General features: G+C 47.4%; 1 protein-coding gene across 4 annotated transcripts; it reads right to left on the bottom strand.

Annotated features, from left to right (window-relative positions):
* Nucleotides 1-20,191: 20,191 nt before the first annotated feature.
* RASSF2 (Ras association domain family member 2) lies at nucleotides 20,192-62,774 on the bottom strand. Of its 4 annotated transcripts, XM_023217931.3 has the most exons (12): nucleotides 62,671-62,774; nucleotides 61,449-61,523; nucleotides 42,236-42,326; nucleotides 38,821-38,896; nucleotides 36,674-36,825; nucleotides 33,229-33,317; nucleotides 31,063-31,223; nucleotides 30,210-30,311; nucleotides 28,848-28,899; nucleotides 28,252-28,373; nucleotides 26,343-26,440; nucleotides 20,192-24,526 (listed from the first exon to the last, which is right to left on the bottom strand). In XM_023217931.3, exons 3-12 carry the CDS (start codon nucleotides 42,292-42,294, stop codon nucleotides 24,457-24,459), a joined length of 981 nt encoding a protein of 326 aa, XP_023073699.1. In that variant the 5' UTR covers nucleotides 42,295-42,326; nucleotides 61,449-61,523; nucleotides 62,671-62,774; the 3' UTR covers nucleotides 20,192-24,456. The 4 variants fall into 4 exon arrangements, with proteins under 4 accessions (XP_023073699.1, XP_023073696.1, XP_023073698.1 ...); XM_023217928.3 differs by lacking the exon at nucleotides 61,449-61,523; XM_023217930.3 differs by lacking the exons at nucleotides 61,449-61,523; nucleotides 62,671-62,774 and adding an exon at nucleotides 62,457-62,609.
* Between the last annotated feature and the right edge of the window lie 8,667 nt (nucleotides 62,775-71,441).

Genomic DNA, 71,441 nt, shown 5'->3' with positions numbered 1-71,441 from the left:
TGGATTCCCACCCTCCCCAGAGCTCTGACCAGGAGGTTTCTTGCCCGGTTCAAATTGTTACAAAGTTCAGCTGGGGAATTCCTTCTCCCAGTGGAGTTTTATCCTCTGCTCCTCTAGCCACCCTCCGGATGGATCCCTGTTGTGCCAGGCAGGAACGGGCTGCTTGGGGACCCAGCGAGCTCCCAGGGCCTTTCTGCTACTTCCTGTACCCCTGTCTTTGCTCGGCTCTCTAACTTGACTCATCTCCAGGTAAAGTCAGAAACTTCCCCCACAAACAGAACTTCCACTTCTCCACTGGGGGTGTGTGTTCAAGAGAGGGTCTCCCTTTCCCACTTCCTCAGTTGGGGCGCTCACAGTATTTGGGGTGTCTCCCAGGCCCTGCAGGAGCGCCCTGCTTCCTTCAGAGTGTCTGTGGGTCTTCTTGGGAGTGCTGGTTTGTTCTTGCAGTGGATCTGGAGCTAAAATTCACAGTGTAAGCCCCCACATGCTGCTCTGTCCGGAGCTGCAATCTAGTCCTGCCTCCAGTTCTGCCGTGATCCCTTCTAATCTGCACTTAAATATTTTAAAGATGTTTAATCCCTGCAGCAGTCCCATGAGATGAATACTAATATTATGTCCATTAAGCAGATGAAGAAATGGAGGCGGGCAGAGAGTATCCAGGGTCTCACCGCAGGAGAGACAGGATTTGAACATGAGAAGTCTGGTTCAGAAGGCATCAAAACACACCAGGAATGTGTCAAAAGCTTTAGGTGCTAAACTACTGAGCCCAGGAAAGGTGCCTCGTGATGCGGGGCTGACACACGAACCAAGTAAAGACACCAAGACCAAATGTCACTATTTTTAAGGTTTAAAAATGTGAATTATATCAAGATAGAAGTTACAGTCTGTTTTTCTCCTCATTTTGGCGCCACTGCTAGGAGAGCCGGGGAGCGGGCGTTGCACCGCGTCTGGACCACGAGGGGGCGCGCGGACACCACCCACCCCGTGGGGCAAGGCTACCTTCCCAGCCGCCTGGCAGCTGGAAGAACCGCAGGGACACGCCTTCTGCAGAGCTGGTCCTCGGGACCCCTCCAGTCCACCCAAGTCTTTCCTAGCCCCAAATCTTTCCCAGGGACATCCTCGGGACAGGCAAACCCGCTGCGATATTCAGCTGGTATAGGAGGTGGAACCCTCCTATAGTCACAGAGACAGAAAGTGCCCCGAGGGCGTCGCTCCCATCCTCGCGGAGGTGGTCTCTGAACTCCTGTCTGTCTGCCTTGATGACTATGAGGACACCTGTCGGGGGTTCTGCTAGACAGAAAGGTGCAGGGCGCCCCTCACGCATGCAAACTCTAACTCACACCCAGACGTGCTCCCAATATTCCAAAGGCGCCAAAAACGACGTTTAGCTTTTCCGCCGCGCCTCCTGGCCCTGGCAGTGACTCCGTGGTGGCCTCTCAGGGTGGGCGCGAGGGAGAGGAAAGCCTCTTGCATCCTCATCCCCAGGGCCAGAGGGACAAGGGGTACCCTCCACCCCGAGTCACCTGCGTCTTGAATTCCGTCCCTCCACGGAAAGGGCAATGCCTAAGCCCACGGAAGTTGGGTCAGGGGCAGCATTGGAAGTCAGAGACTGCAATGCTCACGTAAATGCAAAAGACGGTTCCTTCCTTCAGTGCCAGTAAGAAGGGTGTCTTGAACCTGAGGAATACAGCCTTGAGCAAGACAGAGAGGTCCCTGCTTTCCGGGGAGACAAACAACAAACAGATGAATAAGCACGACACTGTCCTGCCGAGCTAAGTGACATCACTGAAACAAGGTAAGATAAGATGAGGCTGGAAAAGGCTTAGCTGTGATTTTGCTTTCTGCAGTTTGAGTTGCCCATGTTCAACCGAAGTTCAAAAATATTAAATGGAAATTTTCAGAAATAAACAATCCTAAGTTTAAATTGCATGCCATTCTGAGCAGCGTGATGAAATCTTGCGCCATCTCTCGCAGTCCTGCCCTGGGGGTGAATCATCCCTTTGTTCAGCGTGTCCACATTGTACATGCTCCAGGCCCGTTAGTTACTTAGTAGCCATCTCAGTTTTTCAGATGAGGTCGAGGTATGGCAGTGTTTGTGTTCGAAGTCACCCTTATTTTACTTAACAATAGCTCCAAAGCACAAGCATACTGATGCTGGCAATTTGTATATACCAAAGAGAAGCTGCAAGGTGCTTTCTTTAAGGGAAAAAGTGGAAGTTGTGGACTTAATCAGCAACCTTAGCTGAGGTTGCTATGATCTGGGATAACAAGGAAGCTTCGATTCATGAAATTCTGAAGATGGAAAAAAGAAATATATGCTGGTTTTGCTGTCACACCTCGGACTGCAAAGTAATGGCCATGGTGCGTGATAAGAGCTTAGTTAAGATGGAAAAGGCGTTAATTTTGTGGATAAAAACATGAAGAGAAATGTGTTCTGATTGATGACAATAAGGATCAGTATTATCCGTGGTCCCAGGTAGGCACTGGAGGTGTTGGAATGTATCCCCCATGGATAAGGGGAGACTTGTATCCTTGATTGGGGCATTGCTACACGGATGAATACATTTGGCCAAGCTCTCCAAACTGGACACTTAAGACAGGTGTGTTTCATTGTATGCACATTTTTCAAGAAAAATATTTTCTATATAATAAGAAGAATAGCTGGGAAAGGAAGACATTAACTAGGGTGATCAGGATGGTCTCTTTGCAAAGGGGACATTTGAGCTGAGACCTGAAAAGTGAGAATGAACTAGGAGTTAGCCATGCCAGGATCTTGTCTCTTCTTGCCAAGCTGCTGCAGGCAGAGGAAACGCTGCATTGGAAGGGCCCATGGTGAGAATGCAATGAGAGCATGGAGAGGCCATTGTGGGCAAAGGGAGCAGGAGGGCAGGTCCGAGAGAGGAGGTTGAGCCGTAGCCAGGGGTTGCGGATGAGGGACTTGAAGTCTGTGTAGGAGGTCTAAGTTCATTCTAAGTGCAATTGGACGTCACTGGGGGACCACATGGAGGAAAGATACAGGTCCCCAAACCGATCAGCCTTGGGACCACCTCCAGGCAGAGTCTAAAGAAGGATATCCAGGCACAGTGGCTCACAACTATAATCCCAGCATTTTGGGAGGCTTAGGCAGGCAGATTGCTTGAGCTCAGGAGTTCGAGACTAGCCTGGGCAACATGGTGAAGCCCCATCTCTACAAAAAATACAAAAATTAGCTGGGCATAGGTACGTCTATAGTCCCAACTACTCAGGTGGCTGAGGCAGGAGGATAGCCTGAGCCCAGGAGGTTGAGGTTTCAGTGAACCGACGTTCTGCCACTTCACTCCAGCCTATATGACAGAGCAAGACCTTGTCTCAAAAAGGAGAATAAATAAATAAATAAATAAACTATAGCCTAAATTCCAAATACCAAATACCAGAGACCAAAATTATCGGCTTTGCTAAGGGAACATCTCAATGTTTGAAACTTCATTGCGTTTTTCTTTGTTTGTAGAGACAGGGTCTCACTATGTTGCCCAAGCTGGCCTCAAACTCCCAGGCTCAAGCAATACTCCCACCCCAGCCTCTTGAGTAGCTGGTACTACAGGCAGGCACCACTGCTCTCAGCTTACTGGGTTGTGTAACAGGTCGTTCTCTGTACTAGTTTGTTGTGGTTACAAAGCCACTAAATGGCTTACGTTTGTATTTATTTTCTATTCCATACTTCTCTGCCCGATGTTTTTCCTCTCAAAACCCCTTCCTTTAAAAAATAAATCTGTTGCAGATGTGGAAAAAAATAAAAGAGCCAGAAGGAAAGGGACAAAGCCGAGTGCTATCAGCAGGAAGGGCATTGCCCAGCCACTGGCCTGAATTCTGTGAATATCCCCTCCTCAGGGTCCACAGGATGGGCCTAAGGAGGTCTGGCGTTCCACGGAACAGACACCTGGTTGGTCCACACAGGGAAAACTAGGGGTTTCTGTAATGTCAGTAGGTGGCTGAAAACTCCAAAGAGTGTCTGCAAAATGCCTTCCCTCATTCTTTCTATCTGGCAGGTGCCTTGGAGTTGACAGCCATGTGCTCAGAGGAGAACAAAGCAAACCAACCCAAAGTCAACCCCAAACACCCAATGGCCTGAGCTCCCCAGAGCAGGAAAAGTCACATTGAATATCTCAGATGGGGCCATCAGAGAATGGAGATGACCTCATCCACAGTGGGACAAATTGGAGCAAATCACTTGGGTGGAAAGCAAGGAAATAGAGGGGCAATTTCAGCATGTCTCTCAGGCTTCCACAGAGGAGGGTTTGGCCTTCCAAATTCCCAAAGGGCTCCTCTCCTGAGATGAAAACACTCTTTCTTGTCTCTCTCTGCCTGGGATCTTAATTGTTTCCAGTGTCAAATAAAGGACTGAGGAAAGAACCAAAGCTTCCCCAGTTCACTAACTGCTCTGGGATTTACCCAGAATTTTGACAGCATTGAGATTTGGAGTTGGCTTAGAAGAAGAGAAGAGGGGAAGTGGAGGTGCTGAGAGCTGGTCTGGAGTTAGCCCTGCTTCAGCCACATTCACTTCCCTTTATCTCTCATGACTGGGCAATGCAGTAGACTTCCCATGTTTGTATCTTCTTGTCTATTAAACAGGGTTATCCGACTGATTGAGGGCATTTCTTTTTTTTTCCACCCTCACTTTTTCCAAACTAGTTCAGATCTTCCAGAGTGTGATAGGCTGAAAAATATCCCCCAAAATATCAGGTCCTAATCCCTGGAACCTATGAATATTGTCTTATATGGGAAAAGGGTCTTTGCAAATAGGGTTAAGTCAAGAATCTGGAGAGAGAAAGGTTATTTTTGATTATTAATATTTAGGTGGACCTTAAATAAATTCCAAGAATGTCATCTGGAGTGGAGGAAAAAGGTATTTCTTTTTAGAATGTCCAGGAAATTAAAAGATGATGAAATGCCAAAACAAGTTCACAAAAGTGTAGAACAGTTTCAATACTGATTTAAACTATTCTAATATCCACTCACCATGCCTGTGCACATGTGCCTCTAATGGCCATCAACCTTGTTGCTTGGCCTTCAGGCTTTTTTGGCCAACAGAGCCTGCTCTGCTTGTGTACACTGCAGATGTCTCAGGCAATTAATGCCTCTCCAGCCCTCAAGAGCAGCCCTCAACCAATGCCTAATGGAAGTTGGTATATAAATACCCCAGCTCCCTCACCCCTAGGTGGAAAAACTCTGAGGTACCTTCTACATTGGCTCCTAGAGGTCTCTGCTGGGACTGAACTCCAGTTGCCCACCATCAGAACTTACTTAATGACATACCCTCATAAGCTTCCTTCCCCTCCCTATTGAACTTCCCCCCTCCACTTCCATTGTTTTCTAGAATCAAGTCCCAAATAAACTACTAGCCCTCAAATCCTGGTTTTTTTCCGTTTGTTTGTTTTGTTTTGTTTTTTGAGATGGAGTCTCACTCTCTCACCCCAGCTGGAGTGCAATGGCACCATCTCAGCTCTGCCTCCCAGGTTCAAGCGATTCTCCTGCCTCAGCCTCCTGAGTAGCTGGGACTACAGGCGCGCACCACCACTCCTGGCTAACTTTTTGTATTTTTAGTAAAGACGGGGTTTCATCATATTGGCCAGGCTGGTGTTGAACTCCTGACCTTGTGATCTGCCCATCTCGGCCTCCCAAAGTTCTAGGATTACAGGCGTGAGTCACCACGTCCGGCCCAATTCCTGGTTTTAATGTCTGCTTCCGAAGGAGCCCAAACTAAGACCCTATTGCATCTCATTTAGTGAGAATGTCAAAAGCATGCATTAAAGGCCCTTCATGAATTTGGACCTGAGTCAAATGGTCCTCCTGGTCCTCTCATATAAGGAGGCAACTGGGGCAGAGTTGGGAAAGCTGACCCAAGCCAGGGTGTAGTTTCAGTGGCTTGAAGGTGATGGACTGCATAGCTGTGTGTGTGAAAATGACCACGCAGGCCTGTGGGACAAGTGTGCAGCCAAATGCCTGCAAGACCTTGAGGCAGGCATATGCTCCCCTGCTGGGACTTCAGGAGAGAAGTGCTGCCACCCCACCTTCCAGGCCCCAGGGACATCCAGGGTGTTCTGCTGAGGTGGAAGGGTTGTGCCCTATTAGACAAGGGCATGCACCTCACCTGCAGTGGCTGGAATGATGGAGATGCAGGAGGAATGAACTTTATCTCAGCGAGGGGGCAAACTCAGGTTCCACAACCAGTGCCTGCCCCAAATGTCAAGCCCCAAGCCAAACCCTGATGACTAAAGAAACCTTCAACAAATCTTGTAAGGCCAGCAGCTTCCCTCCATTTGTTTTTGGATGGGGAAACACATGTGTTTTGTTCTATAATCTTCTAAACATATAGATTTCTAAAGTCTAAATTTTTTTTTTTTTTTTTTGAGACAGAGTCTCACTGTGTTGCCCAGGCTGGAGTGCAGTGGCACAATCTTGGCTCACTGCAACCTCTGCCTTTCAAGCGATTCCCCTGCCACAGCCTCCTGAGTAGCTGGGACTACAGGCATGTGCCACTGCACCTGGATAATGTTTGCATTTTTAGTAGAGATGGGGTTTTGCCATGTTGGCCAGGCTGGTCTCAAACTCCTGACCTCAAGGGATCTGCCTGCCTCGGCCTCCCAAAGTGCTGGGATTACAGGCCTGAGCCACCGCGCCCGGCATAAAGTCTTAATAATCTTGAACTATAGAGCACAAAGATACAGGCATGGCCTGGGAGACCAGTTTAACTTCAGTCAGATTGAGTTAACTAGAGTGGGGATAACAAAGTGGTGGCCTACAAGCCAATCCAAGTGACACTCTTTTCCTGTCTAGCATAGTGTTTTTAAAAACCAGAGATTCTGATCATAATCTAGGCTTCTGGATTTTCTTGAAAAATCAGGAATTCCTGAATCCTGTGGGGCTTTCACTTCTACAGGGCAGCATTGCCTGAGAAGTCAGAATTTGCAATCCTGCTAGTAGCAGAAAGTCAGTCCAAAAGAGGAAGGTGTGGTTTGCAGGAAAGAGGAAATAAAGATAGGGAGAGAAAGTGTGTGTGTGCTGCACAAACCCCAGGAGATGACGAAGACAGACCCCTGCTGACAACCAGCACCAGGCTGAGAGTCACCCCCAGGAGACAGGTGCTCAAGGAGATACAATGGATAGAATGCTGGGGGAGACTGAACATATGAGAGGTTTAGAGAATTTGGAACAAGTATGAGGCTGAATTCATGAAAAATACATTGAAAACATAAGCAAACAAATGGACAATTTTTAACTTCAAGGAAAACAAAAAGTTGTGCTAAAAATGGAAAAATAAGCCAATTCAGTACACATTTGGCTTTCCAGAGCATGTTTATACAGTTATACAACATAAAGGCTGGATGTGCGCTAACCAAAAATTATGATTGGCAGGATGGAGACCCAAGAATCAGGGAGGGAGGTAGAGAAAGATAAGGCCCCAGATGAGCAAATCAGGAAGAGAAACACCAACATGCTACTTACAGATAAGGTGGCAAGTACCAAAGAATCAGCTAGAAGAACTGAAGGCCATGGGAAGGAAGTGGAGGTAGAGTGTGGAAGGAGCAAGAGACAGCTGGTTTTATTTGACTTTCTTAACCATGTTCATGTCTATCATTGAAGAAAAGACAAACTTTTGAAAAAAGTTAATTGATCACAGGTAAAGCCACCACCCCCAACCCCCATCCCTGCCTCACGATAACCCTTAACAATTATATCCTTCCAATCTTTATATATATATAATATATATAAAATATATATATATATAAAGACCATTGGGGTTTAGAGTCATTTAAAGCAAATTTGAATTTTTAAGGGTCCTTAGGGAGATATAAGGCTTGAGATCTGGCCGGGTGCAGTGGCTTATGCCTGTAATCCCAGCACTTTGGGAGGCTGAGGTGGGTGGATCACCTGAGGTCAGGAGTTCAAGACCAGGCCTGGCCAACATGGTGAAACCCCGTCTCTACTAAAAGTACAAAAAATTAGCCGGGCATGGTGGCAGACAACAGTAATCCCAGCTACTCAGGAGGCTGAGGCAGGAGAATCATTTGAACCTGGGAGGCGGACATCACAGTGAGCCGTGATCACGCCATTGCACTCCAGCCTGGGCAACAAGAGTGAAACTCCATCTAAAAAAAAAGGGGGTGGGGGGCTTAAGATCTCTTAGGGTCTATTGAGAGCTATCTACCTATATATTAATATATGTAAGGAATATATATATATATAAAGATTAACTTTTGTGTGTATATGATACATAAATAGTATCATCCTGTATGTATCTTTCACCAACTCTCTATTTTCACTTAACATTATATCTTGTCATCTGCTTTTAGCTAGTGGAATTGGTGTGGTGATAGGTCTGTAGGCTTTAATATCCTTCCTCTACAAATTCTGAATAAAGAAATTATTACACAGACCCATCTTTATTACCAGGACTTGAATCTCATTTATGTAGTCCATTGAAACTAAAATGTTATCTTTCAATATGTCCCCCCAAGAAAGATAGTATTATGGATCTTGAATTTTCTGGGAGATGCATCTTTGGAGCATCCTCCTTGAGGGTATAAAGCAGTTTAAGTCATTATCCCTCAGCATAATTCATGTATAATATCCCACATGAAGTCTTATTCTTTAAGTAGCTACTCCTGGGACTCTTTCCTCCTCTTTTTCAACATGTTGAATGTCACACTGGCCTGAAGAGCAACTTTACTGCTGCAGGGATAATTTATATTTCATCTCATAAAGCCCCAAATCTGCATTATTTTTTACCTCAATTCAGGGTGAATTTTGGTGATTAAAATGAGAAAAACATGGCTCGTGGTCCTCAAATGGATTTTTGGATCCCAGTTCAAAAGTGGAATAAATTTATTTTAGAAATGTGAGTTCATATTAATTTATAATAGCATCCTCAGGTGACAGGCATGCACATGGGCTGAGGGTAGGGAGTGCTGTGGTGAAGAGTCTGATGATGTTCATCAGGAGTATCAGAGTTAGCCTCACATTTGAGTATCCTTTTCTTTTTTTAGACGGAGTCTCGCTCTGTCACCCAGGCTGGAGTGCAGTGGTGCGATCTCGGCTCACTGCAAGCTCCGCCTCCCGGGTTCACGCCATTCTCCTGCCTCAGCCTCCCGAGTAGCTGGGACTACAGGCGCCCGCCACCTCGCCCGGCTAATTTTTTGTATTTTTAGTAGAGACGGGGTTTCACCGTGTTAGCCAGGATCTCCTGACCTCATGATCGGGCCGCCTCCGCCTCCCAAAGTGCTGGGATTACAGGCGTGAGCCACCACGCCTGGCCACAGATGAGTATCTTAATAATGCTTTATCATTATTTAGGGTTTAGGGTTTAAGATTGGAGTTATTAGAGTTTAGAGCCCTTGAAGTTACATTTGAGACAAGAAAGTCTCCGGGTAGTCTCTGTCACTCTTCTTATATCATTTGGATTATTAGGGTGAAGGTATCTGATCATTAAGAAGAGAGATGTAGGGTTCAGGTTCTGGTCAGGGTGTATGTGGTTCTGCTCCAACTTCTTCACAGAGTTTAGAGCTCAGGATCATTGGTTTATGGTAATTAGGCTTTTAGGGTTGTCATTGTCAAGGGGGTCAGGGTCAAGCATCCATTAATTTATCATCATTTGGAATTTGGGGTCTTCTGGTGCAACATCAACAGGATCCCTAAGGCAGGGTTAAAGTCCAAGTATACAAGCAGAGCTCTGCTCTTTGGGTAACAGATGAGTTATTGAGGTATGGGATAATGAGGGTCAGGACAGGTCACTGACGAGGTGTCTGCTCCATTGCCTGTTAGGGTTTAGGATTGTTGAGTCATTAATGTCAAGGGCGTTGGAGTTAGCATTGATGTTGTTGAGGCTGAGAAGGTTGGGCTCATTAGACTTGGGTTCCTTTGAAACTATTTAAGGTCACTTTGGGTTTAGGATAATTTTGGATCAATTAGAATAGTTTAGAATACTTGGGGTATTTTAGGTGCAATTATGATTTCTTGGATCTTTTAGAGTCTTTTGGACTGTTGGGGCATAGAGTCATTTCAAACACATTTAAATTTTTAAGGGCCCTTAGGGAGGTATAAGGCTCAAGATCTCTTAGAGTCTATTGAGATACTTAGGGTCATTTAGAGTTGTTTGGGTTAGTTTAGGGTCATGTGAGATAATCTGGGGCTTAAGGTTTTAAGCATCATTTAAGAAACTTTAGCATGTTTAGAGTTGTTTAGGATTTAGGATTGTCTGGGATCTCTAAGGGTGTTTTAGAATTTAGGGTAGTTTTAATTAACTTAAGATCCTTTGGGTTTATATAGCTTCTAGCTTTGCTATTCCAAGTGTGGCCTGTGGATCAGCAGCATCCACATCCCCTGGGAGTTGGTAGAAAGGCAGTGTCTCCAAACCGTGCCCCAGGTCTGCTAAATCTAAGTCAATGTTCTAACAAGATCCTCTCCAGAATCACAAAACTTGCATATTCAAGTTCTGTGGTAGTTTACAGGCATCTGAGGCCACTTCCAGGTATTAGGTCTGTAAGGTTGTTAGACACATTACCATAGGGTCATTTAAATGACTGAACTCTTTAGAGTGCTTAGACTCTAAAAATATCCTGAAATTATTCATTCAGGATATTTATGCATTTAGAGTTAGGATTATTTTGGGTTCAAATGTCTTGAAAGTCTTATAGAGATTTTTAAGGTTTAGATTCTATTTGGATTGCTTAGAGCTTTTTACAGGTGGTTTGTGTTACTTAGAATCATTTATAGTCATGAAGATTATTTAGCATTTAAAGTTGTTTTGAGTAATTTATACCTCTTCAGAATCTCTAAGAGTGTCTGAAGTCTTATACCACTTTGGGTAGTTTAGGATCACAAAGGACTTAGGACAATTTGAGGTGATTTCAACAGCTTGGGGTCATATAAGGTCATTTTAAGAAGGATTACACTTGTTAGTGAGTTTGGTTCAGGACTTAGAGGCTGTTAGCATTGGCACACTTGTTGTTTGAGGTCTTGGTGTTTATGGTACGTTCGGATATTTATTCATTCATTACATAAATATTATCAAGGTGTTGTAAATCGAAGAAAATGACCGAGATGGGTCTCAATCATTTTAAGAGATTTATTTGTCAAGGTTAAGCACACAACCAGGAAAAGAATACAGAAGCTCAGGAATCATCTGTGGTCCTTGCTTTTTCCAAAGAGCATCTGGAGACCTCAATATTTAAGGGCAAAAAAAGCAACTATTGTGGGAAAAAGGAAGGGACTTTAAAAAAGGGTGGGCAATAAGAAAGGCAAGCAGTTGCATTCTTTTGAGTCTTCTTCTATCAGCATTCACTGAATATACATTATACATGTGAGAAAGGGGTAGAGGGATAGTCACTTATGCATTCGTCTGGTGCTCAGTGAATCGGCATTTTTACATAAGATAAAACAAACAGGCAGAGGAAGCAGTTATGCATTTGTCTCAGGTGAACAGAGAGATGACTTTTCGTTCTGTCCTTTGTCCTGTACATGTGAAGATCAGGGTGAAATTCAGCAGAACTGTTTTAAGGTAAAGATCTTGGGACCCACAAGGAATTTCCTTGTGGGCACATCATGAGAGAAGTATGTAGCTCTTTTTATCTTTGTAGCTATCTTTTTCTGAACAACATGGGAAGCAGGTTTGCATGACCCATTTCCTAACTTGACTTTTCCCTTTGGCTTAGCGAGTTGGGGGTCCTGAGGTTTATTTTCCTTTCACAGTGTCTACCAAGGATCAGGTGCTGCTCTAGGTGGTTGGGATGTCTTCACAGAGCTTAGGTTCTAGTGGAAGAGATACATAAATCAACAAATACATTCAGACTGCAAAAAGCACCTTGAAGAGAGTGGAAGCAGAGGATAGCTGGCAGGAGGGCAGCTGATTTGGGTGTTCGGGGAAGGCCTTGCTCGGAAGGAAGAGTTGATCTGAGATCTGAATCAAAAAGGAGGCAAGTATGTGATGGGCTGGGGAGAAGAGTAACCCAAAAAGCCCAAGTGGCAAGTGCAAGTCCCAGAAGCAGGACAGGTCTGGACATGCTTGAAGGGCAGCAAGGCCAGTGTAGCTGGTCCCAAGAAGAGGCCTGAGGTAGACCATGTAGGTCTGAAACTGACCCAGTTGTTCCATAGAGCTGATGTTTATGGTTTCTTTGAATAAACAGAGAAATTGATCCTCCCAGTCTTAAAACCTGAGAAAATGACACTTGTCTTATCTGAGTTCCTTTCTCAGGAAACCAACTATCAGGCCTTCTAGATAGCATCAAGGATCTGACACTCACCAGATCATTGCATCTGGACAATGAAAGGTGAGACCCCCCTTACCCATCATGGTTGCCTAAGTGACCACCTGCTTCCAGTTGACCAACTCCTCTTGCTTATCCCTTGCTAATTCCTGTTTTCCCACACATGGTTACATTTCTTTCCTGCTATATAAACTTCTAATTTTAGTCCCTCAGGGAGATGGATTTGAGACCGATCTTCCATCTTCTCAGCTGCAGCACCTGATTAAAGCCTTCTTCCTTGGCAAGGCTCATTGTCTCAGTCATTGGCTTTCTGGGAGGCAAGCAGTAGGACATAGACTGAACTTCTGGTGATTCAGTAGCAGGTCCAGGCAGGCTAGATAAGGACTTGGGATGTTTTTTAAAAAAGGTTTATATTCATTTAGGTCACTGAATATCATTTGGGTTCTTTGTTTTTAAAGTCGGCTCATTCAAGGTTTAGGAACCTCTAGGGATGTCAGGAGCCACCAAAGGTCATTTAGAATATTTTGTGGCTATTTAGGATCTTTTACTATTATTTATGATTTTTGAAGTTCATTTGGGATGATTTAGGGTTATTGTTGTCAATGATTTGGTTTTAAAGTTTTTAGGTTTACAGTTGGTAGGACCCTGGCTGGTCATGTGGCATTTGCTATCATTTAGACCTTTTTATTATATCTTGACTTCATTAAGGTTATTTAGGATCTTTTTCAATTATTACAGCATTTAAATTTTTTTCTAGAGTTTATGGTCACTAAAAGTTATTTCGCATCTTTTAGGGTCCTCTGGGATCATCTAGGGTTGACTAATAGCATTTAGGAATCTTAGTGTCATTTTATTGCTTGTCATTTTAATTGTCTATCACCTTTAACTGTTTTACAGGGGATCGTGTTTCATTGTTAAGGATTATTTGGACTCATTTAGGATCTTTTAAGGTTGGTAAAGTGGTCCTCAAATTCAGTGCATATAGGAATCGGGGAGGAGGTTAGTGTATTAGCCTATTTTCATGCTGCTGATGAAGACATAACCGAGACTGGACACTTTACAAAAGAAAGAGGTTTAATTGGACTTACAGTTTTATGTGTCTGGGGAAGCCTCACAATCATGGTGGAAGGCAAGGTGGAGCAAGCCAAGTCTTACATGGATGGCAGCTGGCAAAGAGAGCTTGCACAGGGGAGCTCCTCTTTTTCAAACCATCAGATTTCATGAGACATTCAATATCAAGAGAACAGCATGGGAAAGACTTGCCCCCATGATTCAATTACCCACCCTCCACCCCACCAGGTCACTTTCATAACACGTTAGGATTCAAGATGAGATTTGGGTGGGGACACAGCCAAACCATATCAGTTAGTAAGAAAAAGACAGTGTTAAAAATTCTGCTGCCAACACCACAGCCCAGAAGAATTGAACCACAATCTCTTGGTGTGGAATACAGACATCAGTGTTCTAAAAAGCTCCCTGAGTGATTGCAGTGTTCCCCTTAGGCTCGTTTAGAACAGTTAGTGCACCAGAAACATCAGCATCACCTGAGAACTTTATTAGAGATGCAGATTCTCTGCCCTACTCCATCTGCTGAATCAGGAACTCTGGTGTTGGGGCCTGGCAGTCTGCATTTTAACAGGAACCCTGACTGATTCTGATGCTTCCTAGAGGTCAACCCCACTAGCATGAAGTTTACAGGGCTCTTCAGGATCCTTGAGGTTTTTTTTAGGGTGGGGGAGTTCTAAGAGCATTTTAAGAACCTTAGAGTCATTTGGGTTATTTTAGGGTTGTTTATTGTCTACTTAGTGTGTGAATCCTGAGAAGGTACCAGTAGGCACCTGAGTGAACAATTTTTAAATTCAGTTTATTTGATAATCATCTGAGTCATCCCAGAAATCACGCTTACTGCCAGTGTCCTGGCCTCTATGGGAACGAAGATCAGAGCAGCTCCTGAGCTCCTAGCTCAGGCCTCAGGTGCATGGGGTGGGCAGGGTGGGCTGGGGGAGCAGGGGATGTCCCATGTGCCCAGGCGGGGCAAGGCACACATTTATCCAGAAGACACCAAGCAAAGGGCTTGATTTGTGAATCAGGCACTGCATCTGGTACCCAATTCCTAATCAAGAGAACTTCAGAATGTAAAAAACTGAAAGTGGAACTGTCTGACAGCACATTCTGGCTAACTTCAGGTTTCCAGGATTTATGGTGTGTATTTTTCTCTCCTTTTGAAAACTTGTGTGTGTCCAATTTCTGAAAGGAGAATTGAGAGTACAGTTTGAAAGTGCATTTGGTATCCAGGGTGACTGACCCTAAACACAAGGAATTTCCCAATTCCTCACATGCGGTCTCCATCCTCAGGCTCCTGCGTACTCAAGATGGCATGATTGGTGGCTGGTTTTCTCAAAGGCCCTAGAACTATTGGTGCAATCCTTCCATTTTGTGTGTGTATTACATATGTGTGTGTTTACATTACACATATATACGCATATATATATGTGTGTGTATATATATGATATTTCATATATGGGATTGCATTTCCATTGCATAATGGGCCTCTTATTCTTCTAGGAATTCTGAAGCCTAGCGCTTGGAAAAACTGACCCTACCAGGGACACAAAGGCCTGGCTAGCTTTAATCTTCTGGCCATTGTTTTGTTGTTGTTGTTGTTGTTTTGTTTTGTATGTGTTTATACGTTTTTGGATTCTCAATATTTTTGGAGTTACTAAGCAGGAAATTTTAATTTTAAAGCCAATGTAATAGAAGCACTAAGAAAATCTAATGGCACCACCTCAATATAACTTTTTTCATAGGCCTTTACATGTAGGCCTGCAATCATATTAAACATACTATTTTATTTACTTTACATAACAATATTTTCCAGGTTTCTACATAAACTATTACGTAATTTCATTCTGAGTCTCACTCTGTCGCCCAGGCTGGAGTGCAGTGGCACAATCTTGGCTCACAGCAGCCTCCGCCTCCCAGTTCAAACGATTCTCCCACTTCAGCCTCCTGAGTAGCTGGGATTGCAGGCACCCACTACCACACCTGGCTAATTTTTGTATTTTTGGTAGAGACGGGGTTTCACCAAGTTGACCAGGCTGGTCTCAAATTCCTGACCTCAGGTGATCTGTCCACCTCAGCCTCCCAAAGTGCTAGGATTACAGGTGTGAGCCACCACGCCCGGCCTTCTACATAAACTTGATAATTATACTTCCAGTAGCAGAATAATATTCATGCTTATGTTTTTTATTTTACCTATACCATTATCACAAAGAAGGAGGAAAGCAAGGAAAAAATATACTTGGCTTTTTATTAGGATTACTTGAATGTATAGGTAATTTGGGGGAGATCGGCTAAATTTTCAATCCATAAATGAGATATATCTTTCCATTTTTAAATTTTATTTTTAATCTTTTATTAGATTATGCACCTAGAAATACGTAAAAATAAATGTTTATATATTTTCCTTGTTTTAGCAACCTTGCAAAATTCATTTCATATTTCTAATAATTTATCTCTAGATTATTATAACCAACTCGAATTCAACTTTTATTTGTTGGTTTCTTTTAATGGGTCACAGATGTTATAATTTGCTTTTTTGCTTAGTGATTTTTGTGACAACTTGTGTTATAGTCAACATTTGGCTAAGGAATTTTAACGATTGAAGTTGAACACTACATTAAGAAATGGGAACGGTTCCCTTATTCCCCTCGCAGGGCGTGAGACGGAGACTGTGGCTTGCTTCTTCAGTGCCCTGCTGCTCAAACCTCTAGGGGAGCATACAGACGGGCAGCTGTGGGGCTCCGACCCCACCCCAGTGTCTAGGGGGTGAATGCAGCTCCTGAAGCCCCAGTGGGCGTGTGTTACAGGGTGCTCTTTTAGTTTAACCGTCCATAAGCGGCTTGTGTTAACCAGCTCAATTAGACCCTCTACCTTGTCGCAGGGACACAGGGCTTTCAGTATCCCAGCGTTCTTGCCTTGGTGTACCGGAAGAATGGGATCACACGTGAGCTTGGAGAACGAGTGCAAAGTTTCATTGTGCGGAAGTAGCTTTCAGCAGATGAGGGGCGCCAGAAGGGAGATAATTTTCACCTAGAGTCAGGCCACTCGGTCCCCTGGGCTCTCCTCCAACTGCCCCAGCCAAACTCCATGCCATTCTGCCAGTCGGTGGCCTGCTGGCATGCCAGTGCCCGCTGATGCGCTCCTCTCCATGTCCAGCCCCCCATGTGTTCCTCCGCTGATGTGCTCCTCTCGACCTTCAGCAGCTTCCGTCCCTGCCTTGCTAGGGTCCCGGGTTTTTATAGGCATAGGATGGGGGCATGGCAGGCCAGGGTGGTCTTGGGAAATGCAACATTTGGACAGGAAAGCAAAAATGCCTGTCCTCACCTAGGTCCGTGGGAGTAGAGCCCTAGCTTGGGACCACGCCCTCCTCTACCCAGCACTTCACTTCCCCACTTCTGTATCATTTAAAGGGACCACGCTCTTCCCTTCCCAGCACGTCCCTATCAGTTAAGATCTTTCCTTGGGATCATTTTGGAATCAAGGCTCTTTGTAGACCCAGACATTCAATATTCACAATGTGTGGGAGTTCTAAGTAGTTTGTTCCCAAAATTATACCCTAGACATTGCTGAGGCATAATTACTTTCCATCAGCAAGATATACCCATGCTGTCATGTTCCCTCTGTCCCAGTATTTGGCACCAACTACCCTCTCAGAACCCCTGGGTTGTCCCAGGGAAGGATGTTGTAAGATACCCCAATCTTGGTGCTGTTGACACCATAGATGACTCTGCAGGTGAGGGTAGGTGGTATCAAGGGCAGCTTAGAGGGGCTTAGTGACTAGCAGGGGACATTCAAAGTCATGAATTATTGAGTTGTAGAAATTCCTTATGTATCTTGAATGTTAACCCCTTATCAGATACATGGTTTGCAAATATTTTCTTCCATTCTCTAGGTTGTCTTTTCATTTCATTGTTTCCTTCACTATGTAGAAGCTTTTTTAGTTCGACATAGTCCCACTTGTTTATTTTTGCCTTTTTTTTTCTTTGAGGTAGTGTATCACTCTGTCACCCAGACTGGAGTGCATGTGATTTCGGCCCACCACCTCAGCCTTCTGGGCTCAAGCAATCCTCCTACCTCAGCCTCCCAAGTAACTGGGACTACAGGTGCATGCCACTGTGCCCAGCTAATTTTGGGGGGTATTTTTTGTAGAGATGGGGTTTTGCCGAGTTGCCCAGGCTGATCTCAAACTCCTGTGCTCAAGCAATCCACCCACCTTAGCCTTCCAAAATGCTAGGATTACAGGCATGAGCCACCACACTTGGCCTAGTTTTGCTTTTGTTGCCTGTGCTTTTGGTGTCATGTCCTAAAAATCAGGCAACAAATGCTCAGTTTCAAGGTAAGTTCTAAGGATCTAATATATAGCAAGCACTGTGACTATAGTTAACAGTACTGTATTACTTGTAATTCACTAAGGAAGTAGATCTTTGACATTTTGGGCTGGATGAAGAAAAAAACAGTAGATTTGAAGTGTCCTAACATCACACACACACACACACACACACACACACACAAACACACACACACGCACACAATGGCAACTGTGTGATGATGGATGTGTTAATGTGATGTAATCGTTTCACAATGTATATGTACAGCAATCATCAGGTTGTACACCTTGAATATATGTCATTTTTATTTGTCAATTATACCACGATAAAACTGAAAAATAAATACTTTTTCAATGAAAAAATAATATTCATGTTTATGGTGTATGAATTAGTAAGTCCAGGCTTAAAACTCCAATAAGAAAAATGTGTCTTGCTCTAATGCAAGAACAATTAAATCAGGGTTAATAAAACACGGATATATAAAAATCCGTATTATATTCTGCATTATGCCAAAACATGTGTTTAGATTTCCGTTTTTCCTAAAGTTTAAACTTAACGCTTAAATTCCAACTTATGGCTGCTGCTTACAGACTTCTCATCAAAATTATGATAAGCTGCTCTCTGGCCAACTTATAGGGTGATCATATTTATCATCCATCCTGGATCATTTTGAGAGTAAAGGGGGATGCTGTTAATAATTACATACAACCACAGAATAAAGTGGAAGTGTCCCAAGCAAACCAGGACTTATGGTCTCTACCAGTGGGGCTACCTACCATTTGAAAACTTCTTAAGTTAACTTATATACTTATAAAGCATATACTTACAATTTATCACTTAGATAAAGTTAACTTACTTATATAACATAAACTGTAAGTCGCAATTTCTATTTTGCATTATTTCTTCTTTTCTTCTTTCTGCCCCCATATGATCCACAGAAAATGTTGCATGGTTTTAAACTGAAAATAGTAATGTTAATTTTACTCAAGTTCAATTTTCAGCAGTGTTTTCTTGCATTTAAACATTTCAGCAACCTATTCAAATGTCTTCAAAACTTGACAGTGAAGTCTTGTACTCACAGCAAACTTCATTCAGTAATAACTTCATTACCTAAAATAGATAATACCAAATTACTTCATAAAATCTGTTTCCATAAAACAAGCCAAGAACTGCCAGCACCTTTGGCAGAAGGCTATTAGAATTTTTTTGGTTATTTTAGGCACCGTAACTCCTACAAGGCTTACTGCCTTTTGGGGGGTCATGGTTGGACCCCAAATGAGCCATTTATCTTCAGTCTATATCACCTACATCTACATGATGCACTGTACAAAAGTCTCACTACCTTGGAAGGGTTAACTGCCTGCTCATCTGTTTCCCCCAACTTAAATGCAGCAACTGAAAAGCTCTCTTTGAATTAAAAACTCTAAATATGGGAAATCGAAACAACACTCAAAGGGGACTGTGACTTATCCACACTTTCTTTCTGTCTCTCTCTCGCTCCTTCCCCGTCTCTCTCTCTCATACTTGTATGTGCATTGTTTACAGAAGCATCATTCAAAATCTGGTCTTGGTTGTTACCTTCTTCTAGAGGCCAAATTATGATGGTCACTATATATGCTCCATGGCCAGGTTTCTTAGAAAGACAACTGTCAAATCTCATATTAAACTTTATGAACCAATGAAATTATTTCTCTGTATTAGTCAGGGTTCTCCAAAGATGTGTGTGTGCACGCGTGTGTGTGTGTGTAGAGCAAGAGAAAGAGAGGTGCGGGTGTGGGGAGACAAAGCTTAAGGAATTGGTTCACATAATTCATCTTGTAATTCAAGTCCAAAGGCAGTCTTGAGGCAGAATTCCTTCTTCTCTGGGATCTCAGTCTTTTTTCTTGAGGCCTTCAACTGATTGGGTGAGGCCCACCCACATTATGGAGGGCAGACTGCTCAAAGTCTACTGATTTGAATATTAATCTCAATTTTAAAAAAACAAATTCACAGTAACACCTAGACTAGTGTTTGACAGAATATCTGGGCTCCATGGCCTAGCCAAGTTGACATATAAAATGAGATATCATACCTTCCCCATACCATAGGGTGAAACTTGGGTCCTAGTCTGAAAATCTTACACTTGGGGACCCATGGGGGGGATGCTTCCTACAGAAGCAAGCCCAGGTGCCCAACCCCCGCAGGGTGGCTTAGCTATTTTACAGGTGAGAAAACCAAGTTCTAGAGAAAGGATCATTGACTTGGTCCCAGGGTCCAAGAGCTGGGGGTGGAGTCAGAGTGGAAATCCAGCCTCACTGAGTAGAAGTTCCAAGCTCTTTCTTCTGCAACTCCTGGCTCTCCAGAGTCCTTGTCTGGGAGCTCCTAAGACAACCTTCTCATTTCACTTCTTATTTGGGACGTAACAGCCAGGCCCAAGCATGTTCAAACCATAAACTCAGGGAAGAAAATTAACTTATCTGGTGGGTGCTCCTTTCTGTTCCTGTCACCCACCTTGCAACCACCCTCTCACAACACAGAGCTCATGCACCCAGCAGTCACACACAGACCCATCCACCGGGCACATCTCTTTGAAAAGTGCTTTATTTCAGTAAGATCTAAGTCAGGTGCATTAAAACATTATCAAAATGTTACAAAAATGTATGGCTCCCTACTGAGGCCTTGTCAGATTATGTCAGATGAGTAAATGCATCAGTGTGTAAGTTCAGAACCAAACATTGAACCAAGTCATGTACCATTGCTGAAAGGAAAGTAATAATTAAGAAAAGAATACTTCACAAGGCTGAAACAATTCGGAAAACCCTTCAGAAACACTAGCAATTACACACCAGAAACATCAGCCTGGAAACAGGTCTGCGATCTGCAGGGAAGACTCCAAAGGTAAACTGAGGGTTTCCCATCATAGCCTGTGCATCTTGTGCTCAGTTGAATACAGTTAAAACACAAGGGGCACTTAAACACCCCCCTTGGGATAGGGCAAAGCTTTCTATTACATCTGGAAGAAGGGGTGCCACATTCATTCTTATTTTTACATCTCTAGGAAATCATATCTCATTTCATCCGAGTGAAGCAAGACTTTGTGCAAAACGATTGAAGTGGAAACGTGAAAATGTGTGCTGCTATATCAGGGACGCTCATGGTGATCTCCTGTCTCCTATCTCGTTCTCCACGTCATGGTTTGGCCGCTGTAAGACACTGAAATTGCCTTGTTCATGTAGAAATCTGTCTCTTGGCTGGGCTTTGTGGCTCACGCCTGTAATCCTAGCACTTTCCGAGACCTAGGCGGGTGGATCACGAGGTCAGGAGTTCAAGACCTGCCTGGCCAAGATGGTGAAGCCCCATCTGTATTAAAACCACACAAAAAAATTAGCCGGGCATGGTGGCGGGTCCCTGTAATCCCAGCTACTCAGGAGGCTGAGACAGGAGAGTCGCTTGAACCCTGGAGGCGGATGTTGCAGTGAGCTGAGATCACGTTACTGCACTCCATCCTAGGCAACAGAGCGAGACTCCGTCTCAAAAGAACAAAAGAGAAATCTCTCTCGGCGATGTATCTACGACACCACATTCTCTGTGCTACAGAGCTTTGACATAAAACGTGGTTTTTGGTTGTTTTGTTGTCGGTGGTAGTTTCTTTAAAGAGAATTCCCTTTTCTTAAGAGAGCTTCTTGCTCTTCTGTGGCCAATTTCTCTCTCCACCCTCCTGACACTTTGAAATAACCACTCAACTCCATAGAATTCTCGTTGAGACTTTTTTGCATGGAGAACAGATTTCTTTGCGGGGGGCATTATATGCTACCGATATTAGGATAAAATGTCTTTACCTAGAGGTTTCTAGGAGAGAGTACTGTTTTCTTTTGGTGAGGGAAGAGAGGATGGTGAAAATATTTTTCCTTGAAGCATCAGCATGTCTCAGATCAAAATCTTGACCCGAGGCCTCAGCATTTTTCTTGCAGATGGGTGGCTAATATCCTGAAATCCTCTTGCTTCAACTCAACTCCAAGTTGAAGTCCGTCCAGCCTGGAGACCAATGTGCACATTCTCCACCAACAGGTACAGGCAAGACTATCTTTTGTGCTTTTCAGCTCTCCCCAAGATAACCCCCTTGCCATTTAAGTCATCACCTTCCCTCTCATGTGATCACAGAGAATGTGACCTTGTGCTTAATTCCACCATCCCAGCCAGATGGGCTCAGGTTTTTCCTTCACTTGATCACCTTGTAACATAAGCCCCTGCCGGGGGGTTGGGGGGGGCGGTGGCGGGGGGAGCCAGATGCAGCTAAACTGCTTTTCACAAGTTGGAAAAAAAAAATCCAACCCTATAAATTGGTCTTTTGTTCTTTACACAATTTCAGGTTCATTGCACACAATTACGTAAACTCCCACAAATCGGTTGAAAAGATCAAAACTGCAAGAGCATGTGATACCAGTGAGAAAATCTGCTCCACACTGTGGCAAAGCGTCTCTATTTCAACTGCTGCTATTTCAAAGAACCTGTCCAAAATTTCTGATCAGGTTCTTAGGATGTGAGAAATGACCTCTAAACAGGGCAGGACAAAATGGAAAACTGTGGTCTGCATTACGTGGAAGTGTGTTGTGTAAAATGGGATCTCCTCTCACTTCCACCTCCTGACCTCCCATCTTTAAAAAGGTGAGTCTGCCTTCGTATTGCTCCCTTGGAAAGTGATCTGGCCAACTGGACATGTTGCAGTATTTCCACATTTAACACTATCGTAGTGCTAGTGCAAATCAAAGAGAACTCTTATAAGATAGAAATCGCTGTCCAACAAGAGCCAGTGGTTAGTAGTTTGCCTTGTGGAAATTCTTCTCCCAAGTCCTCCAAGAAGAATTACTGGGGCCAACTGAGGCTTTGAACATTCAAAATAAGAATTACCAGAAGAGAAGTTCCCCATATCATTTTCTCAAATGCAAGATTCAGGTGTTTGCATTCACAGAACTGTTCTTTCCCAGCTGTAACAAAGGAAGCCTCTCCCGGTGCCCACTCCTTGTCTTCTTACCCCAATTCTGTGCAGTTTGCAGAAGCCCTTCTGGGTTTCCACTCCATGCCCCACAGGACTGGTGCTGCTGTCCCTATGGAGGAAGGAGACTTGCTATAAAATCCCCAGCAAAATGCCAGGGGCAGCGTGCCATCTTTTTGCAGTCTACATCGAGACCACAGCTGTGAGCCTTCTAAAGAAGCCATAGGTATGAATGGGGGGCAGGAGGGTGCCCGGGCCAGAAACATCTCCACCAAAAAGGCCCACCTTCCTTTGGAGGCACCAACCAGGGACTGTCCTTTCCTCAACTGCCCAGCTCTGCAAACCTTCCGTGGAGAGAAGGTGGAGAAGAGACGGGCAGTGTCTCTACCTCAGCTAGGCTCAGAGACGCCCACTCTTAGGAGCCGCTGGTGTTGCTTGGTCGATCTCCACAGCCAGGCACCCATGTCCAAGCATCTGTCTCCCTCCTCAGACTGTATCAGCTGCACTGATGCCCAGCTGTCTGGCAAGCTTCCTGATGGGAGTCCCAGGGCACAGACCGTTCTCGCCCTTTCCCCCTCATTGGGGTTGGCTCTAAAGATCACCTAGGTGGCTGCTCAGAGAAGCTGAGGAGAAGCTCCATCCTCCCCATACACCTTCACCAGGTGGCCTAAAGCGCTTTCCCGAACCCCACACTCAGCAGCAAGATGAGGCTTCATTCTTGGAATGCATCTCCACACACAAGGTGAGGGCAAGCTGCAAGAACCCAGAGGTTAGAAAGAATGAAGTCTTGACTGCAAACATGGCCCCAGCTTCAAGTGCAGGAAGACGCTTGATGACGTGAAGACGGGCTGGGTTCAAGGCACCTGTCATTTCTGCAGGTAGCCTTGACACTTCCCTTCAACCCGGAACTTCCTGGCCACCAGGCCACCAGGCCCTGGACACACTAGCTGGTCAGCACTGTGTGCACACCAGTGAGATCTTTGTTTCTTGAGACCTTTCCTTCCACTCAAGGAAGCGCCGGAGAGATGGGTTGTCAGCTGGGTACAGAGAAACACACAGGATCCTCTCTGTCTCCTAAAGGTAGCCATGGAGGCAGGGGTGGAGGCAGAATCCACTCTTCACAGGTTTCCACAGAGAACATCACATATGTCTTTGTCATTTAAAACAATCAAGGTTTCCAGTGTAAAAATATGTGGGCTTATTGCATCTACCCTACGGATGGTTTATCTTTTTCTTTCCATCAGACTTGCCGCAAGTTATGTGGCTGTTATTTTGTTAATTTCCAAGGCTCTCACATTCACTGATCCTTCTAGGCATACAGGGGGAGTTTCTACCAACATATAAACAACCCAGATGGTGAACCTGGAGAACCCTCTTCCCTTTCTAAACACAGGCAGACACGTGGCTGCTCCCTGGCACTTGAGAGGAGAAATCGTTCCTTCAACCTAAATACCACTCAGATCAGTGGCTCCCTCTGATTTCCCTGCCCACGAGCTGCACATTCGCCAGGCTCAGGCTCGTGTGCTGGTTGTCTGGAATTTAATTACATGTGAAAGTATCAGGTAGGCACAAGGACACATACCGTGCGTGCGCACACATGTACACACACACATTTTGGGTCCTCCTTATAACTAAAATCAAAAGTCCTTGTGAGTGGAAGAAAGGAGGGCAGGGGTCCAGGGATGGGGAACTGTCTGCTGACTTCTACATCCAGCTCCAGGTAACAAATGATGGCTTGGCCGGAGCTGGGGAGGTTTGTGTCTAAATGTTTCCATGGAAAGAAAGTGCCCAGCTTCCTGGGGGTTTTATGGCAATGGCGGCTCCTGGGGTGCCCGGATCCCCTCGTTCTCGTGGCTCAGATGGTTGCTGGGGTCTCGGCTATCTCCTCCAGCCTCTGCCGAATCATTAACCGGAGCACGGTGTACCTGGAGACAAGAAACAAGCTCAGGTGGAGAGCAGCCAGCAACACACCCCTCCCCAGGACCTTCCCAGCCACGTGGGTAACACCAAGGTCACACCAGGTAACGGTGCAGTCAAGCGCCCTGCTCCTTCACCTCCATTACTGACCCCTCTTTAGCTACTTTGTTGCTTATGTTCATTCCTACAACACGATGAGAGGAAATAAAGAGGCCAAATCCAAATTAGATTATTTTACTATGGGTAGAACATCTGGCCAAAAAAAATCAAAAAGGTAAAAAAAACAACAGCAATAATAAGCATACTACGAATTCTGTGCATTTGCTTACTGTGTCCAAGACACTATGCATAGTACTTCATATGCACAGTAGCTCATGAACCCTCACCGAGGCTAGATAATATAAAATTGCTAACAGTTGACCCTCTTGGGGATCCTACAAAAATGGCAACCTTAGAACCTGCATTTTGCAGAAGAGGCCATAGCAGCTACTAGGCATGGAGGTCCGTGGCCTGGGGGAAGTTCGGTTTTCCCACGACTTCCCTGAGCTGTGGCACTGCAGCTACAGGAGTGGGCACTGTTGTGCAGGGATAAATGGACATATTCCTTACGTTCGGGACTTTGTGGTACACAGAAAAATCTGTTTTTAAAGTTTAGGACATAGTTGACTGGGCATGGTGGCTCATGCCTGTAATCCCAACACTTTGAGAGGCCAAGGCGGGTGGATCACTTGAGGTCAGGAGTTCAAAACCAGCCTGGCCAACTTGGCAAAACCCCATCTCTACTAAAAATACAAAAAAAAAGTAGCTAGATGTGGTGGTGCGTGCCTGTAATCCCAGCTACTGCGGAGGCTGAGGTGGGAGAATCACTTGAGTCTGGGAGGTGGAAGTTGCGGTGAGCCGAGATCACGTCACTGCACTGCAGCCTGAGCGACAGAGCAAGACTCCATGACAAAAAAAAAAAAAAAAAAAACAAAACTTTAGGACATAGTAAGTGTTCAGTGTGTTATCAGACTAGTTATGATCATCGATACAGCAGATCTAGCAGTGGCTTTATTCTCCATTGGCAAAAAGGAATCATTTATTCCACCATATCGATGAAACGTAGTCTCTTCTATGACTAAACATAGCAAAGAAATCACAAAATCCTTCCCAGAAAGAAGCTTTATTTTTCAATCCAAATGCAATTTCCAGAAGATGAATGTTACAAAGGGAGGAAATGGGAGAAGAAAGGATTTTAGAGGCCAGTAGCTCAGGCTACATCCACTGCTAAGACAGCCTTCCTGAAACCCCTGGAACCTCTGGGTCTTGGTTAGCACTCCTTGCCCTCACCCCTTCAGGCAAGGGGTGCTAACACTAGCCCCAGGGACTGCACTATCCCTTGAGGTTACCCCAGACTCTGCCCAAGTCTTTGTAAAGAGTCCCTTCTTCAAACACCCCTCAAAGACCCTCATCGGAGTCTCCTGCTGGGAGCCTGATCACATACTTAAGAAACCAGCGTACAGTCACCTCCTCTATTTCTGAATCTAGACCCCAAAGAAATTTTAAACCAACACCTTCTTTTCAGAGTCTTTCCATAGGAGGGAGGACAAGAGACACTTTGATGTCCCACATCAAAATGAGAAACTGACACAAGAAGTAGGCGAACACACTTAACTATCATGTCCCCACTTGAAATCCAGGTTTGTCAATGGGCAGCCCCCCAAAGAAAGCCCAGAGACCCAGGCCCATGCAGCAGCTCAGCACAGTCCCTGCGAGGACCCAGCAGGGGCCCCTCTGTTGAGGCCCCGGGAGAAGTGCACCCAGCGCCCCAGAGGCCACGCTTACTTGCGCATCAGCTTCTTTACTTCCCGATCTTCTTCCTCCTGGAGCTTCTGAATGAAGCTTTTAAGTACCGGCATCTCGAACTTTATATACTGGGCCACCTGGGGAGAAAGAAGCAAGTCTGGCTGAATGCCCTTCCCAGCATTACTCCAATTCCTTTCAGGGTTGTCCTCATACAAGGCACAAAGTCTTGGCACAAAGTCTTGGAAAGTCTATTTTTTCCAGAAACCCAGGATTTCCTTAAAGGCAGGAGCCAAGCCTCATTCTTTACCAGGCTGGGAAGGAGTCTGCGACGATCACTTCACTTACATGACACCATCTCAAAACTTTTCATTTTTCATGTCATGCATTCAATTCATCATGAGGTGACGCCAAACACAGAAAAGTACTTTCTCTTGATACAGTGATGCAGAGAAAGAACGGAACCCGTTATGTCTAATAAACCCCTTTGTTCTCCCCTAAGAGAATGGAAGGAATCAGGGTTCAGAATGATGATTTGGGTCTCAAGGTTCAAACAAGCATCCAAATATGAACTTGCTTTGGAGAGGCTGTGGGTGGCTCTGGGGTGAGTTAAAGTTTAAAAACGGCACCAGGCATCGTGGTCCATGCCTGTAATCCCAGCACTTTGGGAGGCTGAGGCAGGTGGATCACTTGAGGTCAAGAGTTCAAGACCAGCTGGCTGACATGGTGAAACCCCATCTCTACTAAAAATACAAAAATTAGCCAGACATGGTGATGCACACCTGTGGTCCCAGCTACTCAGGAGTCTGAGGCAGGAAAATTGCTTGAACCAGGGAGGTGCCACTGCATTCAAGCCTGGGCAACAGAGCGAGACTCTGTCCCCCCAACAACAACAAAAAAAAAAGTTAAAAAATGGCTTCCCTTTCCCCACCAGAATCCCCACCCTGCTCTATCAACTCTTCTCCCTGGGAGAAGTGTATTTCTCCACACTTTTAATGTTGAGCTTGTCCATGTGACTGGCTTTGGCCAGTGGAATGTGTGTGGACATGACACACCAAATCTGAGTGGAGGCTTCAAATATGCTTACATGATTTGGCCTGGTTTCTCGTGCTCCACCATCTGCCATGAGGAGCACAGCCATGAGCAGTAAGTACTGCCCCAACAGCCTGGGCCTCTGGGTGAGTCACACAATGCAGACTTGAACTCAGCCCACACTTAGAGTAGAGCCATTGCAACTAGACCATAGAATCATGGGGAAAAAGTAACTGTTTGCTGTTGTAAGCTACTAAGATTTGGAGATGTTTGTTACTGTAGCAAAAGCTGACTATTACATGGCTTACTTCTTGTATTATTTTTTTGTGACAGGGTCTTGCTGTATCTATCACCCAAGCTGAAGTGCAGTGGTGCCATCACAGGTCACTGCAGCCTAAATCTCTTGTGCTCAAGTGACCCTCCCACCTCAGCCTCCCAAGTAGTTGCGACCACATGCACACACCACCATGCTCAGTTACTTAAAACTTTTTTTTTTTTTTTGTAGAGACAGAGTCTCGCTTTGTTGCCTAGACTGGTCTCAAATCACTGGCCTCAAGCAATCGTCCTGCAGCGACCTCCCAAAGTGTTAGGATTACGGGAGTGAGCCACTGCGACCAGCCAACTGCTAACTTTCTAGCATTGCTAAAAGAGTGTTTGCAGACACTTCCCATCCCTCTGACAGTACCCTAGGAAGGCTCAAGCAATTTATTCCTTCTATGGAAATCACTTTCTGCCTGGGCATTCCTCCAGCAACTCCCTCAGGGCATACCTTCAACCTGGCTTCAAGAGAACCTGGCACTGAAGAAGTAAAAGGGGCATGGTCATTGGTCAAAAAAGTCATTCTATACCCCAGTTACAGGTGATCCAACCAAATCCCCACCCTCCTGAGGACAGACCACCTGACCCAAAGGGAACTCACATCATAGGTGACTTCCTCCACCTGGTCCTTCTCCATTAGGAACACTTTGGAGACCTGCTCACATGGGCCCTGGAGGATTCTGGCAATCAGCGGGTAATCGGTGGCCTTCAGCTTCTGTTTCTCTGCAACCACACACAACCAGGAGCAGCCCTGAGTTTGGCCAGAGGCCTTTCTCACATTAAGTAGTGGTCAATGCAGGGGTCCAAATGGACTAGGCACCTTAGGAGATGCCACCATATAAGTCAGGAGACTGATTTATAAATGAACTATTCCATAGTTATTGTGAAAAGCAACCTCCTCCCACTCCCCACTCCTCAACAGTACCACCATGCCTCCAACCCCTTGGAGGAATTGGGTTTATCTGTCTCTTGAGAAAATCTAGTTCCTTTTTTAATAGACAGGTTTAGAATTTGTTTACTGGCCATATAAAGCAATCCCTAGTGGATTCACACAGCAAGCCCATCAGCCTTGAAGGCAAACAACATTTGGAAGTTTCCGAAACCCAAACAACAAGCAAAGGAGGCAGAGGTATTTTTTTAACTTGCTATTTTGAGTTAATTAGAAGTTTGAAAGTACACTGTGGTCTTCAGACTTACCACCACTCGTATGCACCACGTACAAGGCAAACTCCTCTGCTGAATTCTCAATCTGAAGCAGGAGCAAAAGATACTTGTTGAAAGTATCTATTTAAACATCCCAACTTCGAGGCTTTTCCTCTTTTTTAACAATGCAAAGCTAAGTCAATTTTAGGCTGTTTTGAGGGGAGAGCTATTTATCTACAACTCTCGGAATTGATGAGAAGATCGAGAAGGTAGATGACTTTATCAATAATATAGTCATGTGCTTAACCACAAGGATGCATTCTGAGAAATGGATCACTAGGCAATTTCATTGTTGTGCAAACATCATAGAGTGTACTTACAGAAACCTGGATGGCATAGCCTGCTACACACCTAGGCCATGTGGTATAGCTATTGCTCCTGGACTACAAACCTATACAGCATGTTCCTGTACTCAATGCTGTAGGCACTTGTAACACAATGGTAAGCATTTGTGGATTTAAACATATCTAAACACAGAAAAAGTACCATAAAAAAAGGATTATAGTCTCATGGGACCACTGTCATATATGTGGTGTGTCACTGACCAAATTGGTCGTTCTGTAGCACACAACTAGGACAGATAATAGCTATCATCTATCGCAATGTGCCAGGCATAGTTCTACAAATGTTAAAGGTTTCATCCCATCTAATGCTCACGACAATACTGTGGCGAGGCCCCATTATCTTCATTTTATGATGACGAAGCAGAGGCAGGGGCAGGTTAAGTAACTTGCCCAATTCATCCAACTAGCATGTGCTCAATGGAGATTTGAACCCAGAGCTTGTGTTCTTAGGTTATTAGGCTACACTGGCTTCCATTAAAAGTAAGAATACCTGGTCTCCAAAAGATCTCTGGTCTCCAAGAGATTGTGGAAAACACAGAGCAACAGAACTTTAAATGCACTCCTGCACTATAATTTGCAAAAAGTGTCATATTTCAAAGTAGGTTTCCCAACTGTGTCCCAGAAGTCAATCTTCTCACTGAGCCCAAAACCAGTCAGCAGGCCCCAGGGTCCTTCTAAAGTAGACCATAAAGGATTTGAGGGTTGATGTTTCTCAAACTTCGATAGGCATCCAAATCCCCTGCAGGCTTGTTAGACAATGTCCCTGGCCTACCCCTCAAAATTTCTGATTTAGTGGGTCTGGGGTGGGGCCTGAGAATCTGAATTTCTAACAAGCACCCAGGTGATGCTGATGCTGTGGACTTTGTCTTGGATCACGAGGATCTAAAGAACCCAAGCCCTCTGCTCAGCATCCCGCAAACCACGCAACTTCCATAGCTCCTCGCACAACCACTCTAGGGGCCCGAGGCACACCTGTGACCCCATCTGTGGCCAGCCAGCAATGGGAACTTGCCTTAAATTTGTTGAGCAGCAGCTTCAGGACCTGTGGGGTGGTCATGGTGCTGTTGATGCGGACGTTGGTGACAGAGCCATAGGCTGGAGTGAACACGGACGTCTGTCAATAGAAGGATCCAGCTCAGGGTGGGTGTGGGAACAAGGACCCAGTGCTAAAATCCAGGTGCGGTACAGGGCACAGTGAAAATGATACTCAAAATGTACTTCCTGAGAGCCCCCGGCAGCCTGGCAAGCAGCAGGCTTTGTAGACAAAGCAACCCTCGGGGTTTGCTTAATTCAGTTCATGCTCCACACTCAAAAAGACCCTTCCTCTGGGACTTCAGCACAAGGCTGTCTCTGACTGCTCTCCCACCGTGCACTTGCTTCCTGGGGTAGGATTTGAACAAAGCAGGAGGAAGGGAGGGATCAGCAAGCTCGGGTGGGGTGGACGGTGCACTGACACCCCAGGTCTGAGACCTGCAGCTCTGCTTCAGCTCCGGGAAAAGCCAGACCATACGCCAGTTGGGGGCACAGTGTGCAGGAGAGGGTAACACGGGGATTTTCTTGGGAGAGACTGATGAGCTGTGTTTATGGGGTCTTCAAGGCTACAGCAGGGACTGCTTTGTACAGCCCCACTGAATTCACCCACCACCTTAAGGGGGACCCACAGAAGGACTTTGAGCCTTCTGACTTGGGGCCCCTCAGCCCTCAGGAAGCCACCAGGGCTTGCAGCCCACCCACAACCCAAAGACTAAACAGCAGCAAACACTTGGCTGCCCAGGCATCACACCACCCACCATATGGCTGTAGCCCTGAGGTGGCATCTACCCAGGAAGGGGTCTTCCCCCCTCCCCATCCCCCGTCCACCTTACCTTATGGTTGTAGAAATGGCCGTTGATGGAGAAGCGGTGGCGTCTGATTCGCCGCTGGTCACTAGGCGTCCTCACATTGCCACGGCGACGCACCCCAACATCACTGCGTGTGCGCATCAGCTGTGGGGTGTCCTCCTGCAGGGGCTTCAGGCCCCTGGAGCCTGAGAGAGGAGAGGGAAACGAACTCCATCTGGACCTGCGACATGGCACATGGTCCCCACTTTGTGCCCAGTGCTACAGCACCCACTGTCTCCAAAAATATATATTTTATACAAATAGTATTTTCTGCTAGGGGAAAAACATAACGCAGAATTTACAGAGAAGCTATACGGTGATAAGTTCAGAGCACAGCCTTCCAAGCCAGACTCCCTGGGTTCAAATCTTAGCTCCACGATTGCCATATATCAGTAACCTCTCTGTGCCTCAGTGTTTTTATATATAAAATAGGGATAATAGTAACACCCACCTCAGAGAGTTGCTGAGGGTTTAAATGAGTTAATATACATAAAGCACTTAGAATAGTGCCTGGCACAGAATAAACATGATATAAGGGCTAACAAGATACTGCAAACGAACTCTGACACATGCTACACACAGATGAACCTTGATGACATTACACTAAGTGCAACAAGCCAATTACAAAACAGCAAATACAGAATGATTCCACTTATATGAGGTACTTAGAGTGTACCTCATATAAGTGTATCTCATATAATTGAGGTATACTCTAAGTATATTCTAGGTACATTCTAAATTATAGAGACAGAGAGTAGAATGGTGGTTGCCAGGGGCTAGAGGGAGAAGGATATGGGGAGTTATTGGGAGTTTAACGGGTAGAGTTTCAGTTTCACAAGATGGAAAGAGTTTTGGAGATGGATGGTGGTGATGGTTACACAACATTATGAGTGTATTTAATACCACTGAACTGTACCACTTAAAATGGTTACGATGGTAAATGTTACGTTATGTATATCTTACCGCAATAAAAAATTAGAAAAAATAATGCTTAATAGAACATATATCTAAAAATATATGCGGTTCCCATGGCATATTTCTATCCTTGTATGTGTATAAATATAAAATATTGACATTAATCACAAGTACGTTAATCTGCTCTTATTAAAATATATTTAATCCATGTAATATTAAAAAGATTTTGCAAATTGACAATATCTATGAAAATCTAAAATGCACACGGCCTTAAACCCAGAAATTCCACTTGAAAGAATCCTATACGCTGACAAATGTGTGGCATGACACATGTATAAGGCCATCAACTGCAAACTTGTTTGTCATAGCAGAGGCTGAAAATGACTTAAATGGCTACCAATAGGGAGTGATTACATAAATTATCCTTTTTCCATACAATGAAATAATGCAGAACTGCAAAGAATAAGGAAGTTCCTTACAAATTTATATGGAAAAATTCCCCAGATAAACTGATAAATAAAAACTGGGATCTGCACAATGCTACCACTTGTATAACTAGGGGAAGAAAAGAAACTACATCCAACTGGGCGTGGTGGCTCATGCCTATAATCCCAGCACTTTGGGAGGCTGAGGCAGGTAGATCACTTGAGGCCAGGAGTTCAAGACCAGCCTGGTCAACATGGCAAAAACCCGTCACCACTAAAAATACAAAAATTAGCTGGGCATGGTGGCGCATGCCTTTAATCCCAGCTACTCAGGAGGCTGAGGTGGGAAGATCACTTGAACCCAAGAAGCAGAGCCAAGATTGCACTACTGCACTGCATCCTTCTGGGTGACAGAGGGAGACGAAGGTAAGGGAAGGGAAGGGAAGGGAAGGGAAGGGAAGGGAAGGGAAGGGAAGGGAAGGGAAGGGAAGGGAAGGGAAGGGAAGGGAAAGGAAGGAGAGGGGAGGAGAGGAGAAGGGAGGGAAGGGGAGGGGAGAGGAAGAAAGAAACTACATCCACCCATAAAGGTACGTGAGTGTGTTTTGCTTATACTCACATGGACCATCTCATGAAGGATGTTCTTGGGATGCTTCTAGGTGGGTGGATGAGGTGGGTGACTTAATTCTCTCCCTTTATATCTTGAACCAGATACATTTTACATTCTCAAAAATAAATAACAGTTGACAACATCTATCACAGCGGTCTTGACACAGTTGGTCCCTAGCTGGAAATACCTTCCACTCACATGTACCTGTGGGGCTTGGCATCTGGTCACCCTCTGGTGGTGCATCCACCTCTGAGATCTGAACACTGGGCACAGTCAGGGGCTTCAGGGTGGTTCTGGCGGTGGAGAAGACACAGGGGAGTGGGGAGACTAGTTTAACCCCTGTGGAAAGATGCCCGGCACCTGCCAGACCCCACTCCTGCAAGGGGAGCACTTTGCTAGTGCCAGGCTGGGTACTGGCACACATCAGGCGATGAAGGGTACAGATGGGCTGCGCTGAGCATCCCATGAAAGGCTGGCCCAGCTCCCAGGTCAAGCAGTGGGTGGTGCAGGGGGAGTTCTGGAGGGAGAAGATGTTCTTTTCCAGCATCTGCAGCAACACAAGCATCCAATTCATCAAGCCCAGGATGGAGAATACCAAGGAGAGAAACCCATGTGCTGCCCGCACTGCTTCTAAACATGTATGGGTTCTATAGCTTATTTGGAAAACTCTAATAGTGGCCATTTGTTTTGCAGGGTAAGATTCCAGTTCAGACTCATTGCTGTTGAAGAAATAACTCATAATTGATTCTGGCATTTAAAAGGAATGGAAAGTAAGAGGTTGGCCACCACAAGGGCAGGGGCAGCTTTGGAAGGGGCACTGACAGTGTTCTCAGGGTTGCAAGGACGGAGTCCTCATCCAAGCTGAAGAAAGGGTTACAAGTAGGCAGTCCAAGCTGAGACCCTAGTTTGCCATCATAACTGGCAAATAACTTCTCAAAGCTAAAAAGGACAAAGGGAGCAGCTCATGAAAACATCCAAAATCAACAGAGGATTTGGCTGTAAAGAAGAATCATATTTGACCAATTAGGACCAACCCATGGTGAGAAGAGCATGGGCTCCCTGGGACCCAGTAGAGATAAACCTCATGTTCTGGGGAGGATTGTTTTAAGGAAGGACAATTAAAATGGAAAATCTGAAAGAACTTCCTATTGTAATTTAACTCATATACTTCTGAGGCACAGAATGGGCCTGGTCAGAGCTTCTAGGGAATGGTGAACACTTGGCACCCAGAGCAGCCACTCCCACTCTGTGATTTAAAGCCCTCATTCTTGCTGAAGCAGGAACCGGTCTCAGCATCCTTTTTCTTCTCTCTTTTTTTATTTTTGGGGGGGGTGGGGCAAGGGGACGGAGTCTTGCTCTGTCACCCAGGCCGGAGTGCAGTGGTGTGGTCTTGGCTCACTGCAAGCTCCGCCTCCCAGGTTCCAGTGATTGTCCTGCCTCAGACTCCTAAGTAGCTGAGATTATAGCCACGTGCCACTGTGCCTTTTTTTTTTTTTTTTTTTTGGTAGAGACAGGGTTTCACCATGTTGCCAAGGCTGGTCTTGAATTCCTGAGCTTGTGATCTGCCTGCCTCAGCCTCCCAAAGTGCTGGGATTATAGGCATGATCCACCGCGCCCAGCCTCAGGACCCTTCTTAAGACAGTAGTCTAGGCATTCACTATATTATAGGTGACATCTAAAAGACATCATTTACCATTCCTGAAAATTCTACCAAAGTATTTTGAAGGTTTCAAGAGTCAACCAAGACCAGCTTGAGGCCACAGAGAAGGGAGAAAAAGCAGGCAGAGTGAAGGACCCCTTAGCAGCACAAACCAAAGGCCACAGGGTCAAATGAAATCTTAAAAATCATCTTACTTAGGGAATAGAATAGTGTGGGGGTCAGGGTCAGGCTGTGAAATGGGCTTGGCCACTGGAAATCAAATACAGCAATAATACAGTATCGTATAACAAATACAGTACAGTGTAAAAAATACAGCTGGGCATGGTGGCTCACACCTGTAATCTCAGCACTTTGGGAGGTCAAGGTGGGAGGATTGCCTGAGGCCAGAAGTTTGAGACCAACCTGGGTAACATAGTGAGACCCCATTTCTACAAAAAATACGAAAATTATCCAGGTAGGGCCAGGAACGGTGACTCACGCCTGTGGTCCCGGAACTTTGGGAGGTTAAGGAGGGTGGATAACTTGAGGTCACGAGTTCAAGACCAGCCTGGCCAACATGATGAAATCCCCTCTCTACCAAAAAATACAGAAAATGACTGGGTTTGGTGGTGGGCACCTGTAATCCCAGCTACTCAGGGGGCTGAGGCACAAATCGCTTGAACCCGAGAGGCAGAGGTTGCAGTGAGCTGAGATCACACCACTGCACTCCAGCCTGGGCAAGAGAAAAAGAAAAAGGGGGTGGGGGGTGCACCTGTAGTCCCAGCTACTGGGGAGCCTGAGGTGGGAGGATCACTTGAGCCTAGGAGGTTGAGGCTGCAGTGAACTGTGATTAAGCCACTGCACTCCAGCCTGGGAAACAGAGCGAGACCTTGTCTCAAACAAAACAAAACAAAAATGTGGTGATAGTGCTGAAAAGCAGAGCACGAAACCAGCAAAGTTAGATGAAACCAAAGAATGTTAACCAGACATCCTAGCGCCTATGGGGTAGGCAACAATTCTCCTCCTTAAATCCCCTTGGAAAGAAACCAGACCAGCCCCAGGGTTTGGCCGCATACTAGGTTTCTCTCAATTGTAGAGAAACATAGATTTGGCTGTGGAGTTTAGCAGAATGTTCAATGTGACCAACAGAGAGGGCTTGGTTCTCATTTAAACCAGAAAAAAAAAGGTCACTGTGGTTTTGGCTGAGAGGTGAGCACACTCCACCCAGGCTGGGGCCGAAGGCAGTCAGCATCAGCAGGTTTCAGGATGGAGCCAGGCTAGTCACTTGATCCTAAAACTCAAGTCCCAGAAAGACAATGAGGAAGGCATGCCTTGCTAGAGGCATCTGGCGGTGCATTCGGCGGCTTATTCAGCCATGGAGGATAAGGAGGGATGGACTAGGTCTTCCCAGCCCTTCTGTTGGGGACTTGGACTACCCACCATCACACCACACCCTGGCTCCCCATGTGGTCTGCAAGGAGCAGACCCCTGGCTGATCTCGCTTAGCTGACTCTGACAGCGCCTGACATTCTTTTTTCCTCTTCCAGGTTCCCCCAAGATTCAGGGGAGCTTTGATCAGAAGGTTCAAGTCGTAAATGCCTTGGAGCGGGGCCATTCTATGAGGAGTGGTCCTAGTCGGGAGGATGCTGGGGCATGGGGCGCTCTGTTAGAAATCTGCAGACCGGGCCTCACTAGCCACTAGCAACTCCACTCAGAGACTCCTGAGTTCTCCCTAAGGGAGGACTCTGTGACTCAGCAGCTCCCCTCCTATGACTCAGCAGCTCCCTCCTGTGACCTCATCGGTGATTGCGGTGGCAGGAAAGGGGTCCAAACACAACCATGTCTGCCACTTGTTCCTCATTCCAAGGCCAAGGCAGGTGGGCAGTAGAGGTGGCAGGAGGAGGAGCCAGGGTCAGGGCTGGCTGGAAGAAGGCAGCATTTATCTGCTTGAGAACATACAGAACCCCCAGGCATCGCGATCATCTCCCCGCCCCATCTCTTCTCACTCACCCCTGAGCCCCCAGGTTACAGCCGGAGTGCCAGGAGGAGGAGGATGGAGGGGGCCGAATGCGCTCGTTGTCATCCTGCATCTGCAGGCGAATGGGCCGGCGCAGGCCCCAGGAGATGTTTAGGAGCCCCTCCACGATGAACTCATCTTCTTCCTGCCCACAAAGCAATCAGAGTGGTGAGCCTGGAAAAGCCCCCACAGAAGCCAAGACCATGCTGAGGTACAAATGACACATTCTTCATATGTCCTAGCTGGGTGCCCCAGATTCTATTCACAGGATGGGGGTAGCTGCCCAGTTCACACCCCAGCTCTGAGATACTTTCTAAGGTAAACTACCCTAGATCCTGAAGCTGACCTCACAGGTCAGCACAAAAGTTGCTGTGAAATTCAAATATATAGGTGCAAATTATAAAAGCATTGTTTTTCTTTTTATCCTAATGACTTTTAAAGAAAGCAGAATACATCTCTTAAAATAAGTGAGATTAGCCTTGCTAACAGAAGCAAGAACTGGAGTTAGCTATGTCCCATCCACTACTATGGAAAATGATATCTCTGTAGCTATAACATATGTTTAGCAATCCAACCTGGTGGTGGAAGGACATTTAAAGCAACATTTGCTGTAGTTTATTCTACAGAACACCACCACCTCCTCTAGCAGATGAACTGTTGTCTTTAAAAGGGTGTCAAGTGATCATGAGCTGGGAGAGGCTGTGCTAATCAGATTTCCAAACAGCAGAACGTCCCAGGTTCTGTAATCAACTAACGGGCTAAATGACAACTCTGCAACAGGTGAATAAATCTTGCAGGAGTCCCCAGTTTATTCTCAAAGGTTGCTGACTAATTAGACGTTAAATGTAAAACCATTCTAAAGGCATCTATATGTTCTATCCCAAAGACTATGAAATCCTTTAATCATGGAACACTTTGTTATTTATTCGATAGGACATAACCCAGGAAAGCTATTTACAAACTATTTAAAATCTTGCATAGCCCATCTGCTGATTAGCAAAAGCTTGAAGGGCAATCCCTAAAAGAATCAGTTCTCCTCCCTCCAGTCTTAGAAGAACCTTTTTGAAGCCATGTTTTATGGGCTGACCAAGTGGCAGATCTGGGTCATGGGCCACATCTTCAGGACAAGCCCCATAGGTGAAAATGACATCAGCCCAATGAGGCCCAAAATCATCCTCAAAGAGGGAGGAAGGAATACAAGAGGGAAGGAGAGAAATGAAACAATTTTAGGGCACTTAGGAGTCCCAGAGAGGAAGGCTTTAGGTAAACATTGGCAATTTACATGGCCTTCCCCTGGTTAAGGTGGGCATCATTACTTTACACAACTATAGGTCAAAATTTAACCCAAAACAGGATTTTATCTAAGTGGGGTGGTTTGAGGGACAGAATAGGCCACTACATCCCACATACTGTCCCCAAGCAACCTGCCCTAGCAGCTGAAATTCCACCATCTGTTATCTGTTTCTATGGATTAAATCTCCACAGCCTGATAACCTGAAAATGTGTTTCAAAAGGCATTACACATATGGACCTTTTTATCAGTCACAAGTGCTTGGGTATAAAGTACCCTACCAGACTCCTTTATAACTCATCATCTATCTGATAACAGGCTTTAGAGAAATGGATACAGGAGGAGGAAGCTCAGTTTCGGGATGGGAACCAGATGAATAACAAAAGCAAACTAGGATGATCAAGCCTGGGGATGGGCCAAGTGCTACCATCGAGAGCTTATGCGCTTTGCCCAGGTCACTGCAGCGACAGGACTTGGGCCCAAATGTTTAAACACAGAGGACTGGGTGGGGTTCCCGAATTGCCCAACGAGAGGACGTCTGCTTAGGAGCCACCTGGAAAGGTCATTTCATGAACGCTCCCTCTGGAGAATCTCCCCCATGAGACTGCGCTAGCCTAGCCACACTTCTACAGGAATGTCTCTGGAACACATCTCTGAAACATTCACCCTTTTTACAACAAAATTGGGCCTGGAGTCTTCTTCCAAAGAACCCCAAAGACCCTCACTAGCATCCTAAATGAGAAGCAGGAGAGGCAGGGATCTCTCGGGACCTCAGGGACCTTCAGATTCAGGACACATGGTGACAAGGTCTGGACTAGCCAATCAGGGCTTTCCCTGGAGACTCCTTACCTCCCGGTGCCGGAGCTGTAAATTCTGGCCTTCATAGTACAAGTTGTAGGTCTTCAGATGCAAGAGAAGTTCATTTCTTAGAGGGAAAAATATAAGAGGTATAACATTATCAGCGGAAGCCACTTATAATGCAGTTGTTCCCTCTTTCTCTCACCTCTCACCTGGCCTTCAGTCACCGCACTTTGGTGTTTGTCCACATGTACATACACACACATGCACATGCACACAGAGTTCTGCCACCACCGCCCCATAATCATCTTCCCCCAGGATCAAAGTCAAGAGTGAGCACCACCCCAGAACAATGCTGAATGTAAAGAGCAATTCCAGGACACCAAGGCAGGCCTCGTCTGCTGACAATACTCCCAAACTCAAGCTGAATGAGCAGATGTTACTAAGCCATGGAGTCATTGAGGCAAGCACTTCAGAGCCCACAGACAGCCATTCTCCTGCCTGGCTGTGGCCTCTTCTCCCTCAAGCACGCTGTGAGTGAGGAAAGGACAATAATGACTGGCCTTCGTAAGACTCAGAAGCTGACCAGGCGTGGTGGCTCACGCCTGTAATCCCAGCACTTTGGGAGGCCAAGACTGGCAGATCACTTGAGGTCAGGAGTTCAAGACCAGCCTGGCCAACATGGTGCAAACCCATCTCTAATAAAAATACAAAAAATCAGCCAGGCATGGTGGTGCACACCTGTATTCCCAGCTACTCAGGAGGCTGAGGCAGGAGAATCACCTGAACCTCGGAGGCAGAGGTTGCTGTGAGCTGAGATCATGCCACTGCACTCCAGCCTGGGCGACAGAGTGAAACTCTGTCTTAGAAAAAAAATAAAAGACTCAGAAGTTTCCAGGCTGTTCAAAAGCGAAATGGGACAGGTTTGAGCCACACTAACTTATGCTTCATAGATACAACCTTATCATGTGTTTAAAAACTTGTGGCCAGGAGCAGTGGCTCACGCCTGTAATCCCAGCACTTTGGGAGGCTGAGATGGGCAGACTGCCTGAGGTCAGGAATTCGAGACCAGTCTGGTCAACATGGTGAAACCCTATTTCTACTAAAAATACAAAAAAAAAAAAAAAAAAAATTAGCCAGGCATGGTGGCGTGCACCTGTAATCCCAGCTACTCGGGAGGCTGAGGCAGGGGAATTGCTTGAACAAGGGAGGTAGAGGTTGCAGTGAACCGAGATCGTGCCACTGCACTCTAGCCTGGGCAACAGAGCGAGACTCCATCTCAAAAAAAAAAAAATTGCAAACCCCCATCAGCGTCAGAATGGGTGAATAAAGGAAGCAATAGCTACACAACAGAAAATTCTCAGTGAAGAGAATATGAATGAACTACACGCATGTGTGTAACTCATGGGAATTACAGGATCTGTGCTTTTCTTGTGTCTAGCTTCTTTCACAAAAAAAGCACAGATCATATTCCATTGATACAAAGTTCAAAATGGAGTGTTAGAATTCAGGATAGTGGTTCACCTTGGGGAGTAGTGACAAGAAGTGGGCATGAGGTGGCTTCTGGGCCCTGGCAATACTTTTTCAGTTCATAAAAATTTAAAAAATAAAAAATAAAAATCCTTAGAAACTCCCACTCTGAAGCCCAGTACTGGACCTCCTTAGCCATCAAGTTTTCCAAGTGGCTGCCCTGAGAGTACACAGCTCTACTGCACGTGGCCAGAGAGGAGATTTCACCCACTTTGTGATCAGGGAAATCCCTCATCAACCCTGAGAATGCATGAGTCAAGTTTCATCTGAAAGTGCGTGTTTTGCACTCCAGGTGGGATGAGAGTGGAGAGAGGTGGAGGGGGCCGCTGTGCGCTTTTGTCTAGTCTCAAGTGAGGGGTAACAGAGTTCAGTCTCTCCGAACCCAACCATTCAGTGGAGAGATTTTGGGCCATGCCAGGAGTCAAAACCCACTGGAAATGCCAAGAAACTCCTGACAAGTTAAACCTAGATAAATCAACGTGGTTCTATGCAAGCTGAAATGAATTTGTGGAAAATGTGATTCCAAATAACCTAAGACGAAAGGCTGTTTGGTACTTTTGAACACACAGATCTGAACCAGGATAGAAAATCACTGGTTGGTAGAAGTCCCTGGGGAAATCTGTCCATAAAGAGGTAAGAATGGTCAGATGTTACAAAACATGTGTCAAGTGTGTCTAAGGACTTCAAACAATTTGATCTCAGATAAATTAAATATTTCATTAAGAGAGAGAAATTCTAGCTGGGCATAGTGGCTCACGCCTGTAATCCCAGCACTTTGGGAGGCTGAGGCGGGTGGATCACTTGAGGTCAGGAGTTCAAGACCAGCCCGGCCAACATGGTGAAACCCCATCTCTACTAAAAATTTAAAAATTGGCTGGGTGTGGCGGCGCATGCCTGTAATCCCAGCTACCCAGGAGGCTGAGGCAGGAGAATCACTTGAACTCAGGAGGCAGAGGTTGCCATGAACTGAGATCACGCCACTGCACTCCAGCCTAGGTGAGGAGGAAGATTCCTTCTGAAAAAAAAAAAAAAAAGAAGGAAAGAAAGAAAAAAAAAAAAGATAGAGAAATCCCTAGGCTGGACATAAAAATACATCCTCGAACTTCCAATTCAAGGGTCCATTTTGGCTCAAGCCCAGTCACATTAGCAAAAAGCCTGAGCTGAAGAGACTTTAGTGCATAGAAAGCAATTAAATTGTCCCCTTCTATTCAGAGGGCACCTGTGCCAAATTCAGCGAGAACCAGAGAAGCCCAGGGACACATTACCCTAGCCAGGACTCCCCAGGAACACCACAGACAGGACGGGGAGCAGTGTCTGAGTCCATTCTGGCTGCCGGATCATAGACTGGGTGGCTTCTACACAACAGAAATTCATTTCTCACAGCTCTGGTGGCCGGGAAGTCCAAGGTTAAGGTAGAGTCACTGTCTGGTGACAGCCCTGTCCTCACAGACAGTGCCTTCTTACTGCGTCCTCACACCGTGGAGGAAAAACAAGCTCCCTTGGCCTTTTATAAGGGTACTTAGATCTAATCCCATCCCAGAGGCTCCACCTCTTATACCAGCACCCTGGGGTGAAGTTTCCACAAAGGAATTTGGGGGAGACACAAACATTCAGAAGATGGCAAGCTGCCACCAGCCAACTGCTCCTCCTGGAAGCCTTCCAAGACACCACATCTTTTGAGCCCCCAAAGGTACTGCGTCTTGACATCCCCTTTACTTCACCTCCAGGCCAGGCTCTGGGGGCATGTTTTTATCTATAGCAGCCGCCCTGATACTCTCACAAGTCCAAGTTCAGCTGCTTGACTCCTTCCCACACACAGGAGCCCCGCCAGTCTGATACACAGGGGAGGCCACTGTGCCAACGGCTGCGGTCCACCCACAATATCCCAGCATGGGACTGGTCACTGGGGACAAAACTCTCTAGCAAAACGTCTTACTTGGAAATGTATTTATCTTGTCCACATGGGACTAGGGACGTTTGGTGACTGTAGTCCATTCTTCCTTTCTCTTTTCATTGGAAGGAGAGGCCTATATTTGGAAGGAGAAGACAGAGGTTAAATTGAGGTTGTGTCCTTGGGAACTCAACAGAACCTGGGGTGGGGAGCGGGCACAAAATTGGACGCCATGGCTCTCCATTCCTCCCCACCCAGATCCACAGCTAACACTGACCCAAGGCTGTGAGAGGCAACACTGCTGGCTGCTGCCTTGGCTTACCACAGCCTCTGAGAATAAACATCCAAAGGAAAGACAACAACCCTTGGACAATCCAAGCATGAATGCCCCAGCCACAGAGCACACTGACACCCACGTTGGCTCCAAGGACGACTGATGAGTCCTCCTGTCTGAAGAGACCATCACAACACAGAATAGAGAGTTATCTCAGGGACAGCCCAATTCTACTGAGGTCTACTGAGGATGGGTAAACCACCTAAAAATGCCCAAATACAGCCGAGTGTGAGAAATCACAGTGTGTGTCTACAGACACCACTAAAATATTACAATGTGAAAGACAATTTAACTATACATTACAAAAACACAGGTAACAAAACTATGGGTCCAATTTTGTTTAAAATCTATGTAAGTATAAAATATGCATATACATACACACATTTACATGTATAAATATTTATTCAGATAGGTATATATATGTCAGGCTTTCTCCACCTTGGCACTATTACCATTTGTTTTGTTTTGTTTTGTTTTTTGACAAGGAGTCTCGCTCTCTTCGCCCAGGCTGGAGTGTAGTAGTGTGATCTCGGCTCAGTGCAACCTCCATCTCCCAGGTTCTGCTGCCTCAGCCTCCCAAGTAGCTGGGACTACAGGTGCCCACCATCACGCTTGGCTAATTTTTTGTATTTTTAGTAGAGCGGGGGGTTTCACCATGTTGGCCAGGCTGGTCTCAAACTCCTGACCTCAGGTGATCCACACGCCATGGCCTCCCAAAGTGCTGGGATTACAGGCATGAGCCACCACGCCCAGCAGCACTATTACCATTTGGACCTGGCCCATTCTTTTTTTATTTCTATTTGTAGAGATGGGATGTCACTTTGTCACCTGGGCTGGGAGTGCAGTGGCATGATCATAGCTCACTGCAGCCTCAAATCCCTGGGCTCCATCGATCCCCCTGTCTCAGCCTCCCGAGTAGCTGGGACTACAGGTGTGCCCCACCGCCCCTGGCCTGGGACTGTTCTTTGGCGTGAGACTGTCCTGTGCATCGCAGATGTTTAGCAGCATCTCTGGCTTCTACTCACTAGATGCCAGCAGCTCTACCCCAGTGATGATGACCAAAACTATTGCCAGATACTACTAAGTGCCCTCAGGGGCAAAATCACATTACTCACAACAGCCCAAAGGTGGAAGCCACCCAAGTGTCCACTGATGGATGAGCAGATAAGCAAAACAGAGTATGTGCATCCAGTGGATTATTATTCAGCCTTAAAAAGGAAGGAAATGCTGGCCCATGCTAGAACATGGGTGAGCCTTGAAGACAGTATAACAGGCCACACCCAAAAAGAAAAATACCACCTGATTCCACTTTTATGAGGTACCTAGAGAAGACAAAATCAGAGACTGATTTTATAGAATGGTGACGCTTCCAAACATAGAACGGTGGTTGCCAGGGGCTGGGAGGAAGGGGAAATGGAGAGTTTCTTAATGGGAACAGAGTGTGCAAGAGGAAGAGAGCTCTGGAGATAGATGGCGAGATGGGGTGGCACGAGCAGAACCCCAACCTGGAGAGGAGTCTGGACTTCATCTGGTGGGCAATGCTGGGCCATGTGTGTGTGGAGGATGAACAATGGCCCCCAGAGACACCCGGGGCCCAACCTGGAGCCTGTGAGTATTACCTTATATGGTAACAGGGACTCTGCAGATGTGATTAAATGAAGGATCTTGAAATGAAGAGACTATCCTGGATTATCGGGGGGGCCCTAAATGTAACCACCAGTGTCCTTATAAGAGGAAGGCTCTGCCCCAGCAGAGAGAAGGTGACATGACAACTGCAGCAGAGGGAGAAATCTGAAGACACTGCACTGTGGACAAAGACGGAGGAAGGGGCCATGAACCTTGAAGGCAGCTCACAAGCCGGGAAAGGCAAGGACACAGATTTGCCCCAGAGCCCCGGGTGCGAGCAGAGCCCTACCACCGGCTCAGTTTTGGCCCAGAGAAACTGACTTCAAACTTCTGGACTCCAGAATATGAGTATTACATTTCTGTTGTTTCAAACCACCAAGACCGTAGTCATTTTTCTCGGCAGCAAGAGGAAAACCAGGGGAATTCCGAGGGCAGGGATGCGATCTGATGCGCATTTTGGAAAGGTCACCCACCCAACGCCTTGCTTTGTGGAGAAATAACCCGGGAGAAGAGCGGCCAGGGGACCAGTTGCGAGGCCGGAGCCCGAGTTGGAGAGACAGACTCTAGAGAGTTGGAAGAGGAAGAGAAAAGTCCTGATGTGGGAAGCACACCCTTTTGTGCTGCCGGTGTGCCGGGTGTGCTGCAGGATGAAACGTGGGGTGACAGGCAGAGTCCTGGTGACACACGGGCTGCTGGCAAGGACCGCAATGTAGGCAGAGGTGCCACCTTCACAGTTGCTGACGTGAGGACCGAGACTGAGTTTCAGGCAGGCCCATGGAAACTTCCAGTGCAGATAACCAGAAGTACAGCAGGCCTGGGACCCCAGAGAGCGATTCCTGGCACGTGAGGTCAGGGGAGAGGATGAAGTCATCAAGAAAGAACAGAAGGGGCGCAGGGGGCAGGGCTGAGGGCAGGGTTCTGATTAACTCAGTGGGTCAGCATGGCCAGAGGAAGGAGTCCCTGGAGAAAGAGGGAAAACAGGAGACATGGTACCAAGGAAGCCCAGGAAACCAAGGAAGCCCAGGGGCCTTGAGAAGGAGGCCAAGGTCAGCAGAGCCAGGAGCTGGTGGTCGGAGTCCAAGGAAGGGGAACCCTGAGCAGCCTCTGTTACACCACACAAAGGTCATGGGGGAACTCAGCCAGGCTGATGGCACAGCCTGGTTGGAGTGGACATCAGGTGAGCAGCGCCTGCTGTCGGCAGCCCTTCTCACTCTCAACACTGGAGTCTTTCTTCAGCCAGAGGAAATGTTATTCTATCTTTCTTTGATTATTTCCCCTCTTCCTCCCATTCTTGGTTCTTTTTTGAGACAGTGTCTGGTTCTGTCAGCCAGGCGGGGATACAGTGGAGCCATTATAACTTACTGCAGCCTCAAACTCCTGGCCTCAAGCGATCCTCCTGCCTCAGCCTCCCGAAGGGACTGCAGGCATGGGCCACCACACCCAGATAATTTTTTTTTTTTAATTTTTCTTTTATAGAGACAGGGTCTTATTATGTTAACCAAGCTGGTCTTGAACTCCTGCCCACAAGTGATTCTCCCACCTCAGCCTCCCAAAGTGCTGGGATTACAGTGAACCACTACAGTACCCGGTCCATTCTTGGTTCTTCTGCGATCTCTTCTCTAGCACTACGCATCCATCCATCCCAGCAGCTACCCTCCATCTCCTTATTTTTCTCAGAATTCTCCAGCTAATCTAATTCACCAACTGAATTTTCTCCAGGATTCTTTCTTTCTTTGCCTCCAACATAACCTATCATTTGGTAATTTAGTTCTCCATCTATCCTGCTCTTAAGACAATTCTTTTTGATACCATGTCTTCTTAAATCCACTGAGAATACCAGTTAGAGAATTTGATTCTTAAAACTATTTGGTTGTGCAGAAAAAAATAGAGCAACAAAACAATAAACATAGAGAAATAGACCCAAATATATCTGGGAATATGGATTATAAGCAGCAGTTCTAAATAGCAGGGGAAAGGTAGCTTAATTTTTAAAACTGTCACTAGAGAATTGGCTGGCCTTTGGAAGGGGGAAGACAGGGAAGCGAAATCACTACCTTACTCCTTCCACCAAAAGAAATAATTGAATAAAAAATTTAAACACTAAAAACTAAAATGCTGAAGACATTGATACCAATCTGCGAGAATTTTAAACTTCTGTTTAGAAAAAAGAGTACACTATACAAAGTCAAAAAGGCAAATTAAAAACTGGGGAAAAATATTTACAAAACATATGGTAAAGGGCTAATGTCCTTAATACATAAAGGGCTTTAATAAATCAGTAAGAAAAAGGTCCTATGCTCATTTATAAAATGGGCAAAGGACATGCACAATAGTTCATGGAAAACTCAATACAAGAATTAATAAATCTGTGAAAAGGTGTTCAGCTTCCCTCATGTTCCTCCTTTTTACTTACCAGATGGGTACAAATCAGTCTGATGGCCCCAACTGTGGAAATTTTCTAGGGCTCAGCCACTCTCTACCTGTTGGGTGATCTCACGAAAGCCATAGCTATAACTCCGACCTATGGGCTCATGTTGCCCCATCTTTGTCTATGGCCTGACTTCTCCCCACCTTTTTTCTTACTTTTACATTTCTTGGGAAAAGAGTGTTAAAGAAAATATTTACATAGGCTACCCCATAGGTGAACTGAAATTACAGGTAGGTGACTCTAGGACCCAGTCCCTCTTTTGCCCACCTTAGGGCATCTGCAGCTTTCTTCACAAACTTTCCAGCCACCCTCACAAAGCACTGGCTCCCCGCAGCTAAAAAAACTAAGCTACATTCATATCCACCTTAGGGCAAGCAGCAGCAGCAGCAGCAGCAGCAGCAGCAATAACAGAGGACCGGAAATTCACAGTTAATTCTGATATTCCTTAAACAGAGCATTGTTCTCACACAAGGAAGGTCAGAGGAAGAAGCTTGATGGAACAGGCATGTGGACTCAATTGGATTCAACTGGACACTTCCTCCAAGGGTGCCTGCCAGTATCTGTGGCCTTGGAGACACGGATTCGTTCAGCTGGCTGGTTGCAACGCTTCTGCCTCCCCTGTTATTATCCAGAATTTATGGTGCTCTCCTGGGCTCCAAAATGCCTTGTAAGAACCATTTACAATCATCACTTCCGACAGTGCCTTGGGAATACAGATTAATGGTTGTTATGTCTTATAGGAGGGAAACTGAGTCAAGGAGGAATGAGGGACTTCCCACATCAGCCAGCATCTAGGCACAGAACCAAAATACCTCATCGTCTACCACACAGAGAAAGGAGAAGAGGGGCAGAAAGGGGACAAGAAGGAAGGGGAAGATTTTACACAAATCCTTTTTTTTTTTTTTTTTTTTTTTTTGGAGACAGGGTCTCATTCTGTCACCCAGGCTGGAATGCAGTGGCACAATCACAGCTCACTGCAGCCTTGATCTCTTGGGCTCAAGTGATTCTGTCACCTCAATCTCCTGAGTAGCTGGGACCACAGGTGCACACCACCATACCTAGCTAATTTTTTATTTTTTGTGGAGATGGAGACTTGCTATGTTGCTCAGGCTGGTTTCAAACTCCTGGCCTCAAGCGATCCTCCTGTTCTGGCTTCCCACAGTGCTGTGATTAAAGGTATGAGCCACCTCTCCTGGCTCAAAAATCATTTTTAATATGGAGCCAGTCTTTGGAAGTCGAAAACATATTTAAATCTACTGAACTTCCTCTATGAACATAGTTACTTACGCTTTCTAGAATTCTAAATCAGTACTTCTTTTTAGAAACAACACTTTAGAAAATAAAGCATATATTGAATGTCTACTGACCACAAAGCATGTCTACTAAAATAGCTAGAGATGTGAATACAGCTGGGCTTGCCTCGTTGAGACATGAGCCTCCCAGGTTCCAGTCATGCTGGAACCCTGTTGGGGCTACCAACCAGTCAGTTTTCCCTCTGGCACTGGCTTCATGCTTGGGCAGAATGTTCCAGATTCTCCTCAGCTCCATTAAATGGCTGGGCAGTGCATTCTGCTTGTCAGTGGAATTCAGCTGGTTACGTGGAGACCCATTCACGACTTCCTGACTGCCTGAAAGACAACTTGCAGGTAAGACCTTCCCTAAGACCCAAGAGCACGTCTTTACGAAGGGAAAGTCTTAGCAGGACAAAGGGAAGGTCCTCCGGCAGTTTAATATGATGACATCCCAGTCACAGAGAACTTTCTGAGCCTACTTTGTATGCTCTGTGAGTGTGCCCACGCACCCCCTCAGACCCAGATTCACATGTTCTAGCCTCGACCCTCATCAAAACTTACCTCCCCCTATAAACGAACCCTGAGGCCCCTGGACAACGCAGGGACAGGCACTCCCACTTCGGCCTGCCCTTCAGCACAGCACGTACCCCACACGGAAGTCACCTGCTGGTGTTTCTGTCCCCCCGTGGGCCTGGAGCTTCCTTTCTGGTCCCCAGCCCCCAGCTCCCAGCCTGGGCCTCTCTCCTGCACCTGGGTTATTGTGATTACTGCTTCCAGGAAGGGGATGGGATCAGCAGTCTGTCCAGGGACACTAACCTGCTACCTTAGGCCAGGGGATTCCAAGAAGCCGAGCCTGAGAGAAAGCTTTGGCATGTGATTTATTGTGCAGGTGTTTTCAGGAGAAACCTGTAAGGGAGTTGGGGAGGCAGGGCGGGGGCAGCGGGAGGAGCTAGGAATGAGGTGGGTTCAGCTGGAGCCCAGCCACAGCTGATCCCTTGGGGAGCTCTGTGGTGTCAAGGGCCCCCAGAGTTGTCCTACTTGGAGGCGGGCAGGTGGCGCTTCTAGACCACTGCGTGTCAGTTACTGGCAGAGAGCCAGCCCCTAGGCATTTCCCTGCAAGAGAATTCTCAGGAAACGTGTGCAGCTAAGACCCAGCACCGTCAACATGCATAGCATGCCATAGATTAAGGGGCCCTGGGTGGTACAGCAGTATCCATTACACCTGCTCCACATCTGAGATTGAAGCAACTACTGGGTCCTCAGTGTCCCCCACCCACTCTCAAGTTGGGAGGAAACAGCTGCCTACTCAGGACCAGCCTGGTGCTGGAGCCTAGGCTGCAGGAACAGGGTCAGCATCGCCCAAGCTCTGGACCAGTTGAAGCCCTGCAGCAATTGCACGAAGCAGCATCCTTTCCCTTCCTTCCTGCAGACCCCACTCGCAGGTGTTTCCAGCCTCCCACACGAGGCCTCCCCAAGAATAAATGCAGGGCTGGCCAAGCCCTTGAAATTCACAGGCTCAGCTTCCTGAGAGGAGAGCACACACGAAGTCCTCAAGATGCTCTCGGAGGTGGGAAAGGCACCTGGAGCTCCCAACAAAGACAATAGAATCCCCTCTGCTCTTAGGTCTTGCTTCCTCCAAACGCTCCATGGTCAGGGATCCCGGAGAATGTGCCACCTTTCCTTGGTCTCAGAGCATCCCCAGGCCCCTGGCTCACCCTACATGGTTTCACTTCCAGCCTGGAGACCCAGCACCTCTCATCTTATTTATGAATTGGAAAGTCCTCCAAGGGAGGGGCAGCCCTGGCAGGAAAGCCCAGGGTGAGAGAAGGGAAGAGCCCCCTTTGGTGGTCACTTTTGCTTTTTGTTTTCTGAATTGTCTTCCTGGTTGTAGAGCAGGGGCCAGGCCCCAACCACCCCCACCTCAGCTCCCACTGGGGGTAAGGGAGGGAGAGCAACAGCTGTTCTATAGGATCCAGGCAGCCCCAGTCTCTGAGACAGGCTTGCGGAGGAGAGGGCTTTCCATGGAGAATTCCCGGGGTGGCAAACCCCACAGAGCCACCACCTGACCAGTGGGAGGGCTGGGCACTTGCCAAAGCCTTGACTGAAACCAAGGATGGGGGACAGTGGGAAGAGGTGGCTTACAGACACCCGACCTCACAGGGATTCTGACTCTGGCTGTTCATTAAACTCCCAGAGCAGGGGCAGGGAGGGAGTAGAGAAAGGGGTTGCTTTAAAAATCCTGATGTCAGCGAGGGCATGGTGGCTCCTGCCTGTAATTGCAGCACTTTGGGAGACCATGGCATAAGGATGGCTTGGGGCCAGGAGTTCAAGATCAACCTGGGCAACACAGTGAGACCCCATCTCTACAAAAAATAAAAAAATAAAAAATTAGCCAGGCATGGTTAATGCCTGTGGTCCTAGCAACTCAGGAGGTGCACCCCTGTAAGTCCTAGCTACTCAGGAGGCTGAGGTGGGAGGATCGCTTGAGCACAGGAGTTTGAGGTTACAGTGGGCTATGATGGTACCACTGCACTCCAGTCTGGGTGATGGAGTGAACCTCTGTCTTTAAAAAATCAAATCAAATCAAATCCTGACATCCAGATTGCAGCCCAGATCAATTACATCAGACTCTAGGGGAGGGGCCCAGGCAGAAGCATTTTCAAAGCCCCCCCAGGTCATGCCAGTGTACATCCAGGGCTGAGCACCACTGTGGAACCTGTAGAGAAAGAGCTGTGTAGACTGAGGACATCACCATAAGTATTTCAAAGCAGCCCTTCAAGAAAGGAAGGGATGAAATTTTCTAAAAACAAACGGAGTTGGGTATTTAGCACCATCTCCCTGCTACTAATATTTCCAAGGAGAAAGGGGACAGTGTAGAGCGTCCCACAGCGTCCATGTGTGCAGGCACTGAGCTGATGCAAAGGGCTCCTTCTTGCAAGCCAGGGCACCATGTCACAGAAGCCCGACCCCAGCCCCAGGCCCCAGGTCTGATGCAAAGGAAACGCTCACTGGGGACCTGTAGCTTCCCCTTTTGGGGCCTGTGCACGCCTCTTCTCTGAGCCCTGCCCCTCCCTCTGAGGACACCCTGGATCTCCTGGGTTGGAGAAGAAAGTTGCTGGACACAGTGCTTTCCACTACATTGTTAAAGACCGACTGGCCAGGTCTCCTGAGGGAATCTGCTTTGTAACCAAGCAATGGCAGAGGAGATAGTGCTGATCCCTCTGCACTTCGGACCCTTCGTAGTGGGGCAGGAAGCGGTGTGGATGGCAAACAGGAAACCCCAGCCCCATTGCACCACATGAGGAAGGAGACTTGAGCTGCAGGCTGGGGCCCTGCCAAGACCTAGAGATGGTAAGAGATGCCAGATCATGCTTCCCAAACCCAAGCCTGTCCTGGGCATGGGCAAAATGTGGGCTGCCTCAGAAGGAAATGGCCCACTCTGCCTGCTGCCTTCCTGCATTATGGAACAGAAGCCCCGTCACTGCTTGGACTCTTTTAACCCCTACACCAACCTCATTAAGAAAGAAACTTTATTATCCTCATTTTGCAGTTGAACAGTTGAGGCACAAAGAAGCGATGCCACTTGCCCAAAGACACACAGCTAGGAAGGAGCGGAGCTGAGGCTCAAATCCAGGGCGGTGCAGCTGCCAAGCGGAACCCTTATAGACTACAGCTTCTCTTGAGGTGGTAAGGAAGAAAGTGCTTCCAGCCAAAAATCAGTCAACCCAACTGTATTCTGGAGGAGTGGTTCTCCCCCTTGAGTGTGTATTGGAATCCCTCCGAGGGCTTGTTAAAATACAGACTGCGGGTCCCTTTGTCCCAGTTTCTGATTCAGCAATTCTGGGGTGGGGTCTGAGAAGGTGCAGTCCTAATAAGCACCCAGGGCTGCTGCTGCTGCTGGTAGCTGGCTCGAGGTGCTTTATCTTAGTCCCTCCAAGAACCTCATGGGGAAGGCTTCACTTTAGCCATTTTACAGATGAGGAAACAAGGTCCCAGAGGTTAGGTGGCTTGTCCCAGGTGGCAGAGGCGACACGAAGCCCAGTGCTCCTTTGGCTCTCTGGCTGAGCGCTGGATCTGAGAGGCTCTCTATGGAGCAGCAGCAGCAGGTTGGCTCCAGTTACCAACCCACAGCAGGCTGTGGATCCTCCCTGGGGATGGGAGGTGAGTGAGTGACCAGCCTAGAGGACAAGCTGTGGAAAAAGCAGACCCTGAAGGGGCCAGGGAGAGAGGCCCAGAGCCACAGGTCCAGGACATGGGTACTTGTAGTCACAGAGCCATCGACTCTCAGTCCCGTATCACACACTGGGTGGGACACTGAGGGGACAATGAACTACCCCTCCCACTCACAGGCCCCATAGACCATCCCCACCCCATTCCCAAAAAAGCCTCGATGCTTGGTAAATGACAGGTACAGGCCCTTCCTGGCAAGCTACCCCGCTCCCATCCCTGGAGCTGCCCCTGCCTGGCCCACCGACACAGGAGGAACTGAGATGCACCAAGGGCCGTGCTGGGGTTTCTTCAAGCAGGTCAGCCTACGAAGCCCCGGCTCTTCCACCACCAACTGCGGCCCAGCCCAGCCCTCCCTGCCCAAGCCTGGGTTCCCAGACGCGACTGCGAGAGATGGGAGGAAGCAGTCCTGGGACTCCTGCCGGAAAGGCCTGCCTCCAACTCCACACCAGTGGGCGGGTGGCCAGGTGAGTGACCCAGAAGGCCACCGCTGGGCCCACCCAGACAATGGCCTCGCAGGCCAGAGAGGCAGCCACATGTTTACAGGGAAGCCCCACCGGCGTCCACAAGTGCCTGACCTTTAGGATGGATGTTGTAGAAGGAAACTCAGAGCCCTTAGCCTCTAATCAGAGAGCCAGGGCGCTGGAGCAGGACAAAAAAAGGAAGCGTAGAGGAAGCACAGAATCCAGAAAGAAGCAGCTGTGTGTGCGTGGGTGTGAGCATAGCTCCCGGTGTGCGAGAGTCCCGTGTGTGGATGGAGGGTATAGGCGGGGGGTGGTGTATCGCACTGTGTGTGTGTGTGTGTGTGTGGATGGAGGGTATGGTTGGGGAGTGGTGTATTGCTGTGCATGTGTGTATGTATGTGTCCACACGCATGGTGTGTGTGCTTGGTATGTGTAGAACTAGACTCTGGCTCAGAGAAACTAAAGACCTAGAATGCTAACCAGCCAAGACATAGCCCCTTGTGGGCTCCAATTCAACCAAGTGACAAATTCCTTGTGGCTGTGGAACCCAAGGGGAGAGTGGGAAGTTGGCGGAGACAACACTGGCCCCAATAAAGCAAATAAGACTAGATACTCCCTGGCCTGCATTTCTCAAAGCCAAGCCAGTTTATAGGGTAGTTTTAATGTCTACCTGGGGAAGAGCAAGGTAAGCTTTCCTCCTGTCCAGTAACTACGGGATTTAAGGGAGGCCACCCTGCAGAGAGTGCCCGAGGCCTGTGTCCCCAAGTGCTCCTGCTGGCCTATCTGAGGGTTCTCCTCCCAGCTTTGCAGAGAGAGAGACAGACTGATCCAAGCAGGTAAGGAGGGGCTGGCTCCGGGTCCCCTGTTTCCTACAAGTTCAGATTTCTTTGGTAGCCACGCTTCCTGTTTACTGAGTGGTTTCCAAGTCACAGGCCACTCAGACTCATCTCTGACTTCACATCCCCTTCCTCAAGGGAACCCCAGCATTCTTCCTTTTTTGGTGCTATAGGCTGAGACTCTGAGCTCTGTGTGCAGCGATCTTGGGGTTTCCTCTACTCGCCACCTGGGGATAGGACTGAAAACCCAAAAGCTAGGAACGCTGGCCTCCTCCACCCCCAGATCCCAGCAGGTTCCTTGGACTTGAAAAGCAGTGAGTGGGGAGAGCTAAGGAAGTGCTGGGTGTGTCCAGGGCCCTCGGGGTGGTGGGGGGAGCAGTCACTGCGGCGCATCTGACATCCTCCCTCCTTTAACCTTGAGTTAACGCACCCAGCAACCTGTGTGGGGAAATTCCCCGCTCACAGCGAATCTCAGACCCCTCCTAGTGCCAGGAGAAATGGCACATCGGGGGGTTTCCAGACCATTTCCAGGGGAAGTTTGCCACAGTAGCACACTCACACCCTCCTCTGTCTACCCTGGGCACAGCTGACCAGCCCTAAAGGAAAGTCAGCCCCATGAAAAGCAGAACTGCTCCTCCACACGGCCTGCCGAGGCGGCTCTATCAAACCTCTGTACACCCCCACGACTGCCTAAGATTCAAAGGGCAGCTGCCCACGAGGCAGGGCCAGGTGAAGAGACCGTGAGTGCTCTCCCAGGCTCACGCTCTTACCAACTCACTGGAGGAGCCGCGGGCACTTCAGGGAACTCACCTAACAAGGAACTCACAGCATTTGCCTCAGAGCAAATGTCCCAGAGAAAAGCCACCTGACCCACTCCCGTGACCCCTGAAGAGAGACTCATGTGACCTGGTTTCCCGGTTCTGGGTCCCGCAGTTTCCTGAGCTGACCTGTGGGCACACTCTGCCTCACCAGCCCCCCACTCCGTGGCACCATGGCCCCGACTGTACACAAAAGAGCCATCCTTGCCCCAAATGTCTGTGTGATCAGCTGTAAGGCCCTACATGGCACTTTAGGAAGGGGCATTGATTATCTGAGGCTACCACCCATTTCCCCCAGAGTACCTGAGGCCTCGTGGACCCCACCACAGTCCCCCTGCATCCCATGTCATGCTATGGACAAAACATTCAACAGCCAGCCCTACAGCCGCCGGGATGGGTGTTTAACAGGGCAGGGGTTTGGCACACACAAAGGAGGCTTGAAATAGAAAGGCAGAGACCCTCCTTCTCGAGCTTCAAGAAAGCTAGTCTCCATACAACTCCACTTCTACCTGGTTTGAATCTTTCTCTCCCTGCATGGCAGCTGCTCCATCAAAGTCATGGCGAATCATGAGCCCAACCTTCCAAACCCATCACCACACAGAAAACCCTGAGATTCAGCAGCAGGGGGTCTGGGCCCCATGGACCAGCTGCCAGCAGCCAGCAAGCCACGCTGTGGTCAGCTCCCAAGCCAGTGGTGCTGCACACCTGCACCCTGGCCACTTTTGTCCTGTGAGGCTGAGATGGAGGCAGCACCCTGACACTGCCTGGGCCAGGAAGGACAGTCGGGACCACATGACCCAGCTTGAGATGGAATCACCAGGGGCCAAATACCACAACTGTCTGCCAGGGCTTCCCTTTCCTTTCTATTACATAAGTAAAATAAACATTTTTTTGTTTTATTTTTAAAATACAGGTCAGGTTCCATGGCTTACACCTGTGATCCCAGCAATTTGGGAGGCCGAGACAGGAGCATCGCTTGCATGCAGGAGTTCAAGACCAGCTTGGGCAACATGGCAACATCTTGTCTCTACAAAAAATAAAAAATTAGCTGGGTGTGGTGGCATGCACCTGTAGTCCCAGCTACTTGGGAGGCTGAGGTGAGGCGGGAGGATGACTTGAGCCCAGAAGGTGGAGGCTGCAGTCAGCTATGACTGTACCAGTGCACTCTAGCAAGGGCAACAGAGTAAGACCCTGTCTCAAAAACAAAAATGAAAAATATATAGAGATAAATGAAAAGATTAATATCCACAAAAGGACAAATATTGTTTGATCCCATTTATATGAGGTAGCTAGAAGAGGCAAATTCATAAAGACAGTAAGTAGACTTGAAGCTACCAGGAGCTGGAAGGATATAGGAGTGAGGGGGTTATTGTTTAATGGGTACGGAGTTTCTGTTGGGAATGACAAGAAAGTTCTGGACATGGATAATGGTGATGGGTTGTACAACATTGTGAATATCGTTAATGCCACTAATTTGTACACTTAGAAATGGTTACAAGGGTAAATTTTATGGTATGCATATTTTACCAAAATAAAAAATAAAAATAAACTATTACATATGAAAAAAGATGAAGATCGAAATCTCCCAAAACTCCACCACGCAGAGATAATCACTATTAACATTTTACCATACATCCTTCCAGATGCTAATATAAATGGGTGATACAGTTTGTAAAAATAGCACACAGTTTGGTAACCTGCTTCTTAAAAATATATCATATTCCGGTGGCTCACACCTGTAATGCCAGCACTTTGGGAGACCAAGGCAGGTGGATCACCTGAGATCAGGAGTTCAAAACCAGCCTGGCCAACATGATGAAATCCCATCTCTGCTAAAAATACAAAAAATTAGCCGGGCGTGGTGGTGCACCTGTAATCCCAGCTACTCGGGAGGCTAAGGCAGGAGAATTACTTGAACCTGGGAGGCGGAGATTGCAGTGAGCTGAGATCACACCATTGCACTCCAGCCTGGGCAACAAGAGTGAAACTTCGTCTCAAAAAATATATATATCATATTCTTCCATGTTAATAGCTACACACCTGCAGCCTATGTTTTTGCAGCCACATGGTATTCCAGAGTATGGATATGCCATGGTTAACTAATGTATGACTGTTGGGCATTTGGTCTCCATTTGTCACTATGGAGTGTTGTCATTATTATAAATAATGCTGCGAGGGACATCCCCATATACATATTTTTCTGCATTTATCCAATTACATCCCTAGGGGAAGAATTCCTAGGGGTGGAACTGCTGAGTCAGGGACTTATTTGGGAGGGTTGTCAACAGAGCATTAAGAGTAAAACTACATCAAGATGTTGAGTTCTGTCACAGAAAGTTCTCTTTCTCCACACAGACTTTTCTCCAGACCTCCTTCCAAAAAGAGCCAGGTATTAAACATTTACCAGCACATCACTGGTCATAACCTAGGAATGCAAACCGTGAGCAGACTCCACTCGGGTGTCTATAATGTTGCATAGTGATTCAGAAAGGAAGGGACCGTCCATTTCATAAGAAACCAGTCCCTCCCTCCGCACCTCTCCAGTCCTCCTCTGGAGACACACCATGCTGGAGCCCTGAGGTGAAACTGATATACAAGACAAGTAGGATTATACTGGGTTAATGTCCACTGAATTCCCAGCAGGAAGGACTCTAGGAAGGGCCAGTGCAGGGTGTCTCATGGTGGGTGCCACATATGTAGTCCACACAAAAGGTTTTTTTGTCATTAAAGGTTTTTAAAGGTTTTGTTCTTGTATAGACAGAAGGACAAGGCAATGACTCTTCTGAAAGAGGTCAAGGGTTAGAAGGGACACATGGAATCATTTAATCCCTTGCCTTGGAGATGGGGAAACTGAGAGTCAGAAAGTCTCACAGCATAAATGTTTCAATAATAATTAGCCAGACGCAGTGGCTCACGCCTGTAATCACAGCATTTTGGGAGGCTGAGACAGGTGGGTCACTTGAGGTCAGGAGTTCAAGACCAGCCCGGCTAACATGGTGAAACCCCGTATCTACTAAAAATACAAAAATTAGCTGGGCATGGTGACATGCACCTGTAGTCCCAGCTACTTGGGAGGCTGAGGCAGGAGAATCGCTTGAACTCAGGATGTAGAGGTTGCAGTGCGCCAAGATCATGCCACTGCGTTCCAGCCTGGGCAACACAGTGAGACTCCATCTCAAAAAAACAATAATAATTATAATCATTAAATGCACCCCAGAAGTATCTCACATGTGGGTGAGGTTCAACCGGTTCATGGCAGCGCTTGAACATATCCCATGTCTTCGATGCCTAGTGCAAATCTTATCCTCCCCTTCCCATGTACACAATTGGAAATTGAAATCACTGGGGTCACATGCTGACTTAGTCATGGCCAGATGTGTGCTGGGGCCAGCTCCCACTGGCTCTCAGGTGCCAATGGCGCACAACTCTTCCCAACTGAGTGTTCACTGACACCAGGTTGGTAGAGTGAAGTCAGCCATAGTGGGGATATTTATTTGTATCACATAAATTGGAAAACACCACAAAGCAGGGCTTCCCCCAAAACCCTTACCAAGAGCCAGGTGTTAAATATTTACCAGCACATCACTGGTCACAACCTAGGAATGCAAACCATGTGCAAGTGACCTCAGCTTCCTCATCTAACCTAAGAGCAGCCTCTCTCTCCAAGCACCTAACTCTCTATGTTCCACCGTAATACACACTCCCAAATCCATCACAGCCTGCTTCTAGCCAGCAAATGGTTTTCTACATACTTGCTATGTGCCAGGCTGAGCACAGGGTCATTTGACCTGTCATTTGACCCTCACAATATTGCTGTGAGATAGTTATTATAATTTCCATCTTATAGTTAGGGAAACCGAGTCTTTTCTTTTCTTTCTTTTCTTTTTTTTTTTTTTTTTTTTTTCGAGAGGAAGTTTTGTTCTTGTTGCCGAGGCTGGAGCACAATGGCAAGATCTCAGCTCACTGCAACCCCTGCCTCCCAGGTTCAAGTGACTCTCCTGCCTCAGCCTCCTGAGCAGCTGGGATGACAGGTGCCCGCCACCATGCCCGGCTAATTTTTGTATTTTCAGTAGAGACGAGGTTTCACCACGTTGGTCAGGCTGGTCTTGAACTCCCGAACTCAGATGATCCACCCGCCTCGGCCTCCCAAAGCACTGGGATTACAGGTGTGAGCCACCGTGCCCGGCCTGAAACTGAAACTTTTAATGACTTTTAACTATAGGTTAAAGCCTGTCTTAGGTTGGTTTCACCCAAAAGTAGATCGTGAAATAAGAATTCAAGTTCAAGTACAAAGGGAGTGGTAAAGTGAGATGAGGAAGTGAGCGAGCTAACACTATGAGCAGTCGGGATTCAGTCCTGCAAGGGAACTCTTAGAGACAGCACAGAACATGCCCCAAACTTATCCCAACAGAGAGGCGAGGAAGCTGGAGTATTTGCACACCTTCTCCCATCAGTCATTGGTTGAGACCAGTGGAACATGGGCAGGAGGCTGACAGCATCTATTACATTATCCAGTATCCCACAGCTAGGAAATGGTAAGATGCAATTCAAACTCCAAATCCAATACTCTTTTCATGACATTTATAAAAATGAGCACTTCACCGGATGCCAACGACGGTTAAAGCACAATGCTGATGAAGTAAATCTACTTTGCCAAATCACTTTGGGTCGACATGTTCAAAGGAAGCACAGGTATTTCTCTGCCAGTTTTCACCAATTGACAGAATAGGAAAAGCCCTTGGAAGTCACTTTGCCTGTTCCACAGAAATGGATGAGAGGGTCTGTCTCTGGTACCACCACAGCTGCCTTGAGCAGCAGTTCCCCAGCCCCAAGCTGTCACCCCAAACAGCTGCATCAACCTGTAATGACAGGCTTTAGAGTCTGCCATCCCAGAAATGATAAAAGATGACCCACTGGCTGCCCAGCCCAAGTCAGAGGATGTGCCACCCTCCTTCCCTGGTGCTTCCTGCCCCATTCCCAACCCCCACTTCACACGGCCACGTGGTCCACGGGAACCCACAAGAGGCCAAATAAATGAAACCAGCAGTGAGACCTGTGGGAGCTCACTCCACCTTGAGGACATTTATACATTCTTCTGGGCCAGGCACAGTGGCTCACACCTGTAATCCTACAGGTGTAGGCTGTGGAGGCTGAGGCAGGAGGATGGCTTGAGCCCAGGTGTTTGAGACCAGCCTGGGTAACATAGCGAGACTTCATCTCTATTCAAAAAATAAAATAAAAACTTAACTGGGTATGGTGGCATATGCCTGGGGTCTCAGCTACTCAAGAGGCTGAGGTGGGAGGATTGTTTGGGCCCGGGAGATTGAGGCTGCAGTAAGCCATTATTGCACCACTGCACTCCAGCCTGGGCAACAGAGACCCCATGTCAAAAAAACAAATAATAAATACAAATAAAAAATAAAAATTCTTCTTGTAGACAGGGAGGTATTGAAATAGGACAGTGTGTCATTGGAGTAAACAACTGGACCACATTGTGAAGAGTATTAGGGAGGCAGCAGGAGGGAATTGCTACCCTCGCTTTATAAACCCAGCTGTGGCAGCTCTCAGCTACTACAGATTGAAGATAGACTCTGAACATCTTGTTCCATTCCAAGCACGCTGCTGAGACCTGCCCTGTTTCTCGCTCTGGGGGAGATGAGTCCTGGGACTACTCGTGGGGTCACTCAGTCCATCTCCCAGCCTCTCCGTGAGACTCTCTGGCAACCTGACCCTGCCTCTCTGCCCCCACCTCCCACTCAGTAAGGACACTTCCTGCCAAAATATCCTAAAGAGGTCTGAAAGCAATAATCAGGCCCAGGTTCTTTTGTGCTTTGATGACAGGTCCCTTCTCTGGCAAGCAACGTCGTCCAGCCCTCTGAGACAGCAGATGCACACCCTGGGCACCTCTCCAGCCGAGTCGCTCAGCCATTCCTAAGCAGCTCACGCATGGAACGCAGACATGAAGCCTGACTCCGGGGCACCAGGAAATAGACCAAGAAGTAAAAGCAAAACCAATAGCAACTGGGATGTCTCAGGTGGGTCAGAGCATCCGAAGGATTGAAAACAAGGCATAGGGCTGTCCACCACACCAACTGACTCCTAAGATGACACAAACTGGCGAGAAGACCTGAACCTCCAAACAGAAGCCATGTAGAGACCCAGAGAGGTAGGCTGTGGAGCACCAGGGACAGAGTGAGGCCACGCTCAGGCAAGTGGGGATGATGCTGGCTGGAGATACAGCAGATGCGGGCACAGCCCCAGTTGGCCAGATGCGGAGGGCACACAGTCCCCTTCCCCTGGAGGAAGGCATGAAAAAGGACCTCAGATGCCTGGTCTCCTCTCAGCCAGGCTTCTCAAAGGGGCCATGATGATTCCAACCCAATTTCAGCAGCATAAAAATGAGGGGAGTGGAGCACTTGGGATATGTCTAGGCTGCACCCCAAGGCTTACCATGTGTCTCCCCGATATTCCACCTCTGCTCTTCCATCTGCTGAAGGAGGAGCGGAACTCACCTTCCAGCCTCTGTAATGACAGGCTTTAGAGTCTGCCATCCCAGAAATGATAAAAGATGGAATCCCAAGCTGTACCAGTCCACACTCCAGGTGCCCAGGCAGGCTGTACACTGTGCCTCCACCTTCTCCCAGGGGAAGAACTCCCACTCTTTCCAAAACTACCCCCTCTCCAAGCTCAGCCATCATTTGAGGCCCTCTTCTACCCCTGTGAGGCCTGCTGGACTGCCACAGCCCCTAGGCATCAGGCTGACCTGTCCAGAGGAGAAAACACAGCTGCTGCCCACACCCAATGCCCCCACGCAAGGGTCTCTGATCCCAAATGGCCACCACCCAGGTAGATGCCACACTGTGTCCCTGGGACACTACATTTGAACGCGAGTGTTTTGGTTTTTTTGAAAATTGACTCTCCTCAAACAACCCGATATATCTTTGCCATGCGAGATTTCTTTAATTCTTCAGACCACCTGCAGAAAAAGTGCCTAGTAAGTAAATCTGGATTTATTAGTCAAATCAGCCTAGCTGCAGATTCCTCATCCAGATGTTCCTGAAAGAAGGCCCCTGGCTCTGTCTTCCTGGCTGTTTAAAAGAGTCATTGTTTCTAATTCTTTCCTCCCATTGTACTAAGATCAACTGTGGCAGGAACTGGGTCCCCCTCCAGGACAAACTGTTGTTTGTCAGCTGATGGGTTCATACATTCATTCATCATTTACAAGGTACTTACTATAACCCCAGCCTGCCCTAGACACAGCCTCTGCTCTCCGGAAAAACACGTTCTAGGCTCCGGGATTCCAGATACCTGGGAAATAGAGTGCACGCAGTGATGAGAGGCCTCGTGCTCGGCTTCTCCTGTCACTGAGGCGCAGAGGAGCTGTGGACAGCCCGGACCCACGCAGCGCCCCAGAGGTGAAACAGAACCCTTAGTCTCCCTGTGAGGCCACTGGCACTCTCGGCTGTCCCCAGAACTCTCCGACTTAGAGCTGAATGCAAAGTAAGCGCTCGAAATGCAGAAGTAGCCGGGGCCGCCCACGGCGGCACCTGCCTCGCTTGGGGCGAGAGAAGACGCCAGGCTGAGGTCCCCAGCGACCTCCGGCACCAGCTCCGAAGGAGGGCGGGGAGACAGCAAAGGGGAAGTGCCCGGAGGCCAAGGGCCCCCGCTCACCCTGTGCCCTTCTGAAGCGCGCCGCCTCCTCGAGCTGGGGACTAGGACCCGCCTCGGGGAAATCTGCCTAGAAGACGGCAGCGGATTGGGGTCGGGCACTCTCCGGGTCTGTCGGGGCCTCCCGAGCCCTGCACCTGCCACGCCGCCCCACCTCGCCGGGAAGTCTCAGAGACCCCGGGGATGGGGTGGGAGCGCCTTCCCATCGCGGGCTCAAAAAGAAGTAAGGACACCCCCAGGGGTCTGAGAAGGAGGACAAGCTCTAACCCACAACTTTCTTCGGACACAAGGCAGGCCGGCTGGGGCTCTGCGCCTACACGGCCCCGCGGGGGCGAGGAAGGGGAGTCGGCGCACCCCGGGAGCTCCGCGGCTGGGGGAGGAAAGAGGAGACAAGAAGCAGGCGAGGACTAAGGGGCTGACCCAGCCGGGATAGGGACCATCGTGGAAAAACTTTGGCGAGGTGGGGGGACGCGGAAAGAGAGCGGCCCGCGCCCTGCACCTTGCGCCCGGCATCCCGCGCCAGTGCCTCGCTCCCAGTGCCCCGCGCCTCGCGCCTCGCGCCCCGCGCCTTGCCTGCACCCCGGGCCAGCTGCATCGCGCCCGCGCCGCGGGAACCGTGGAGTTGGAAAGTGGGGGCGCCTCGGCCAGCGATCGGCGGGCCGGGCTCAAATCCAGCCAGGCTGGGCAGGCGGTGGCCGCGCGATTGGGGACCGGGCGCCCCGCCCTCCTCGGTCCCCTCCTCCTTCCTCTCCTTCCCTCCCGCCCCTTGGCCTTTTTCAGCCCCTACCGAGTCTGCTAGTCCGCTGTCCCCTCTTTTTTCTCGATCTTCGTATCACTCCCCACCCCTTCGCCTTGCCTTCGCCTTTCTTCCTCCCCTTGTCTCCCGCCCCCTCCTCTTCTCCCCTCCCCTCTAGGGGCGGAGCTTCTCCCCTCCCTCCCAGACAATGCTGTGGCTGCGTCCCCTTCCCCGCCAGCCCGTCCAGGCTCCCGCCGCCAGCGATTCTTCCGGGCTGGGGGTGGGGAGGGGGTGGGAGTGCAGGGTTGGGGAGGATGAGCTGGCTCCCCTCACCTCCTTGCTGCTGCCCTCTCCAAGAGGGTTGGAGACTTAGCCCAAGCTGCTTGGTTCACCCGGCGCTGTGACAGCCACTCCCAGGGAACAGACACGCAGCCCCACCAAGCCCACCTCCAGCGGCCCGGGTTCCCCAGGCAGAGGCTGTGGGATTTTTTTTTTTTTTTTCTAACACCCCAGCTTATTCCAAAAGAGTTTGAGCCGACGGGGGCTAAACAGGCCCCTTCGACTTGGTGGGCCGGCCAGACGTGACAGCAATGCCAAGGAGGCCAAGTTTCTTTGTCCATTTCTCACCTCCCCCTTTTCCATCCCTGGACCTCCTGGCGCCCCCAGCACACAGGAGGCCCTTGAGCAGCCCGGCTGCAGGTTCCCTATCTGCTCAGAGCTCTCCCCCTCACGTGCCTACCCCCAACCCTGCAGTATCTGCGGACGAGAGGGGAAGGGAGCCTCAGGCCAACCCCCAAGGTACAACCAGACCAGCTCATCCAGCCTGGAAGCCAAGCATTCTTTGCTAAATTCATTGTTTGGATCTTGGAATGTGTCTCCCTTAGAAACAATGTTATAAATGGTGATCTGCTTCCCAGGCCAGCCACAAAAGTCTGTTGAACCCAAAATGCAGCTGTAGGGTGGTGCTGAGAACTGTGTCAGCTACCCTGAAAAAGGAGGCCACTGATCAGTTTTATTTGTAGAAAACATATGTATATATCTTCTGATTCTTTCTTCTTGAGCTATAAACACTATAAATTAAATAAGTTAAATCTCTCCCATTAAGTTTCTCCATCTGGACCCACTGCTCTATTAGTTAAGCTTCTTTCCTTTGCAGGTAATAGAAATAACCTTAGGGGAATGCATTTACAGATGCAGTGGTTTCTAGATAATCTCATCTAATCTCAGTGTCAGAACTGCATGGAGAGCTCAGTATAAGAGGCAAATCCAGGGCCTAAAGGGCTTCCAGTAACCAGAAAGTCTTCCCTGAGGGGTTCTTTCTTCTCCTTCATCACAGACTGGCCCTCCCTGCACCCCAGACACTTGGCGAAGGGTGGCCATGACTTCTGTCACTGGGGCTTGGAGCTCTGCTGCTCAGGAAATCAGACAGATGCTGCTAGAATCCCTTATTCTCTAATCTAATCTCCCAAAAGAGCAGCTCACCCTCCTGTGACGGTGAGGCTAGGGATGAGCTCAGGTTGTCCAAACTGGGCTGCCAGAAATCCTGAACCTAGGCCCTATTTAAAACTAAACCCATTACTTTTGTTTTTGTTTTGTTTTGTAATTTTGAGATGGGATCTCACTCTGTCACCCAAGCTGGAGTGCAGTGGCATGATCACAGCTCACTGCAGCCTCAATCTCCTGGGCTCAAGAGACCCTCCAGCCTCCCGAGTAGCTGGAACTACAGGCATGTGCCACCATGCCCAGCTAATTTTTCTATCTTTTGTAGAGATGGGGTCTCACTATGTTGTCCAGGCTAGTCTTAAACTCCTGGCCTCAAGCAATGCTCCCCTTCAGCCTTCCAAAGTGCTGGGATTACAAGCATAAGCCATCTTGCCAAGCCGTGAACACATTTATCTCTACTTAGATTCTCCATCTTAGTGAATAAATTGATTGATGGATGGACTCATTAGTGCATGACAACAGAAAACATGTTTCCATTCATCAATTTCTGCCTACCAAAGCCACAGGAGAGAAAGGAATAGCCCTTCATCCTTCATCCGTCAAGGCAGAATAGAGCAACACATTTGAACAGGGATAATATTTTGCATATATTAAACTAATAATTAAAGTCTACCCTTAAACCATATTTTCTTTTTTTTCCTTGTTTTCTTTTTTTTTTTTTCTTTTCTTTTTCTTTCTTTCTTTCTTTTTTTTTTTTTTTTTGAGATGCAGTTTTGCTTTTGTTGCCCAGGCTGGAGTGCAACGGAGTGATCTTGGCGCACCACAACCTCCTCCTCCGAGGTTCAAGATTCTCCTGCCTCAGCCTCCTGAGTAGATGGGATTACAGGCATGTATCACCATGCCCGGCTAATTTTTTGTGTTTTTTTTTTTAGAGACAGAGTTTCACCATGTTAGCCAGGCTGGCCCGGAACTCCTGACCTTGTGATCCACCCACCTCCTAAAGTGTTGGGATTACAGGCAGGAGCCACCGCACCCAGCCAGACCATGTTTTCTTATAGGTTTCTACCACCAGAGGACAGACCAAGAAGCTCATGGTCCAGGAAGTAACAGGCGAGCACTGTCTAGAACTGTCTAAAATTCTCCAATAGAAACACAACTTGTGGCTGGGCGCGGTGGCTCATGCCTGTAATCCCAGCACTTTGGGAGGCAGAGACGGGCAGATCACAAGGTCAGGAGATGGAGACCGCCCTGGCTAACACAGTGAAACTCCATCTCTACTAAAAATACAAAAAATTAGCCGGGCATGGTGGCGGGCGCCTGTAGTCTCAGCTACTCGGGAGACCGAGGCAGGAGAATGGCGTGAACCCAGGAGGCGGAGCTTGCAGTGAGCAGAGATAGCGCTACTGCACTCCAGCCTGGGCGGCAGAGCGAGACTCCATCTAAAAAAAAAAAAAAAAATCAGTTCCTCGGGGGTATTCACCATGTTGCAAGTGTTCAATAACCACAGGCTACCAGCTTGGGACAGCACAAGTTTACAGAACAAGGAGGCCACTGATGAGTTTGGAGTGTCAAAGCTAAGTGCCTTTTTTCCTCAGCAAAACAGTAGTGGGAATGACAAGCATGGCCAGAGAAAGAAAAAGGAGCTTCTACATTTCTTTGTCTCCCCCTATAACAACTGGAGAGGCAGATCTTGCTACTAGATCAGAGTTCTCCTGTGTGGCTTGGGAAAAGGATGCTGGCTATGCAGAGAACTGGGAGGCCCAAAGCCCACTCCTCAGTTTCCAGTGGATTCTGGGAAAAGGGACAAAGACAGAAAGTCCTGGATGCTGCATAGCCCCGATTTATGACCTTTGACCTTAAAGCAGAGGTATGTTGGTGGGTTAAGTGGAGTTCTGGGGATAGAATCAAGGATTACAGGCCAGGCACAGTGGCTCACGTCTGTAATCCCAACACTTTGGGAGGCCAAGGCAAGAGAATCACCTGAGGTCAGAAGTTCGAGACCAGCCTGGCCAACATGGTAGAACCCCATTTCTAATAAAATTACAAAAATTAGCTGGGCATGGTGGTGGGCATCTGTAATCCCAGCTACTCGGGAGGCTGAGGCAGGAGAATTGCTTGAACCTGGGAGGCGGAGGTTGCAGTGAGCCAAAATGGCACCATTGCACTCCAGCCTGGGCAGCAGGAGCAAAACTCTGTCTAAAAAAAAAATGACCACACCGGCTGCCCACTCGCTTCTCCTCCAACCTACACAGCTTCATACCAGTCAGCTCAGTGGAGCACCACGGCTACACAGAGGGAGGGCCTGGGTTCAGCTTCCTGGGGTCACCCACAATCCCTGTGTGGCATAGACGTGATGCCAAAGTTCCCACCTGCTCCCAAGGACCAGGGGCTTCAGAAGGAAGCTGAGTTGTGTGAGCCACAGGCGTTTTAGTAGGGCCTATCTTAGTTTGAACTCCCTCAAGGGCAGAGCCTGAGACAAGGACTTGGGTGCGTATCATTTACTGAGGAGGACCCAGAAAGCAGGAGGGAGGGAAGGAGGAGGTGGAGAGTGGGGCAGGTGCATTAGTGGACAGGTTACTGCTGTGGGCAACTGGGGCTTGACTTCTCTGGGAACCGTCTAAGGAAGTGTGTAGAACACACCTCAGAATTATCTCATTAAAGGCCGAGGGTTGGGGCATTCATCCGCTGACTCCTCTCATTCTCCACTAGTTGAGCTCACCTCCTCTTACCTCCTGGTTTGTGAGGACTTATTTGGCCTAAAAGAAACATCTGAGGCAGAAAAACAGGAGTCGGCCGGGCGCGGTGGCTCATGCCTGTAATCCCAGCACTTTGGAAGGCCGAGGCGGGAAGATCACCAGACTCTGGTCAGGCATTCAAGACCAACCTGGCCAACATAGTGAAACCCCGTCTCTACTAAAAATACAAAAATTAGCCAGGCGTGGTGGCGCATGCTTGTAATCCCAGCTACTCGGGAGGCTGCAGCAGGAGAATTGCTTGAACCTGGGAGGCGGGGGGTTGCAGTGGCAGTAAGCCGAGATCACACCACTGTACTGCAGTCTGAGGGACAGAACAAAAAGACATCACAAGAAAAAAAGAAAAAAGAGAAACAGTAGCCATCGTCCCTTAAGGTGGAATGAGTTCCTGTTCGTGGAGCCGTCTGCCACTGCTCTGCTGGGATGAGACATAGGCAGAGGGGATGCTACACAGAACACACAAATCATCTGCTCTAAGCCCTAGGATGAAGAGGGGCAGGGAGACCCTGCCTAAATCAGGGGCTGGCAGGAGGACATAATGGAGACCCAGAGGGTGCATCAGCGAAGGCAGAGTGAAGATCAGGGAGCAGAGATCCGAAAGAGCCTGGAGCACCCAGATCCTGAACTGCACACGCTGCAGGCGTCAGCAGTAGATGCCAGCCCAGTACTCAGGAATGGGACCAGCACATCCAGCATTCTGCTGTCAAGGGGAGGGTCCAGAGCAGGCCATGTGCAGTGGGGCCCAGGGAGGACCCAGAGGCCTCCCTGTGATCCTGAGTACCAGCCTCACTTGCCACCATGAGAGTAAGGTACAACTTCTCCCAAAGATGCATCTTAAAAAGAGCTGGGCAGGAAGGAAGAAGTCTGAGAGAGTGTTTACGTAAGAAGACCAGAGGGACTGTTTAGATTACTGCATAAGACTTCATTTACCAGACTAATATCCAGATATTTTTTCCCTCTGCTATCCAGGAGGTAAGAATTTACAGAGGAAGATCCAATGAGATAGAGAGAAATAAGGAAGCCTAAGTGAGGTCTACCCCTGGGCTGCTGCCACCTCGTCACACACCTGGTGCACCAGCATGGCATGCCGGTTGGATATCTGCTTGACAGGTGAAAAAAGACCCTCTTGGGAGAGAATTTGCATTCTAAGGAAAGAAGAAAACAAGTGGTAACAAGGCTTGAGTTGACAGAAGGTTAATGAGATTGTCACTCAACTCTGCTCCCAATCTAGTCCCTCGGACACACAGTAGGGGGCTCCTGGAAAGAAGAAGGGATTTTAGGTCACAACTGAAGGGGATGTTTTGTAAACTTCCAGGTACTCTGAGACCCAAGAAACTTAAGGGTCCAGCCCTCCACTGCTCAGCTTCTCTATTTCAAGAGCTTGTTATGTTGACAACACGACCTAGAAAGAGACGGCTTGATTGCCAAAATGGTCGCAACTACTGGCTCCCAGCACACATGCTGTTTGCAATATGACTCTGCAGTTCCTCCAATAAGGGAGTGGAGTCGACATCTCCACCTTGAATTTGGGCAGACAGTGTGGCTTGCTTTGGCCAATAGAAGGAGGCAGAAGTCATGTTGTGCCTTTTCAGAGCCTGGGCCTCAAGAAGCCTTGCATTCTCCCACTCTCTCTACTGGAACATTACCTCTACCATTGAACAAGCCTGAGCTAGCTGGCTGGAGGATGAGAGACTACATGGCCCAGAGCCAAGTGGGCCCAGTTGTCCCAGCCAAAGCCCCAGGCACGTGAAAGAGCCCAACGAAGATCTGTCAAGTCCCATACCCACATCCAGAGCTGACCACCAATGCATGAGGGAGCCCAGCTGAGTCTAGCCCAAATAGCCAGCTGATAAAAAGCATAAACAAAATAGATGGTTGTCACTTTAAGCCACTAAGGTTTGGCGCAGTTTGTTTTATAGCAATAGTGAACTGTTAAAGAACTTAACAGAATCCTGCAGTCAAGGCTGACACGACCAGGGTATTGAGCAGATACAAGTCTGAAGTCCCCTGGATTTGCTTATGAGCTTGTGCGAGTTACCTCTAGGAATCCGTCCCCACTGCCAGCCCTGTGCCCCTGCCCTTGCCCCCTACCACCAAAGCAGCATAAGAAGTATTTTCTTTTTTTTTGAGACGGAGTCTCACTTTGTTGCCCAGGCTGGAGTGCAGTGGCACAATCTTGGCTCACTGCAAGCTCCGTCTCTTGGATTCACACCATTCTCCTGCTTTAGCCTCCTGAGTAGCTGGGACTACAGGCGGCTGCCACCACGCCCGGCTAATTTTTTTTAAATATTTTTAGTAGAGACAGGGTTTCACCACGTTACCCAGGATGGTCTCAATCTCCTGACCTCATGATCTGCCCTCCTCGACCTCCCAAAGTGCTGGGATTACAGGCGTGAGCCATCGTGCCCAGCCTATAAGAGGTACTTTCAAATGGTTTAAGTCTGAGTGAGTTGGTGACATTTAGATTTATGGCTTTTAATGTGACTCCATTTGTTCTCATAAACTTGAGAGACCTAGGGAAATCTGAGTAACAAAGATTTTGTCACTGAACTCTACAAGTGTATCTTTCATGGGGCAGGACTATCTTAATTGAAAGAGTTCATTTTATCCACCACTAAGAAATTTCCATAGCATTTAAAATATTTATATCACACAGTGTCTGGATCCATCCTTGCAGATGGGAGAGTGGATTGAAGCTCTCGCTCAGCTGATACCTAGGAAAGCTCATGTGCACACGTCTCAGGCCCCAGACAGGAGACCTATCTTACTAGGTTTTCCCTCTTCAGTTAAAACACGAACAGGTGCTGGTAAGAGAAAAAACGAAAAGAAAAGGACCTAAAGTACATAATCTAAACTTATTCATTTCCACCTTTTGTCTCTTTTCACAAAAAGTGTTTGATAGACAGCCTCAAGGCTAAACGCTCTCTTGGCCACCTTCCTGCTAAACAAAGTGCTTATAAACAATTTGGTAACTGAACCATGTTTCAAATTAGGTGGGATATGTCATATAATTTTCCTAGGAATCCATTCAAGTTTTTTTAACCCCAGGGTTACATCCCACCAAAGCTCCCCTTCCATTTTTGGAAGGAAATACCAATTACTTGGTGGGAAAAATGTTACCCCATCAATACAAATTGCATACACATTCAAAATTATAGATGATGATATATATATATACATGGTGAAACTATACAGTCTGTGTTTGGCATAGAAAAGTCCAAACTACCACCACACCCACCACGCACACACATAACTCTATTGTTCAGAGCTTTCCAATAAGCCAGAAAGAGACTTCTTGCTAACATTTGAGAAAGACTTTGTCTTGGATAGATGATAATTGGGACCAAGAATTTTCTCATGAATTCAGTAACTTAATGAAAAAAAATTATCTATAAACAATTACTCCAAGAAAAGTTACAGGCCAGGTGCAGTGACTCACACCTGTCATCCCAGCACCTTGGGAGGCCAAAGCACATAGATCATTTGAGACCAGAAATTTGAGACCAGCCTGGGCAACATGGCAAAAACCTGTCTCTACAAAAAAAAATTTTTAAATTAGCTGGGCGTGGTGGCGCTTGCCTGTACTACTTGGGGAGCTGAGGTGGGAGGAGCACTTGAGCCCAAGTGGTCAAGGCTGCAGTAAGCCAGATGATGCCACTGCACTCTAGTCTGGGCAACAAAGTGAGAGCCTGTCCAAAAAAAAAGCAAGCAAGAAAGCAAGCAAGCACAAAAGACTGAAAGAAGACAAACAAAAGAAAAAAGAGAGAAACTACAAGTATACCAGAGAAGAATTACAAGACAAGGGAAAGAAGAGAAATATAAGCTACCAGGACTCAGGAAAAAAGTGAAAGAGAAGAATAAAACTATCACAGAAATGAAAGACCCAATGAAGGAGCAAAACGCTATGAAAATTAAGCTAGAAGCCTGTAAAGTACATTTCAGAAAAATGAATGCAGTAACATGGAGAATAACAGTGAATTTTAAGATGAGAAGAAATAATAGCTATGGAACAAATACAGAAGAAAGTCAACATATGTATAATTGGCATTCAAATATATACATTAAAAAAACTTCCCTAAACTGAAAATGTGAATTTATAGATTGAAAGACCATACTATATTCTGGGAAAATGGATATAGTTTTTTCTAAACTATGCCCAATGTATGTTTACACCCAAATGTATGTTCCTTGAGATATGAGAATGGGGATTTTTGTCCTTTTTTGGAAGCAAGCTGTGTTCCCAATGCTTAAAATAATGCCTGGCATCTAGGAGCCCCCAGTGCACATTCACTAAATGAATTGCTAAAGGAACAGATTAACTAATACCAACATATCCTAATAATATTGCCCTAATTCAAAGATAAAGAGTTTTTGGTTACTCAGTAGAAAGATCAGATCATCCAACAAAAAATAACACCATGTCTTTGCTATTGTGAATAGTCTCATCAGGGCCAAGTGTGGTAGCTCACACTTATAATGTCAGCACTCTGGGAGGCCAAGACTGGAGGATCACTTGAACCCAGGAGTTCGAGACCAGCCTGAGCAACATAGTGAGACCCTGAATCTACAAAACAATTAAAAAGTTTGAGAAAACAGTGCTGTGATGAACATATACACCATGGAATA

The sequence above is a fragment of the Piliocolobus tephrosceles genome, chromosome 20 (genome assembly GCF_002776525.5).
Source record: "Piliocolobus tephrosceles isolate RC106 chromosome 20, ASM277652v3, whole genome shotgun sequence".
Lineage (NCBI taxonomy): Eukaryota > Metazoa > Chordata > Mammalia > Primates > Cercopithecidae > Piliocolobus > Piliocolobus tephrosceles.
This window is presented reverse-complemented; position numbering and strand designations above follow the sequence as displayed.

Coding starts and splice junctions, on each gene's coding strand:
- RASSF2 (XM_023217931.3), bottom strand. CDS start 42,294: ATGGACTACAGTCACCAAACGTCCCTAGTCCCATGTGGACAAGATAAA. Junction 33,318..36,673: donor TGTAACCTGGGGGCTCAGGG/GTGAGTGAGAAG, acceptor CTCCACCGCCAG/AACCACCCTGAAGCCCCTGA. Junction 24,527..26,342: donor GTAAAGAAGCTGATGCGCAA/GTAAGCGTGGCC, acceptor TCTTGTCTCCAG/GTACACCGTGCTCCGGTTAA.